Raw genomic sequence first — 67,171 nt, 5'->3', positions numbered from 1 at the left:
CTTTCGCCAAAACTTTCCAGCAAAATGCCTCTGTTTTAAAACTATCTAATTTAAACTCGATTTTCTAAAAATCAAGTTTTAATGAAAAACTCAATTTTTAGAAAATTGAGTTATGTGAAATCAAACTTAAAAAGAAAAAAAAAAACATGGAACTCAAGTTTCATGTAAAATTTTTCACATTACTCAATTTTCATCAAATCGAGTTTCAAAACAAGGGCATTTTGCTAAATAGTTTCAGAACATGGGCATTTTGCTACATCTTTTGGGCAAAATGGACAAATGCCCATTTTGACCATAAAATTTGTGAATGAAAACTAATAATCTAGTAAACTAAAAGCCATACAACTTCACCAAAAGTCTTGTAGCACAATTGAATATCACGTTCTGATGTTTCTAATTGAGACATCAAGAATTCAAATATCTCTACCTTCAACCATTAAATTATTAAAATTAAAAAAGAAAAAACCGTATCAATCATTTTCATTGAAAGTTGGAAACTTTTAAGTTTGACAAGATGGTAATGGGCATAGTCTTTGCATGCGTCAATGCAATTGCAGATGCTTTACAGTGACAAGCACCATCATCGGTGGTAAACTAATTCATTTAATTTATACTCATTACTCACATCACAATTCACAAGTCACAACTTGGAAATGTTTCGGGTGCTTGCAAGACAAGACCCTCAAGACTCAACTCATGGAGACATGGTGTCCACTGTCCACACACGACAACATTGCTATGATACACACTTTTGACCATTTTGTAAATCTGAATGGGTCATATATCTCTTGTCAATTATCATCACGTTTCTTTCCTTAAACAGAAGGTATTCACTCTCTCTCTTTCCCCAACTTGGTAACACAAATCAGGGAATTTAGCTTCATTTTCTTGCTGAAACTGAAAGCCTTGGGACTATGGACCATGGTTTACAACCATGGCTTCATTATTTTTTGAGAGGTGTAAGTAGACCTAGCAATCCGGTATGCATGAACTGGTAAAAGTAAATTGAATGATAATCCAGTGGAAATGGTACCCTTTGTAATGTTCCATGTTTTGTCATTCTTTGAATCTCGCCTTCCCCTTTCCATTATATAAGTATTAGAAAAAAGATAAAATTTGACTACTAACAATAGGAAGATAACATATTTTTTTGTTACGTGCACTGCACAAGACTTATTAAACCATACTTAAGTTATTATAAACAATTTAGGTGAATTATGTGTGATGCAAATCACAGGAACACATGTCATGTTTCTATTGTTGGTTGTAGCTTTAAGTTACAACAAAATTTGTAGTCAAACTTTATCATTATAAAAAAAATTAATTAATTAAAATAGCTTGTTAAACCTATGACTTTTATTATGTCTATGATAGGTCAGTTAAACTGGTGTAACTTGTATTTTTAGTTTTTTACACATAAATAAAAAGTAAATAAACCAAACAATAAATTTGCATATCCTTTTTTATTCATTTCAATACAAATAAGATAATGAAGAAAGGAAAAAAAAATTAAATAATACATCAATTTTTGAGTATCATGGTTCACTTGTCTAATAATTTTACCAAAATTAAATAAATAAAAGAAAATTCAGATCCCATTTACCAAATTTCAACCTTAGGTGCAATTGATAATTCATTGAGATAGTGAATTTTGTTTCATGAATCCGATCTTGATATTAGTGGTAGTAGTAGTACAACAAGTTTTGGGTCCCACCCAAAAAAATCTGAGCTTAGTAGAATGGGTTGTGGTTCAAATCTTGAAGTTTGGTAGGATTTGAGACTACCTTGTGTTTATCTTAATACCCGATCGTGCCATAGGATTTAAGACATTTTTATGTTATATAATGTGTATTTACAAATTTTACATTATGGGAAGTTTTACATCCACAACATTTTTATAATATTTTTATAACAAATTATAAGTGGTAAGATATTATTGGTTCTAATTTGAACCCACAACTGAAATTACTTTTTTGCCCACCACTGGTAACAGCCAATAACAATCTACCACTTAGAATTTGTTGTGAAAATATTTTTAATATAATATTTAATTTCTTTTATTAAAAATACATCATGAATTTATTTAAAAATTTCTTGATTTCACTACCAAAAATTTAAATTATATGTGACGCTGGGGTGTGTTTGAGATGTCTAAGCTACACCAAAATATGACACTCTAAAAGCCTAGCAAGACCAATTATATTGGTACTTAATAATTCAAACACTATACTCAAGTTCAAGGAAGTTGAAAATACATCATTTTTGAGACATTTTCAAAATTAATTCTGGAGTGATTCCGAGAGAATAAGCCAGCAAGTCATAGCATTGGAAAGCTTTACGTCTTAAATTTCAAACTAAGCGATCACGAAGAGCCCTAATTGCAACTTAACTAATTCTTTTGGGGGAATAATACATATGTGGCTAGTGCTTATTCAAGTCGAGATAAAGAGTATCAAAGCTAGGTTGGAAATTTCTAAACTCAAGGATAATATAACCAACTTGGGCCTTGATGAGGACGTTGAGAGCTTAAATAGGGAAGATTGTTATACTCCAAGTTATGTGGACTGGATTGGACGAATGTGTGTTGTGCGATTGTGTGTAAAGTCCCAAATCAAATGCTTATTGTGCCAATCTTAATAATAGAAACAATTGCAAAAAGATGCAAGTATAAACTGACTAGTTATTTTAAAGTATAACACAAATATGACTAGCACTTTCTAACCTATCATAAAATAGATCACAAGTAATTTTTACTATACTCTAAACATGGTCCCAATTCAAATTCCTCCTTTTTCTCCACCTAGGCCCCATCCTGAGCTCAATATACTAGTGCCAGTTAAATCTGAGAAAAGTAACAAATTGACTTCAGTGGTCTATAACGTGTTTGGGATAATACCTACATATTTATCAGGTTTGTTTCTTCCTAGATTTCAAGCAAATTGTACTACCCAATTGTCAGCAAGGAGCCTAGTATGGTTGGAAAATTAACTGATCAAACTACCACCATTGTTTCGTGTTTCTTTGGGCTCTTATCATTATGATGCTTTCAAAACCACTAGCAAATCGCATTCAGCTGAGCAAGTTTCACCCCACAATCATAGTGCCTGCCAAACTTTATCAACCATTAATCATTTCTAAAGAAATTGGATCTTTTGCGCTGACTGAAAACAAGAATGGGATCCATAATGGAGCCATATACACAATCAGGTGAAGTGGGACAACAAGGCTAAGATCTTATTAGTACAACCTCAACCACACAATCTGTTCATTGATAGCCATATTAGTGACTTAACTAAAGCCAAAGTTGCTATTGTTCTTGAAATCAACTGTATTAGAACTCAATATTTATAGGTCCAATTCATGCCCTCTAAAGCACTGCCACTAGATTCCAAACACAAACCACTCTTTCATAGACAGACTTAAAAACTTTCTAATGGAAGTAGAGGCTCCAGGGCATGAAATATTTGGAGTGAACTTCACTGGAAAAAGTATTATCAAAGCTGTGAACCCCTTGCCAGGGCCTCATATCCTCACTCTCTCAAACCTTGATCTTCTTTCTGGCCGCTTTCCTGTAACATACTTGTACTTCTACCGCAAACCTCTTGTCAGTAACTTTACACCGATTGTTGACATTCTCAAGAGCTCCCTTGCTGAAACTCTCAAGTACTACTACCCCTTTGCTGGCCGCATCGTTCAGAACCTGAATACTTGTGAGCCTGAAATCATATGTGACAATAATGGTGCGCTACTAGTAGAAGCTCAAGCCAATATCCGTTTGAAAGAAATCAATTTTTACAACCTTAATCAACTTTTGCAGGGGAAGTTGGTTAAACTCAGCCCTGACTTTCCCCTGCAAATCCAAGTAACACATTACACTTGTGGAGGCATTTCAATAACATTCACCTTTGACCATGCACTAGGTGATGCGAGTGCCTTTGGAAAGTTTCTTGTCTCTTGGTCTGAAATCACTCAAAAGAAGCAAATATCATGCATACCAGATCACCGGAGAAATCTTCGTGCACGTTTTCCTCCTAGGTATCATCCTTCCTTGGACCAAACTTTTGTCAAGTGCACCATAGAAGAGATAATAAATATGCCAACAACCAAAATCCGGCTTAAGCGCCTTTATCATATTGATGCAGCAAGCATTGAGAGGCTACAAAAACTTGCATGTGTTAATGGTAATAAGAGAACAAAGATTGAGGCTTTCTCAGCTTATGTTTGGAAGGTTATGATTAATGCAATTGATCAATCCTATTCAAAGTGCAAGATGGGTTGGTTAGTTGATGGACGTGCTAGAATGTGTGGAGAAGAGAATTCCATGTCAAACTACATAGGCAATGTCTTGTCTGTGGCTTTTGCAGAGGCAAGTCTCATAGAACTAAAGCAAGATTCTATCTCAGATATTGCCAATAATGTTCATGAGGCGATTTCAAAGGCGACTACTCAGGAACATTTCCTGGATTTGATAGATTGGATAGAGTGCCACAGGCCTGGTTTAATGCTATCAAAAATTGTGTTAGGCCAAGGCGGACCAGCCTTGGTTTTGTCATCAGGAAGAAGGTTTCCAGTTGCTGAAGTTGATTTTGGATTTGGTAGTCCAGTGCTAGGAACAGTCTGCACCACTATAGAAAGGATTGGAGTTGCTTACCTGAACCAAAGGCAAAGTGCTAGGGGTGATGGCTCATGGACTATATCAGCTATCTTATGGCCGGAATTGGCAGCTGCTTTGGAGTCTGATTCGATTTTTCAGCCCATGTCTGCAAATCATCTTCAACTTTAGTGTTATGGCATGTCTTTCTTAACTGTTATAACTTTTTATATGTTTTATATGTACGAATTGGACTTCCATTATTGCCCAATTTCGCTTGAGATTTGCTTAAAGTGAGATTCTTAGATTAAACATTGTTGTGTCAACTTCAAATGACCATGTCTCACTCATTTCCAATCCAAGTTGAATAAAATTTATGTCCGTTTTAAAGCCCTAGATGTCAGATTTACAGCAAAACATGTTTCACTTAGAAATTAATTATTATAGCACAAAAGATATGGGCAAAGGATCATCAACTCCTTATTTTTGAACAAATCAAAACCTTCCCCAAACTTAACTATATCACGATTATGTTGATACGACCCAGTTTTGACACGTATTGGCGTTGGGATTTGAAAATACATCTATGAACCCTACCAATCCCCCTTTGTCAATTCCATGACAAAGCATTATAATACAAAGTCAATTCAAGATTACAAACATAATGTATTACAAGTAAGTCACAAAAAACCACAAACCAACCTAGACCTACTTGCAAAAACGTGAGAAATGTATAGATAATAAAGCATGTCTTTCTTGAGATGTGAACAAACAAATAAAGCTCATAGAGAGTAGTAATAGGAAAAAAGAAGTTTGCATTAACCTTTTAAGTACATACAAAGATTGTACTATAATCATCAAGTCACTCAAAACAATTCTATTAGACTCCCCCGTTTTCGTCACAAAATGACAAAGGAGACGAAAACATGACTATAAAAAAACAAATATTACTCCCCCTTGAATAGAGAACCTCTATGTTTTCCCTTTATGAAGAACATGGGCCTTAAAAAAAAAAAAAAAAAATTCTTCCCCTATAAAAATACATAATGATTTCAAAATAACTTTGGAGGAAAAACTTTGGGGAAAAACCTCATAGGAACACAATACCATTCAAAGACAATGATAGAATACCTTCTTCTTCTTTTTATTTATTTATTTATTATTATTTTTTTATGCAGGCAATGATAAAATACTAATATACTCTATAACGTTATATTCAATCTTGACACTGTATGATCCATTGTAAACATTTATGTAGATAGTAGAGACTTCGAGAAATGATTATTTGAGATCATGCATTATAGCTTTTATTTATGCTATATATAACAATGGAAGCCTTGCATTTAATTTTACAAAACTCCTATTACACCATGTCATTATTAGCCGCATGAGTATTATAATTTGTATGAACTATGCACCAGATGAATGAATGTTCCATTATTTTTATTTATTATTGTTATTTTTATTTTTTGTGATTTGTGACTCATCATTGTAATTTATATGCAAAAGAATTTGTAGCATATTTAGCATTATTTTTTAATATATAAATTTAACTTTTTAAAGGTAGTATGACAATGAGAAGTTTGATTTTTTTTTTTTTTTTAATTAGAGAAGTTTGAGGTTGAATTCAAATGAAACCACGTGAGTACGGGGCTAAAATAATTTTAATTCAAATATAAATAAATCTAAGGTTGTGTTTGGTATTGGCTTAAAAAGTCAACTTTTTTTTTACTATTTAACTTATTTTTGCTACTACTCATAAGTCTTATTGCACTTTTTGGTACTATTTATGAGTTCTCTTGTACTATTTTAATTACATTTTAACTTTATTTATAGTACTTTTAACAAAAAAATTTGAGTTTCAACTAAATAAGTTGTTCCTAAATAGACTCAAAATGTCACTTATTATTATTATTATTATTATTATTATTATTATTGAGGTTCTATTATTATTATTATTATTATAGGGTGTGTTTTATTTTTCCAAAAAAAAAAAACAGTATTAATATTAAAATAAAATTGTTTGAAAATGGATGTTATTTTAAAAATGGATCTATAATATAGGGAAGTTGGGTTGAACAGTTACAAGATGTTAGTTTTTCAAATAGTTAAAAAACGTTCTTAATTAACCAAATTGTTAACAAAAATAGCGGTATTTTGCAAAACAATCCAAGAGATAGTGTATAACCCCTGAACAGAACCGAAGGCCTGAAGTCGAGACTCCGCTTGGCTCTCAGCTCGCTTGTTGGCCGCCACCTCCCTACAAGTGATCTGCCGTCTCCTACAACTTCCAACGACAAGTAAGATTTCTCTCCCTCTCTCTCTCTCTCTCTCTCTCTCCTGATTCTGAGTTTATTGGTGGGTTCATGTTCATGTTGCTCTATTCTAGTCTAGTCTAGTCTATACACCAATCTTCTTTGCTGTTTACTTTTTTTTTTTTTTTTTCTTTATGTTTTCTATGATGGGTCTGATTTGTACTTTAAGTCATATGTTTTGTTTAACACCCAATATTTTTATTTTCCAAATTTTTACATTTTTATTGGTTTTTGATGTTGGTAATGTTAATGATGTTACTCAATTAACTTGTACATTTTTTAAGGGTTTGCAAATAGGAATTGTTATTATAATCTTTGTTTTTTGGTCTTGGAATTTTAGTTAATTTCTATTGATGCTTGGCATATGAGATATGTATAATTGACCCTAATTTTGCTTGCCCTTTAAAAAAAAAAAAAATCTAATTAAAAAAAAGAGGTAGAGAAACTATACCTTGTTAATAGTAAATGTTTGAATGAACATATTTAAGCCATTATGGCATTATGCATGTATCAAGTTGGAAAGGATTAAAGTGTGTGTGTGTTTTTTTTTCTTTTTTTTTTCCCCCACTTGAAATAATTCAAAGGGGAGTAAATTGTGGAGCCATTAGCCACAGAAAACCCGGATGAGACAAAGAAATCGGCGGTGGAGGAAGTTGGGGGCAAGGCCAAAGGCGAGTTGTTGCAATGGGTTCCCAGGAAAATCAAAGCCTTTAAGATATCTGTGGGTACTTCTTTGGAGGGTCTTGAGGAGCATGTTACGGGCCTGTTCTTATTAGCCATTGAGGCAAGGAAAAAACAGCAGATGTTAGAAGAGAGTGCTCATAAGAAATTAGCAAAGAGGGTTGAAGAATTTTCCGAGTTCTTGGAATTGTGAGAATGGCTTAGCCAAGACAAGCAGTAGTGTTAGTAGAGAAAGGGCCTTAGTCGTGCATCAATGAATATTTGAATAATTTTTTGGAATGTTTGGGGGTTGAATGATAACGACAAATGGCTTTGGCTCAGGAATATGATCACGTCATGGAGGGCAGATATTGTTTTCTTGCAAGAAACAAAAATGATTTGAATTAACGATTTAATAGAAGTGTGATTCGGAGTTTACGGGGCTGCTAGCATTTGGACTGGTAATTTTTAGGGTCTCTTGGTTCTTTAGGTGGTGTCTTAGAGATGTTGGATAGAATGGTAGTAGACAAAATGGAGGAGGTTTTAGGTCGTCTTTCTGTTTCCTATAAGTTCAAGAATGTGGGCGAAAAGTTTGAGTGGGCATTTACTGGGGTATATGGGACTAATTCGTGAGGGGAATTTGCTTAGTAGAAAAATATTTGAATTGCTGTACTAATTCAATAATTTATGCTGGATTGTGGTTCAATATTTATTTATTTTTATTTTATTTATATTTTCTATCATGGGTCTGATTTTTACTTAGTCATAAGTTTTTTAAAATCCCAATTTTTTTTTTTTTTGGTAGTTTCCTTTTTGTTGGGACTTTTAATTCTAATTGTTAAGACTTATAATATCATAATCATGTTGCCAATGAGGTTGTGGGTTCAGGTCTCATTGAATGTGTGTGTGTGTTATTGTCAAGCTACTCATACAGTAATGTAGATAGTATAGATGCTTAGTTTTTATTATTGAGGGTTATGGTATTCACAATTCAATTCAATTTTTCAGTTTTTTGTTACAAGATCACATTTCTAGAGACAAGGTCATAAGATGGCTCGCAATGAGGAGAAAGCACAGTCTATGCTGAACAGATATGTTGCCCACGAAGCTGAACAGAAAAAGAAGCCAAAAGAGCGTCGGCCCTTCCTTGCCTCTGAATGTCGTGACCTTGCTGAGGCTGACAAGTGGCGCCAGCAGATCATGCGCGAGATTGGCCGCAAAGTTGCTGAAATTCAAAATGAAGGGCTTGGAGAGCATCGCCTCCGTGACCTCAATGACGAGATCAATAAACTCATCCGGGAAAAATCCCATCGGGAACGGCGCATTGTTGAGCTCGGTGGGCCCAATTATGCCAAACATGCCCCTAAAATGACTGATTTAGAAGGAAACATAGTGGATGTTCCTAATCCTAGTGGGCGTGGGCCAGGATACCGGTACTTTGGTGCTGCAAAGAAGTTGCCGGGAGTGAGAGAGCTGTTTGAGAAGCCTCCAGAATTACGAAAAAGGAGGACTCGATATGATATATATAAGAGGATTGATGCGAGTTATTATGGGTATAGGGATGATGAGGATGGGGTGTTGGAGAGGGTGGAGGGGCCTGCAGAGGAGAAGATGAGGGCAAAGGTGTTGGAGGAGTGGAATAGAGTGGAGGAGGTGAGGAGGGAGGCAAAGAAGGCAGTTAAGAGTGGGGAGGTGGTGAGCGTGGCAAAGGAGGTGTTGTTTGAGGGGATGGAGGAGGAAGTGGAGGAGGAGGAGAGGAAGGAAAGGGAGAAGCTGGAGAAGGAGGAGATGGAAAGGGAGGGGAGGAGGGAGTTTGTGGTTCATGTGCCATTGCCGGATGACAAGGAAATAGAGAAGATGGTTTTGGAGAAAAAGAAGAGGGAGCTGTTGAGTATGTATGTGAGTGAGGGTTTGTTGGAGGAACAGACTGAGGCTAAGGCTATGCTTAATATTCAGCGGTAGATGTGTATGACTTGGAAACTTTTTGCTTCTAGAATTAGAGTGGAGGAAAACAGTTCAGGTAATAGATGGAATTAGGTGTTGTATTATCTAATTAATTAAAGATGATATTAAGTCATCATGCTTGAACATTTACATTGTTATTCATTTTTGATGTTGGTAATGTTAACAATGGTATGCGATAACTTGTACATTTATGGGTTTGCAAATAGGAATTGATATTATTATCTTTATTTTTTGCTCTAGGGTTTTAGTCAATTTCTAATGATGCTTGGCTTGTGAGATCCTATTGACCCTAATATGGATATGATAAGGGAAGTGATCCCTTCTTAACTCTAATGTAGCTTTAATTATATTTCTTACTCTTCGATGAATAAACTATACCATTTTAATAGGAAATATTTGAATGAACGTATTTATAGTCTTATGAAATTGTTGTCCTTGTATTCCTGTTTTCTAATGATGGTTACATTTATACCAGTTTTGAGTCCATCCGACTTATACAGAAAGGCATAATTAAAATTATGCCATGTGTTCTATTAAAAATTGATGTTCTAGATTAAAAAATGCATGCATTGGCAAGATGATACTCTCTGTTGTCACAAATTACCTGGTTTCATATCTGGTTCTTGTGGTATGTGGCGGCTGAAGCAGTGGTGTGACATGAGTTCTAGCGGAGGTGATTGCTTCCATAATGGAAGTGTTAGCTGCTGATTGTGATTTTGAGCTAAGAATTTGGTTTTGATGTTTGTAGCAGTGTTTGTGATGGAATAAAGTAAAAGTTCTATTTTATTTTTCCCACTTGAAATAATTCGAGGTAAGTAAAGTTAAAGAAAAGCAAAAATACTTACCAAGTGGAACAGTTATCTAGAATTTTTATTGGAAAATAAGATTAAGAGTTAATCTCTGTTGCTTGGTATCATGTTGTTTTGTATTGTGCGTGAATATGAGAAATGTAAATTAACAATATTAGTATTATATAACAGTCCAACTTTGCAACTTTAATTTTTGTTTTTTTTGTGGAATTGACTGAAAGATGTTATTGTCATTATAGATCTGAAATTTCAAATGGATGTTCTGCTTTTCTGCTATTAATAAGAGTTATTCTTGCTTTGATCTACTGTTGTCGTAGATATCATATGGTAGCTTGGTATGTGGTTCTTAAAATTACAATCTGAATAGTAGGATTGTCCAGTCCTATTACCCTTGAATATTGGACCCAGGGTTGCAATTACAAGTGTTGTATGGTTGTTTTTGTTTGTTGCTTTATGATTGAAAGGACCATTTTTTGTCAGTTCTTTATGAGCCAGATAATTGTAGTGAGTAGTTTTAGATATGGATACAGAAGCTTGCACTTTTCAACTACAACGCCTTCTTTCTGTTTCTTATGAGCTTGTTTTAATCTTTTACTTCTGTCACTAACACTACTTCGTTTTATTGTTCACACTAACACTACTTCGTTTTATTGTTCACACTAACACCTTCAGATTTGCTTATATGACCTTAGACATTGCTTATATAACATAGGGAGGGGAGATTGCATTAGATTTCCTTGCATTAGATTGCCAACCAATTATACCTTTTATCCTTAATGCTTACAACAGTTGGAGGTGACAAAAGCAATAGTGTAGGTGAGGATCACCTTGGATGTCGTAGAGATGATCTTTATGTTGTGACGTAAGTATTTAACATATTAAGGGGTGATTTTGGGTTTGAGTCCCATGAGGCATGCATTCTTTAACAATTCAATTAGGAAAGTAAGAAATTTGGGCTTTTACTCGGTTCAAAGGGCGGTGAGCTCTAACTCAATGGCGCCTTTTTTGTTATTATTATCAGCTATGATGTTAACTTGCTTTCTGCATGAGTAAGATCAATATAATTAAGAGTGCAATGTGTGTTACTACTAGTTTAGGATTGAGTAAAGTTAGGTGCAATACATCAAGGTTGCCCCATTGAATTCAAACACTTGGTTGTTTTGAATTTAATTGTCCTGGGACAAGATAACACTAGTTGTGTTTTATTGGTTAATCAATGTGACCAAGTGTTTGAATTTAATTGGAGAACCTAATGTATTGAACCTAAAGTACTATACCTAACTTTTAACCTCTACGATTGGCTTAGATTCAAGTTGGTATATGGCATTGAATGCAAAAAGAGTCATTTTTGCTGTTGCTTTGAAAGTTCAAATAGAAGATATATATCAGCTATTAGGATTATGAAGTGTTCAACTTTTTTCATGCTTTGAAAGCCTGCCATTTTTTACTAGATGGCCCTTTGTTTCAGCAATCTATAAACTCAGGATTTGACTTACCTCTAGTACTTTTTTAACTGGAGGCTTCTTTTTGTTTTAAATACACAGTGACAAGTAGTAATAGATTTTAATCTCCACATTTTATTTTGTTAGTGGGTGATGTGACCGTTTCTCATTAAAACAAAAGCAAATTTCAGTTAAAAAATTATTTAAGGTAAGCCAAACCCATTATATATATATATATATATATATATATATATATATATATATATATATATATATATATATATGTATGTATGTATAGAGTTGGGTTCAAGTTACACCTGGTGTAACTTTAAGCAGTGTTACACCACCCAATATTTTTTAATTAAATGCGAATATTGACAAATCCACCGTTAGATTACATTATCTTTATATATTCTCCATGCTTGCAAAATTTCAAGGTAATCAAAGATTAATAGCCATGTCATCAATCAATTGTTAAAATTCAAGTTTTTGTAGTTTAAAATAATGCATAAAAGATGAGTTTATAGATCAAATGGTAAATAACATCCGATTGATATGAAAATTGACGTGCATGTTAAAAATATATAGAATATGTAATTTAACGGTTGGATTTTCAAAATATTAATTTAATAATACGTTATTGGGTGGTATAACATTACTTAAAGTTACACTAGGTAGAACTTGAACTCCACCCATATATATACACACACACACAAGCAAAAGGGTTTATGCTGTGTTGATATTACCTCAAAGAAAGAGGATGTAGCATGAAACTTAGCAGTCAGCGTCTTAACATTTTTTTTAAAACTCTTATGAGTTATGAACATGACTTTTACTTGGTCTTATTAAGCAAGAAGTAATTAATTTATGTTCAAACTTATATGAGATTGTGCATAATCCTCAATCACCCCCAAAGTTTTTTTCCCCCACTTTCCTTTCCTCTGTCAAATTTTTCATTTTATTTTATCTTCTGATGAATTTCAACTTCTTTGTAGCTATAAAAATTTTCCAATCCTTATTGTCTACCATATTTGAATGCCCTTGCAATCTCTTGTTAGCCTTTAAATTCTTCTGAACTCTGAAGATCTTTCTAAAGACCTACCCCTACATGATGGCCTGGTGGCACCACAGCCTCAGCACAAGCTTGATCTTAACCGTGGTTTCACCTCTTTACCTATATTGCCACAAATGCTATCTTACATATCAAAAGAAAATTTGCATAGTTGATGGTAAATACCGCACTCCACAGATTTGTTTGAGGGTTTTGCTTACTTTTATTACTTTTTTAACTGGATATATCATTTTGTTTTAAATATATAATGACAAGTGGTAGTGGGTTTTATTCTCCGCCTTTAATTTAGTTAATGAGTGATGTGGCAGTCTTTTATTAAAATAAAAAGAGATTCCTTTTAAAAAAGTATTGGAGATAAGTCAAATCCTTTGTTGGAATCTATCAAAAAAGCATTACCTTCTAAACAATCAAACCATATATATATATGTGTGTGTGTATAATGTTTGTATATATTTATGTATGAACATATTTATTTATTTATTTATATGTTTATGAACATATAATTTAAAAACCATATGTTTTATAAGCCCAAATATTTGCTTCAGTACATTAACCAAATCTATTAATTTAAATAACATGTTTTTTCTTATAAAAAACATTTTTTATAACATTTTTAATTAATTTTATTGTATTGATTGAACATCAATATTAGCCAAACCACTTAAAATTTTTTTGTTACAAGTTGATATTTCCAATTTAATGGTCGGTACAATACATACCATAAATACAGGCGATTCCAATATAATATTGATTGCCTCGCCATAAATTCCTAATATGTTGATGTGATTTTTTTTTTCTTGCTTAAGTATAATTGGTTTGTTTTCTCTTATCAAAACAAACTTATAGAGGTGTTTGAATCCTTGGAGAAATTTTACCCTACTTGTGAGGTTTGGAATGTTATCAAAAGCTTGATGTTAGTTACACCAAAAGCAAATGAAGCTATAAAGCCTTAAAGATGAGTTTAAAAAGTCTAATATAAGTGGGATAAGTGTTCAGATCGTTTCACATGTATCTAGTATCATTTTAATATTTTACGACAAATCACTTATAGTGTTGTTGGCCAAAGTTTTAGAGTTGGTTAAATCGGCTGGTTCATTTATCCTCTGCTATATGGAAGAGCTATTAAAATTTTCCTTTAAGATTGCATAGAAAGCAGTGTTGTGTATTGATCACCATCCTTCTATTATTCATTAATTTAAGAGGGTTAGGAGCGTTTTTTTTTTTTCATTCTAATTGATATGGCAATATTTTTTTAAAATCATAACCCTATCTATAGTCTTAATTATAGGATTATATCTCATTATGTATAAACCAAGCTTGGGGACAACCCCTTGGTTATTGGTTAGTCAATGTAGAATTGTACACTCTAAGTACAGAGGGTTAGAGATGCGTTAGCCTATATGTATCTATGTAGGTTCAGTAGGTTCTTGAGTGGATGTTTTTCAGCAGTCACGAAGGCAAATGATTGGCAAACATGCTTTTATATTCTAGAATATACATAAAAATATTTATACAGAAATTGATGTTTCTATCACAAGTATTCTTTTCTCAACTTGGATGGGAGAAAGTAAAATAGTCAATACCATACCAAAAGTTGTTTTGATTTTGGCAGAGGAACGAAATATTTTAATACTGGTTAATATTGGGTTATGCCAAGTATGCATGTATGTATGTATGATGTATGTATGTATATGTTTATACATATATGTATACATGTATGTATATGTGTAAACATAAAATTTAAAACCACATATTTTATGAGCCCAAATTTTAGCTTAAATACATTAACTCAATGTATTGGCTCAAATAACATGATTTATAACTCCTTTTTATTTTTAACACTTTTTAATTATGTTTTTTTTTTATCTAATAAAACATTAATACTATCTGAAAAACTTAAAAATAATTCAAGTACAACAAATATAGATTGGTCTTTTATTTGATATATTTTAGGGGTACCTGTTGCCATTTTATCGTATTGACTATTTTAGGAGAAAGGTCGGTTTTGGAATAAAAATAAGAAATATTATATAAATATTCTTATTGTTTACATAAAACAAATTTACCATTGAGAGGTAGCGAAGTTGATACACGAACTAGGTCACTTTCTTGAGGCAATACACGTTGTGTAAGGAATAATCTAGTGTAATAAATAAATATTTTTGTATTCTATCTCAAGGATACAACAAGCTCGACCACCTAAGTGTTAGGTTGTGGGCGGTGGCGTTGGGTTTGTTTATGTGTTTATTTAGGTGTGGGTCTTTCTATTGGTGGTGGTTGTTGGCTTTTCTGGGTTGTGGGTAGTGGTGGCTGGATTTGTTTAGGTTTGAGTAGTTTGGGTTTGACATTGGATTGGTTTGGCTAGTTTGGGTTGGTATAGAGATGGAGCAATTAGGAGAAGAAAAATGGTTTGATATGAGTTTTGAGAAGAAGAAAGGTTGAATTGGGGGAAGAAGAGAGAGAGGGTTTCAGAGAGAGAGAGAGAGAGTGTGTGTGTGAAATGAATGAATGAAAAATGGTTTTTTATATTATTTTAATGGGTTTGTTATTTCTATTTATTAAGAGAATTTCGAAAGATAGTTATTTCCTTTTTTACTTCCAAAACTACCCCTAATATAATTAACTTATCTTTATTCCTTTTTATATATATATATAAAATGGAATTTCTACTCTAACCTAATTTAAGTGTATATGTGTGTGAAGCTTTCTCCTGGAGACTTGAACCCCGACTCTTGCCCCTCACGCTCCACAAGCATTTATACTTGTAGAGTGACCACCACACCACACCAAGGGTACGTGATGGTTATCTTTATTCCTAAAACATAAGAAATGGGGTTTAAATCGTAAATTGACAAAAATTAAAAACAAAAAACCTACAAAGTAAAAACTCTCCACTAGATAGTTGATACTAGATCGATACAAAGTTCCTACCCAATGTTTATCACCAATTTTTTTTATTTTAAATTCCCACTAACCCATGTTCTATAAATAAATAAATAAATACCACCCCATGTTCCTATTAAGAAAATATACTACCTAGCGTCACATAAAAAAAAAATACTCATTCAAAAACCAATTACACCTTCTTGTAAAAACTTCCCCTTTCATTTGTTCTTCTCTTCTCCTTCCTAACGTTGTCGAATGAATGAGGAAAAAATATAATAACATTAAATCTCTCAAACTACAAACCCAAAATATTCTTTCAGTTTTTCCTTCATTCTATAATCCTATTGCTAACCGACTCTATCTTCTTTTACACTCCTGTTTCATATATTTAATTCTTCTTAATAATTAGACATTCTTCTTATGAACAAAATTTATATACTACTTTTTCAATTGAATTATACTGTGGATCGTACTTTATCAACTACATATATTATGAATTGGTAATTTTATAACTCTCTGTGATGTGTGAACTATATGAAAGGTGTTATAGAAAATTTAGTTATGAAAGGAAATTATGACACTAAACCCAAAAAAAAAAAAAAAAAAAATCTTATTGCATGCACTAAGCGCATGGGATGAGATTAGTATTATTTTAATGTATTGAATGTTAATAAAATAGAAGATATGATGTATGATGTATGTATGTAAAATTGTGTATTAAATATATATAAAGTAGATTTTAGTATGTTAAAATGACATTTAACTTTCCATAGTTAATGCTAGTGCTCTTACAAGTAAATTTGGTTTTCTATTGTTTTGACTATATTATCTAGTAATCTGAATGTTAAAAGAATGGAGATGGGAGATTCCAACCCTATCAAATAAAATAATAGGTAGGCTATATATATTAGTGAAATACAGAATTAAAGCTGGTGTACTGTAGCCTATAAACACTTCTATTTAAATTATATACATATATTTAGAAGAAGTGCAAGTGTATATGGGGGAGGGGGCCTGGTCCATGCATGTGTTTGGACCTGGTTGCGCTGGGTAGGTTGTAGGAATACTAGAGGGTTTGGTTCGGCGAATGAGTTGCTCTAGTCCATTGACGCTAAGTTGGGGTGTTTTTTTTATCATATTTCTAACATCGAACTTTCAGAGAGAATTCTTTTTCCTTTTTTTATTATATTTATTTATAAAGGAGTTTTAGAAAATTATTATTATTATTATTATTTATAAATAGGAGTGTTTTGACCTGAGCAAAGCTTTACGCAAAGCAAACATGTGACTAATTTTGAATGTATGTCCGAATTGTGTCGAATTTAATGCACTGGAACACTAGATACAAATCAAATCTTACCAAACTTACTCTTTAATTAGTTGAGCTAACCTGCTCTTAGAGATGTGTAGTTTGTCTGTCATTATTGTTTATTCTTTTATTTCTATTTTTTAATAACTCACCCAATCTTAAATAACATCGGGCTTCTTTTAGAAAATTTAAATTGCTTCCCAAAATTATGTTTTATAAATGCAATAGTATTTTAAACATATAACTTTCGCTCTATAATGATTGAATACGGCTTATAACTTTTAAGGGGTTATAAAAAATTTGGTTTCCATCTTATGCTATACGGAATAAATAAATAATACTAAAATAATTTCAAATAAATAGTACTAAAATAATAGAGGTGCTACATGGAGGATCCTGTATCATTGATGAAGAAGAGACAACTGAAGAGCCAATTCCAAGGTTACCAAAGGAGCCTAGTTTGATGAAAAGGCCCAAAAATGTGGTCCATGCATTGCCCTGTACATTCCCCATTTGTATTACTAGAGCAGAGCTTCCTAGAAATTGGGATTGATGTGAAATGGAATATTTTCCTATCGCTTTTCCCTGATTGGGAGTTTATTACATAAATTTAAGAATGATACATCAAAATTGTTTGTCGATTGGAATTTTTGGATTCCTCTACCAGTTGAAATCTTTAGTCTATTTGTCAAAATATGCTTCCAAATGTTTCAATTCCACCATTTAGTTAATTAATATAAACATATCGAAAGTCTGCATCATGACATTTCTTGAAACTAAAAATGGCAGAGATATTCACCTTTGATATATATCTACGTTTGAAATGGATGCATTCAGAGTTTCAGACAGTTGAACTAAGGAAGCTTCCACCAATTTTTAGGTGTTTGACAATAGAGATGGTTGAGTTCAACCAAAGCAATCTCGGGCCATGTAGTGGAATTAGAATGGGAGGCCATAACAAGGATTTTGGAGATGCAATACACTAGGACTTGGTTTGGGTCCAATACATCCAAGCACATTTGGTTCGCCGTGATATTATATTATACCGTAATGTTACATTATTGTAATCTTACATTAATGTAATTTTAATACAAAAATACAACATTTCATTGTTTAGGAAGATGATGAGATTAAGAAGACGTGATATATTTTATAATCTTAAATTGTAATAATTTTTAAAAAAATCCAAAAACTTTAATGTCATATCATCGTAATGTGCATCACATTAAGGACACATTACATGCAGTGAACCAAATGCCCTCCAGTGCATTGAGCACGTTAAAATGATGACACGCGGTCAAAAGTACGCCAAAGATTAAGTTGTGTTTCTTGATTTTTTAGGGATTAAAGATTAGAATTGGGTGGTCAGAGAGACTCGGTAGTATCATGTCACTCAAGAGGACGTAAATCTATTTGCACAAGATAAAGCTCATGCAGTTGTTAGTCACCTCTCATTTCCGACTACAAAGACCCCTAGAAAGATGTCAAGTTTGGACCAACATTATTAACTCAAGACAAAGAAAGGAGATGCTTCGTTGAAGTTCGTTTCCTTTTCAAAAGATTATCTTCTTCTTAATAAATATATATATATATATATATTAAAAATTTACATCCCTAAGACAATTTCTTTAATTCATAATGGTCACAAATTCTTGTTCCAATCCCCCCGACCCCACCCCACCCCAAATTTCTTTGCATATCGGACAATGTAGGGTTCATTTGGATTGGGGGGGAAGTAGAGTACAATTGACCCAAAAAGTGCTTAAGTATAGAATACAATGTTAACTGTTTTGGATTTTTATTTATTTATTTAAAACATAGGTAGATAGTGGTATAGACACTCAATTTTGCAACCTACATTTATTCTCAAATGCGAGCAAAAATTATTCACATAAAAGAAATCTTGAAGACTTAGCGATCAATACAATATGTCATGAGCTTCAATCAAATTGTTGGATTGAAAGTTGTAGCCAAATCAAATTTCAGTTGATAAGATGCTCCGCATGATTAAGCCTAATCAATTATAATTATGAACAATTAATTATGATTAGTTCTATGAGGACTTAATTTCATTTAATGACGTGTCATAATTGTATTCGAATTAAATTCAAAATTATCATGAGTGTGCACACATTGGATTAAGTTAGATTGTGATAATGTTGATGATATTTAATATGTTTTAGATAATTGTTAAAATTATACTTAAAAAATATAATTTAAAATATTAAATTTAAATTCGTATTACAACTCATAATTGAAAAAAAATTACGTCTGAATTCCAAATTTCAAAATGAAGAGGGACTCAACATCAAGTGTTGATCGAAACTTGGATGAACACTCCAACTACTGATTGGTAGTCAGTGGCAATTTTCAAGTGCTGATCGGCACTTGTATAATACAGTTTCCAAAATTTTGATTTTTGACACTCATTTTTCCCTCCAATTTTAGTTCCACTTGAAATTAAAAATCAAATCCTAGCCAATCCATTTGAGAAGGGCTCCATGCTTATCACAAGGCTTCAAAATTCTAGGCACCCCTGTCCCCTAGAGCTCTAGGGGAAGCCACTGAGAATGATTATTGTGCAACCTGTGATCCTTCATTTGGTTTTGCGACCAAGTCTTTGAATGCTTCCCCTCTAAAATTCTTGTGAAATTTTCCCCCCTATTATTTTATTTTATGTAGCTATTATTGTTAGTTTCATTGTTTGCATGATTATCTTGTTGTGTTTGATTGAATAAGCATACTCTGTTATGAATTATGATGTTGTATGATAGGATTTAACATGCTTTTAAAAAAAAAAAAATATTTACGAAATGAACATATGATTTTTCACATGTTCTTGAAATAATCTATTTCTTCATATATTCTTGAAATAATCACATGCTAGATCTTAAATTGTCATTGATAACATGCCATCACATGTTTTCTAAATTCTTTGACATGTTAACATGCTAGATCTTTCATTCTTATCAATGCATGTATATTCTTAATTCTCATCAATCACATGCAATTATATGTTTCTCTCTCAAATGCAAGGATGTTCACATGTTATTAGCTCTGTATATATGTGTCTATATATATATAATCACATTTTTTCAGTTTGGTCAGGTAATAGGCTCTCTCATATGTTCAAATGCTTTAATCATTCAATTCATACTTCTTTATGAATGATATGTTCTTAATCTTTATGACACGATGATTGCTTATGTGCATGACACATGAAATTGGCCACTACAGTCTACAACGGTTTATCGGATAAAGTAGGTGTCTAACACCATCCTACATTGTAAGCTTAGCTATATTAGATAAGGTGAAAAACACGTCCATAGGCTATAGTGTCGACTAACACTCCGAACATGATTCAAAGTGCCAATCTACTCTAACTTGGAATTAAAGTGATGATCAAGAATCAGGAGCTCATAATTGGAACTTTAGCATCAGAAGCCCAAATTTGACAATTTTGCTTAGTTTTTGGATTTGCACGTACTATTAGCTTATCATCTTAGAAGGATAAATATATGAAGTTATGGACTTCATAACTCTAAAATAATGGAGTCCCAATAGGTTTCTAAGTCTTTGAACTAATTTCACTATAAATAAAGAGCAAGATTTAGGTATAGTACTTAGATGCTGTTCATTAGGTTCATTTCTTAAGATTCAGTCATATGACTTTTTTTTCATGGATGAAAGTGTATTTTTTAACTTAAGTAGCCACATGACAAAATCTTAAAAGGAACAGCACCTAATTAAGTATTGTACATAAGTTTTGTCTATAAATAAAACTGGACTCAACATAAAAGGGAACCAAGAGTAGTATGAGCTGGAAACTCGAAAGAGAAAATCTAGAAATTAAGCAACACCATTTTTCTAAACATTTCCACCAGATGAAGGATTAGAAACCCATCTATCCTTCATCTAAAAAGTACATGATTTATATGTTAAGGGTAGGGTGTCCAAGAACTTATACACACATGTTTAAGTGTACTTAAACAATGCGGGACATTTGGATCATAACATACCACTACACTCTGCAGCTGACGTCCACGACAACTCACTTGATCAATATTGATCGAATGGTAGCCTTTTCTCTTTTGGCAGCTCCACTCACCTATCAGTTATTTTAATCTAGTCTCTAAGTCATCCTTCTAGGATCTGACCACAAAGCCACAATTCATTTGATCACATACTTAATGAGTTACATCCGATTACTTGATATGGTAGTTGGCTCTAATACCAAATGTTAGGAACCCATGGGTAGAACTCACCCTTGAAAGCCGGCTTGTAAGGGGAGGGTGTCCAAGAGCTTATATACACATGTTTATGCTTATATTTAAACAATATGGGACACTTGGATCATAACATAATCAAATGTTATTTACCATTCAATCCATGACTCACCTTTTATGCACAATTTTAAATACAAAATCTTGATAACATAGTTATTGATCTCAGATTATCTTAAAAATTTGCAAGCATGTAAAGTATGAAAAGAAAATCTAATATAATGATGGATTTGTTAAAATTCGCATCAAATAGTACACACACACCCAACTTATTGTAACTTTTTATCACTATTATTACACAACCTAATAACTTTTTTTTTCCACCTGATAACTTTTTAATAGATTAATATCTTGAAAGTCCCACATTTAGATTATATGTTTTATATGGTTTAATACATATGCCAAATTTTTGTGTCAATTTGATGTTATTTACTATTTCATCTATAAAATATCAAAATTTTATTTACTATTTGATCTATAAAATCATCTTTTATACATAATTTTTTAACATAAAAAATTTATAAAATTTTATAGATGAAATACCTATTTATTTTTTTATTATCTTGAAATTTGCAAGTATGAAAGATATATTGAGAATATAATGCAACAATAAAATTTTCAAGGTATACAACCATGGATGCATAGTTGTCAAAACATGAATCGTTTCGTGAATTGAATTTTTATTTTTCTATATTATGTATCGTGAGATACACAAACACTTAAAAAATTATATATTTACATATATATATAATGATATATTCATTATAAATAGGGAATATATTCAACTATAATGACTAATTTAATCATCACTAATGTAATAATATTTAACAAGCTAACAAAATAAATCACACTAACATGTGTTTATAATATATATATTCAAATTAATTAAACATAAAAGTGATAATACATTACAGATGACCAAAAATAATAATTTCTTTTCATTAATTATATTCATTATCTTGCCTAATCAACTCTATCTAAGTCAATGTTATTATCATGTTCATTATTTGGCATATATATTTTTTCATTGAAAAAATTTATACGAGTCTCTCTCTTTTTCTCTTTGCACGTTTCTCTCTCTATCTCCTCCGTGACCCAAAAAAAAAAAAACACAGCCTGCCTAACTTTGATTAATAAGAAAACTATTGCTATGCCGTTTTGCTATTATGGATGAGGAGCAATTATGCATGGATGAGAAGCAAATATGCATGAGTACACATAGCTTTGCTATGCCGTTTATTGCTTGGTCCTTTTGAGAAGTAGGGTCCATAACCCAACCTTGCTGTATGACATCTGCATATGCCAACCAAAAGCCCTTTAGCAATGGAAAATCAAGTCTAACAATATGTCTAACATGCATAACTTCTAGATGACAGTCAATTCTATCATGTCAACAAGCCTACGGAACTGCAAGCAATGTGCCTGCATCAGCTATTCTAGCCAACAATAGTTTAACAATAGTTGCAAGGGAACAACTGAAATTAAGCATTTCACAACCGATGGTATTACATCTAGGTCACCAACTCTTCTTCTAATACAAGATTTTAAATTAAAAAATTTTCTTCTGCAGAACCATAATGAATGTCCACAGATCATACCAATAGTATCGGAAACAACATAATTAGCAAGCCACGATGGGATTTATACATCAACTATTACCATATTTGAACAGTCATGGAACTTCATTTTTCTCAAAGAGCTTCCTTAGCTCCTTTACCTGAATCATCTAGCATGAGTTCTCAGGAATTAGAATGGACTAATTAGGCATTGCTGACAGTTTTTTTTTTTCTACTAAGCAACAACAAAGATAGGACCTAAGCTACAACCAACAAAACATACACATTATCAGCCAACATGCTATGAGACTTAAAAAGACAATGTGAGACCTTTCACAAAAGGCTTTAGAAAGCTTTCGTGTGGACTTAAGCAACATAGGAGCCTAATAAAATTTAAAATAGAGGGGGACCATCCATCACTAGTGTATGAAGTCATCTATAAATTTGAGGTTCTGGTTGTATACCTCTTTGGATAGTTATTTATCTTTGTATTTTCTACTTGTGCAGCACAACAATAAGATCACTATCTAGAAGATAGATAGGACCAAGCAATAAAACGACATAGTAGAACCATGTGTATTCGTGCATAATTGATTTTCATCCATAACAGCAAAACGGAATAGCAATAGTTTTGTTAATAGTCTAAGTTAGGTAGGCTGTGGCTTTTTTTTCTTTTTTTCTTTTTTCTTGCCAACGACCTAGCCATGGAGGTGGAATAGCTGTGGAGGAGATAGAGAGAGAAACGTGCAAAGAGAGAAAGAGAGAAATAGTAGACGTATAATTTTTTTTTTTTTGAGTTTAGAAATAAGTATGGAATGTATTAAATAAAGAATAATAAAAGAGATCAATTAGAATATTAGCATTAATGTGAATTTTTTTTTACCATTGGATCTATGTAAATCCAATAGTTTGAAAAAGATGAAACTCTAAAGAGTTATACCAGGTGTAACTTAAACCCATCTCGTGTGTGTGTGTGTATATATATATATCCTTTTGGAATTCTAACTTCTTAGACTTATAACAATAATGACAAAAAAAATTATATTGTTAGTTAATACCTTATTCATAGTATAGAAATAAATTTGCAAATATGAAAGTGAAGTGTAACTGTGTAGTTCAAATTTTGTAGGAGAAAGAGAAAAAAAAAAAACTTATGGACATGTTATTTTATTGGGTTAAATTAAGTAACCTAATAATTATATGTTAAAAATAAGTCTAACAACTTGTTTGATTCAAATAAAAGTACAAATTTTAACAAAAGAATTCATTTTAAAGCATATAGATGTATTGTACGATACGATTCATATAATACGCACCATTGTATTATAAGATTTATGAGCACTTTCAATACAATCCTATGATGTTGAACTTTTTGTACACGGTACTATGTATCACGTATTGTACATTACTGACAAGAATTAAGTTACCATTTTTCAGAATCAGGCAATGTTAGGAGATTCTTAATGGGGATGGATAGGAATTATAGGGGAATTGTAGAGAAATTGACTTAGTTTGAAGTAGTCACTCTCTAGTCTCTATAGAGAAATATTAAGAGAGAGAGAGAGAGAGAATGCACTAAGCAATGAGTTGGTTTATTCTTCATTGATATCTAATGTTAAATTACAATTATGTATTTATAGGAGACTAGGTCTAATATCATTAGTTCACATGACTCAAGATAATTGGCTAGTTAATTCAACATATGCTCTATGAATTAAGTCATGTGTTAAATGAGATATATATGCTCAAATCCTAATTAACTCATCATAATCTTAACTAACTAGCTAATTACCTAACTAAAGAAATTACAACAATTATTTCATATTCCTAACAGGCAATTAGCTAGTACGTACATTCAACTACTTAGATAGTGAAAGGTAACTGAGTTACGTATAAACTCAGCTATTTCATCGACAAAGAAAACTTTCCTACGGTTTCCAATCTCTTAGTTTTGGACAGAAAATTCTTAAAAGATGTCACTTATTTCTTCTCAAGATAGTTCTGTAGTCTCCATCAAAAAAAGAAAAAGAAAAAGATAGTTCGGTAGTTCCTATTATGTAATAAAAATCAACCATTTTGTTTATCTCCTTCTCTCCCTCCCTCCCATGCTATTTAATGAGTTTGATCCATTTTTTTGCCTCGTCTCTTTCTCTATCTCAACTCTAAACAGAGTTTCTTACCCATTTCTAGACCAACATCAAGATGCTAGCACCGATTTTTTTTTCTTCACATTTTTTGAAGAATTAATCGTCGCCATCACCCAACCATATGGGCAGATGTGCTATTTTTACCACAAAATAAATACTTACAATCAACACCGTATTTCGAGATTAATATTAGTTTCTAAATTTGACATATTAGTACATCCCACCGTCCAATTACTCCTTTAATAATTTAGTTTTGATACTATTTTGAAAAGTAGGACCAACAGGGACCTATTAAGTCAATATATAACCGCTCCTTAAATTTCTTAAAAAAATAAAATAAAATGCCCTCCTTAATTTCAAATTACTAAACAAAATAGAAAAAAAAAATGCTTTGATAAGATTGCATAGAAAATAAGAAATCCTCATAGATGTCCAATTGAACTTGACTATGAAGGATTTGGGGAAAAATGGGCATTTGCCCTTAATTTACAAACTATGCAACAATTTAGCAATGTCAAGTTCTATGTGTATTTTGCCACTTAAAATTTTTTAAAAATTTAAGTGGAACTCAAAAATTCGGGACAAATGCCCATTTTTCCTAAAAGATTTATATATATATATATGAGATAGAAATTCTACCCTACTTTACTTAAGTATATATGTGTGTGAAGTTTTCTTTATTGGAGGCTTGAATCCCGACCTTTGCCCTTCTCACCTTATAAGAACTTGGGAGGAAATGGCTAAATACCCTTTATTTTTGAAGTATATAGCAAAACAACCTTCTTTTCAAATGTGTGTGTGCATGTGTATCAAAATACTCTTGTTTTGAATCTCGATATTGTTAATATCGAATTCTGCCTGAAATTTGACATTAGCAATTTTGAGTTCTATGCAAACTTAAAAAAAAAAAAAAAAAGTGTGACAAAATATGTATAGAAATCAATATTGCTAATGTTGAGTTCCACTTGGAACTCGACATCAGTAATATTGAATACCAAAAACAAAGGTAATTTGTTAGATACTTTAAAAAATTAGCTATTTGGCTAAATAGTTTAAAAATAAACGGTAAATAGTCATTTTCTTCCAAGAACTTATACTTGTAAAGCAACTATTATATTAAGAGTGCGCGATGTTATCTTTTATTGAGATTGCATAAAAAAGGAGAAACCTTTATAGATGTTTGATTGAACTTGACTATGGAGAATTTACATAAATTATATTTTGTTAAGATTGCATAGAAAAGGAGATTCCTAATTACTAAACTAATAAGAAATTTAGATTTCAAATTTCAAGAAGCTTTAAGTGCCTAAAAGAGAATAATCTCAAGAATATAACGAATTATGTTGCAAATAATTATATAATATCTAACTTATGTTAAGAATAGTTATAGAAAGGACGGTTAAGAGATTATAGGAAGCTTTAAAAAAAAACTAAAACTATTGCTAATTTACTATAAAATAATTTACATATTAACTAAATTAACCTGCATGTCTTTCATCCATGGGAACCTCACACCATTAGCAATAATATTTGTTTTATTGAGCTTCTTTTTTCAAGATCATCTGTGTAGATTTTATGGGCCTGCCTTAAGTAATATACCATCTCTACTCCAACCGTGAAAGGGACTTGTTCCTCCTCTAATTGCAAAAGGGCTTTAAATACACCCATCTCATTCTAGCTCTAACTACGTAATGAACCTTGATAGCCTTGTTACTTTTTTGCCTCACACCACCATAGACACTCTTTAAGTAGTTAATATAATATATAAAAATGCATTTAACTCAAAATGCCTAAACTCAATGAATATGTGTTTAATTATATTATATTAACCACTTATCATTCTCATCATTATTTAGTGTGAGGCTTCATTTAAACTTGTATATCCAACAATAATGAATATGATGTGTGCTAAAGATAATTTTTTTTATTATTAATTTTTATTTAAAATTTGACACATTAATTATAAATTTTATGCCGTAATATTTGTTGCATTTATAGCATTACCTTGAAAGGAAGAATTTTTTTTAATAAAAGATGTGAGAGAGGAAATGGTTATCGAACGAATTTTGAGAAATTTTAGGCCCCGTTTGGTATAGTGTGCGTTTGGATACCGCTTATTTTACTAAAAAACTAAAAACAATAAAATAAAAAATAATAATTTCTACAACACTGTTCACTCTTTTTAACATTGTAGCTTTGCCTACTTGCACTGTTCATGTCTCGTGAATAGTGCAAGAGGAGCCGGTCAAGGAAAAAAAAAAAAGACAAATGCAAATGTGAACGTGAAATGCACAATCCAAACAGAGCCATAGTAGTTTAATAACATATTTTTAATTTTTAAATAACATTACACGAATTCACACATATCTTTTTACCCACACATATTTCAAATAAACAACCTTACGAGAAGTAGTTACCAAACCATAGAATATGTATTGGTGTGTTATTTGTGAGCCTTTAATATGTAGCAGAAAGTTACAATTAAAAAAAAACTTTTTTTTTGGTCAAAAAATAAAAACTAATTTTTACTTTCTCCTCTCTCTCTCTCTCTCTCTCATTTTCTCTCCTCTCTCACTCTCTAGGTTTTGCTGTGGTGGGTGGTCTTCAATTCCCTCTCATCTCTCACTCTTTCCTTGATTTTCTCTCCTCTCTCACTCTCTTGGTTGTGTTGTGGTTGGTGGTTCCGGTTGTGGGTCTCACTGTTGATGGGTTTGGGTGTAGTTTTCTGGGTTCATGCTGTGGGTTTGAAAGTTGGGTGGTAGGTGGTGGCTTGGATTTCGGTGGTTACAGTTTTGCTGCGGGTTTCGATTTCGGTTGGTATCCGTTTTGCTTTGCTATGGGTTGGGTTTCAGTGGTTACTGATTTGCTATGGGTTTCGATGTCGGTGGTTTCGGTTTTCCAGTGGGTTGGGGGTTCGGTGGTTATGGTTTCGCCGTGGGTTTCGATTTCGGTGATTTGGGTTTTCCAGTGGGTTGGGTTTTGGCGGTTTCATTTTTGCAGTGGGTGGTGGCTTGGGTTGTGGTTTTGCAGTGGATAAGAGGGTGGAGGCTGGCGGTGGCGTGAGTGGTGGGAGAAGAAAGAGACAGACAATGAGAGAGGGAAAGATGCAGATGGTTAATAAAAAATAATTAAAAAATTATAAAGAAATGATATTTTAATGAAGTTTAAAAAAATATAAAACGGTTGATGTTGAATGTATTATAAAATAGAGTGTTAAAATAAATAAAGTAGTGTTTTGAGTTGTTAAATATATGTTTTTAGTTTTTAAACAACATTATACGCATTTTTACATATTTTTTCACCTACACGTATTCTTAAAAAATACAAACGTTATTAAAACAACGTTACCAAACAACCTCTATATTTTTTAGAATTCTTGATGTGAAATGCTCTAAGTATCTGTTTGGATACAACTACTAAAGGGGTGTGTATGCGTTTTGGCGTTTTTAGCATTGGGATTGGTGCTATCAATGGGTCCCGTGCATTGTTCATGAGACCTAAAAGTTGTCTAATTCAACAAATTTTTCTTCAAAATTGGGTCCCATGATGCTATTCATACATTTAAAAATTATTTTACTAATGTTTTTAATTTTCAGCAATAAACAGAATCCAAATAGAACCTAAGCCACGCCATAGGCATAAATAAATAATAAATAAATTTTCATTAATTAATAAACAGAATCACCGATTAATATAATATTATTATCATTATTTGTTTGCGATATATTATTTATGTGTAACATTTTTTTTTTTGGTTAAAATTTTTAATGATGTAATACCTTATACTTTTTTAAAAAAAAAATAAAATAAATTTTTAACTCTAAAATTAAACGCTCTCCGTTTCACTTGAAAGTAACACCATCTTATTTTCCATAACACACTATAAAAGATTCTTTATATTTCAGTTAAAATTAAGAGAGTGCATTTTACTATTAAGATTTTAATTTTTAATTGTTTTTTTTATTATCAGATAATGTATCGATTGTCATATCAATTTTTATATCTTGAAATTTATAAAATTAAATTTGAGTTATGAAATAGCAAGATTCATTTAACACACAGACAGAGAAATATCCTCCCTGTCCCCTGAGCTCATGCAAACTCAGTTATGACCTGTGAATGAGCGAATCCTATCATGAGTTACGAGTACTATGTTGACGAGGCTGTACCTAACATTAGTTTTTACTTACTTCTACAACAATTACAAGGATTTAGTATGAATTGTTATTATTAAGTGAACAGTTGCTACTTGTCTCTTTCTATACCGACGGCTGCTCTCTATGCCAATGCCATCACATGCCTCCACGTGAAAACTAATCACAGGCCTTCCATTCATGAATGCATTTCTATTTTCCCTGTTATAAAAATTTGGATAAACTTTCGGGTACAATGATTGGAAGAAGACTAAATTCCAGAGTTATAATAAGTATTACAAATTTTACTATATATAAGCAAGGGGTAGGTCTAGGTACTGGATTCGATCAGATGATGATACGTTTTTAAAAATAAACACATGTCACAATTTTAACAGGTTCAGTATCACTGGACACAAGATCTAATCTGGTCACATAAGCAAGTTGATGTGATTAAAGTTTAAACACACAAAAGCAAACAAACAAATAAAAACCAAAACAAACAAAAAATTCAAAGTAAGTAGTATTTTAGCCTTTAATCAAACTATTTCACTCTTTATTCATGAAACACTTTGAAAATCCTATAGACCAATAGTGCAATAAATTTAACTTGAGACCTCTAGGTTTATATCATGCTCTAGACTAACAAGCGCACCACTTGAGCGTCCCCATAAAGGGCCCATTTATTATTATATTCATTATTATATTATTTTGTAAGTTTTCTATATTACTATTTAAGGGCTTCTCTGTTTAGATCAAAATTTTTTTTTTCTAAAATACCCCTACATCTTTATGTTTAAGTAGAGACAAAACTAAAAGACAATCCGGTAAAAATATAACCTTGACTTCCATTATATCATTGCTTAAAAGATAAGGTCACTCTCCTATTGATTTTCAAATTTTTTTATCCATTTATAAATTAGATTCTCAAAATAAAAATTATATATATAATAAAAACCATTATTATTTTTTTTTGCTACTATCACTAAAAAAAAAGCCTCATCGCACGCGCAAAGCGCGTGTGATGAGGTTAGTCTATATTATAAGAGGATTTCTCTCTTTTAACTGGACTTTTATGTAGTTTAAAAATACCATCATTAATGAAAGATAACTTTATTTAAAAATAGAGTTATAAATGTCAAGCAACAAATTTCATTTTGAATTCAAAAAGAGAATTCTTAAAATGTAGGATTTTTTTCCCTTTATGTTCAAAAAGGAAATTACAGTTAGTACTTATCTCTAAAGTCTATCATTTTTATTTGTTTGAAAAATAAAAAAGTATTTCTAAATTATAATAGTTACAAATTATTAATCTTTACTCAAACAAATAAAAAATCTTCTGATTACGCGCTTATATAATAAATTTTATAGTCGCCGTAGCATATTTCTAACTTCAAATACTATTAAAAAATTCAGTGCATTATTTACTATATGATAAACTTGATTTTTGTCCTAGGCCATAAAACAAGAAACATATTATAGTAAAAGACAATAAAAATTGAAATTTAAAATGAGAACCAACCAACCGGAATATTTGGTAGTGTTTTATTAAATGAGGCCACGAAGAGTTGCTATAAAACCAAAAACATCAAGGCAGAGAGGCAAGCCATAAGCCATTTGCTCTTTGTGGTAAGCAGAGGCTTTATTGGCTATCCAACTATTGCCGTTGAGCTAGCTTAGCATAAACTAGTAATTAAGATTCATACATATATAATGGCGGGGCAGTCACGTAAATGGATGATATTGGTGGCAACAATATGGATTCAGGCATTTACAGGCACAAACTTTGATTTCTCAGACTATTCTACTACTTTGAAATCGGTTCTTGGGCTTTCCCAGGTGCAGTTGAATTACTTGGCTGTGGCCTCTGATCTTGGAAAAGTGTTTGGTTGGTCTTCTGGGCTGACCTTGATGTATTTTCCACTCTGGGTGGTGCTGTTCATGGCTGCTTTCATGGGGTTTCTTGGCTATGGCATTCAGTGGCTCCTCATCAGAAACGTCCTCACCTTGCCTTATTTCCTGGTACTCTCTCTCTAGAAAACTTCAACTCTAATTATTTCTGTTCGAAATATCAGGAGGTATTAATTGAATTATATAATAATATTTAAAAGTTAAATGGGTTAAGAAAATTAAGCATATTTCTTTAAAGATTTCTAATATGGCATAAACAGAAATTGGATTTGCAATTGGATGACAATATTGTTGGAGGCCTTGGATTAGAAAGGTACTCTTATATTAATTAATTCAATTTTGAAATCCAAAACTCAATTCCATTGAGCAGAAATTAAAATTCTGGAATTTCTGTATGTTATTGTTTTCTTGGTAGGAGGGGTAATTATCAATATCAAATTGATAATGACAGTTTTAAAACTTTTAATTAGAAAGAAAATGAAAAAGGTTGCTAATGGTCCAAGTGGGACCACCACTGCCGTAGAATTTTCTTTATTTTTGGCTACTGTGAAGGTTAAGATTTTTTTTTTTGAACCTCTGTGAAGGTTAAGATTGAGATTTCAGTGACTGTGGTTGGTTTGGTTTTATTTTTATGTTATCTCTATGGCATATATTATTGTGTTTTTCTACAACTCCTTGTGTGGCTAAGAAAAGAGATAACTTCATCAATAGGAAATTAAATTTGTTGGTGTTTGAATGATACTTTGGGAGTTGGAGTAAAAATGGTGATGGCTGCACTGCACACTAGTAGTTTGTGGGGTGTTTTTATTTCTGTTCCCCTTGTATGTAAAAAAGAATTATTTATTTATTTTTATATTTGTTGTATGCAAAAATCGTCTCATTTTAGAAAATATTTTGTTTTTCTAAAATTGTAAATTCTATTTTAAGAAGTAAAAATAAATTCATCCAAACAGAGTAATAACTATTATAGGTATAATAATTATTATCCCTTTACAAAGATGTTTTTATTTGATGGGACCCTTTATATATATTTGATTTATGAATAATCGTTCACATATATTGTGTGTCTAATAGAATTAGGATTTGAATCTTCCCCCACTTAAAATGTAAACGAGTATATAATTTTTTTTTTTTTTTTTTTTTGTGGAGGAAAGATGATATATAATTTTTTTTTTATATAAATTTGAATACTCTAGTAACATAAGATACTTTCCTATAAGTTTCTTAAAAAAAGGAAAACCTTTCTTATAAGTATAACCTATGACCATAATTTTTTGATAAACTATAACCTATGATTGTAATATTCATAACTTCAAGCTACCAAAAATAGTAATTTTTATTTTTTAGTATACCTTAACTTTTCATGCCCTTACGGCTGCCCATGCTTGAAAAGCAAATAAATTTATTTAATTTGGTGTAAAATTTTTTAATAGAGTTATATGGTCATATCGGTGTCTAATCACATTTTACAATGTACCCACACACACAGTTGTTAGGATGGTACCCTCGTACATAAAGTGATTGGAGTTGGAGGTTGGAGGTTGAAGGAGAAGGCATTTATGATACAAGGTCAACAATACCACCGCCCACGTTGGGCGGAATGGTATTTCCCCAAGCCTTAAAGCTTGTGGGAGTTGAAGAACTAAGTTCGAGTGGTTCTAAGTCAGGAGGGGTAGGATAGTATGTTCAGGACAGTTTGATGTATTGAGAAGTCTGAGGCGAAAAATGAATTAAAATCTTTTATATATATTTAAAAGTAAATTTTAAAAAATTATCTAAATATTGTTTAAACTCTATTCTCTTGATAGATGCAAAATTACTAATTAATATGATCTGTATAGAATTTTTTTTTTTTTTTTTGAGAATGTTTATAGATGCAAAAAATTTGACAAAATTTTTCACGCCTGTTGATGTGGAAAATTAATAATGATGAGTAAAAAGTGACGTTAGTGGTGGACCTAGATGAGAATTAGTAAAATTTTGCCAACTTAATTGTTGTGAAAAGTCTTGTGAAATTTTTTGTGTATTTCTCTTTTTTTTAGAAGTGCTAAATTTATAACACTTTCACAACAAATTCTTAGTGTTAAGTTGTTACTAGTTCTAATTTGAATCCACCATTGAAATTATTTTTTAACCATCAATTACAGCCAGTAACATCCTGCTACTTAGAATTTATTGTGAAAGTATCGTGAAAAATATTATGACTGTAGAATTTTTTTTCGTAAAAAAATACTATTTTATTTATTGGCTAATATTTGGGCTTAATTAATAATATTAAAATGAAAGAAATAGCTCTATTGGTTAAAATTAGGGGGGCCTTTTTTTTATTCGGGGCCTTAGGCAACTGCGTCTCTGGCTTATATGTTAGAGCCGGCTGTGAGTATATTAGGTTCATTAAATTAGGATTGCTATTTGAGCACAAATATATATATATATATATATATATATATATATATATATATATATATATATATATATATATATATATATATATATATATATATTTCTAACATTTAGAAAAAAAATTTACATTTTTACAAGTTTTTATAGACCACAGGCTGCTGGAGGACTAATATCTTTGTAGGGCTATTACTAAAATTTTTCGATTTTGTAAGCTAATGGTAATGGGGCCATTCTAAATTTTAATATTTAAATTATTTGCGTAGATAAATTGTTCATTGTTTTCAAATCCTAGCCATTATTTGCTTTTCTTTTCATTATAGTAGTCAAATACATAAGCCTCCCACCCAAAAAGAAAATTATCAAATATATGAGCTGAACTAATTAGCTACATATATTGAAAAAATAAAGGTTAGATTTTATGTTTTTTTATGTTATTACTAAAATATATATAAAGTTTCGTGTCAATCGAATTTTATATACTAATACTATTTGATCTATAATTTTTTTTTGATGCAAAATTTTTAGACAACTCATGTAAAATATAAAAATATTTATATTTAATCTCTTTTATTTGCTTCACCATACTTTGTCCTTTATGTTATTTTCAAGTCCTAGCTAGCCAAATCGTTATGAATTTATTATGTAGAATATTTTATTTGTTTTTAATAATTAAAAACGAATTATAAATTTCATTTTATTTTATAGAAAAAATTAAGATAATTTATTTTGACTACATTTGAATACAGACACGTGTTTAAAACTGAACATGCGTTTGCATTCTAACATGTCCAGTGCAATTGATGCACTGGACAGTGGATACAATCTCAACCCAAAGTCACCAACTCACCATCTATAAGTATTCTTTAAGGAAAATTGCCTATCTCCAAAAAAATAAACAAATATAATATTTAGCCAAATAAATAAAAAAAACTTTAGTCAGATGGGGATGGATCACGCACTGATTGCTACACGACTGTTTCTCTTTTCCGAAGATTTACCCAAAAAGCTCCAAATCAAGAAAACATTATAATATTTTGATCTTTACAAAAATGTTGAAAATTCAAAGAATAATGCAAACCAATTAACCAGCTAACCATGACGTGGGTACATACACATTCTTGATTTGGTGTAAGCACGTGAGGAATCTAGAAGGGTAGATCAGATGTTGAGAGATCTGAGCCCTCTTGAACCTACTGGTTTGGCTTGGCTTGGAAATCCAATAATTTAGTTTTTTTTTTCATTTCTTTAATATTTTTTTCAGTCTATAATAACACTTCCAAATATAGTGAAGCAAATAAAAGAGATTAGAATGAATGAATGAATTTGATAAAAATTAAATTGATATTATATATATAAAGCAAATTGAAAACACAACAAATTAAGGAATATTCTAGTGTAACATGACTTGATCATGTGCAACAAACACTAACTGCACATTGATAGAAAGAGTAATACAGAGTTGTATGAATCAGGTTAGGTAATATCATTTGTGGTGCTCTATGTCAGTAGTTCGAACCTCAACTTTTCCTCCCCCATTATCTACTAGTCTCAATTGGACCTTTCCTATAAAATTCCATTATTATTTACCTCTTTCTCTCATTAGCATGTCAAGTTTGGATTAGGATTTGGACTATATTGTTTGGATCTTACTCACTAAACAGTTGGACATATTTTTAGTAACCTCGAATAGTCCTTGACAACTTTTTTTTATTGGTAATTTATATACATATATAGTGGGTCTTGGAGCCAAGACCTTATTCTCCATCCAATCATTATAGGAGAAGGAAGTGTCAATTGAGCTGTAGCTCAATTGGCCCTTGAACACTTGACATTTAGAGCATTTTAGTCTCAAGAAAACTATTTTAGTACCTACCAAACGTAGTCTGGAGTGTTCATTTTGGATTAAATAGGTGATTTATATTGTTCTTGGCCTAGCCTGACGAGTTTGATTCACGCCATTCAAGTTCATACCATCCCATATGGTGCTAAGTTTCGGGACTCTTTTGTGCCAAGTGCCAACATTGGTAGTGGCAATGTTGGCAGTGACAATAATGTGACTAGTAGAGGAAAGTTAGGCACATGAGTGTTTACCGTGAAGACATTGTTAATTCTTCTCTCATCCTGAGCACATTCTGTCTTCAATATCCATATGGAAAGCATGTCTATGCATTTAATGTGAACTAGAAAGTTGAGGAGGACAGCATACAAATCCTTTGTCCCATTTTTTTTGTTCTACTCTATATGCGTCCTCCTTGAATAGAAATCTTCTGTTCTAACCTACTGAGTTTTTTTTTTTTTTTTTTTTTTTTTTGGGACTGTATTTATGCTACTACTTAGTACATTGCCAATGTATGCTGTAAATCGACGAACTTGAAGGTTTCCTATAAACTATTTTATACGTATGATGCTCAAATTGTAGAGTTGGTCCCTTGTTCAATGTTTCCACTTATAAAATTATGACCCATTAATGTTAATCACAACAACATCTACAAGGACCTATGGTTAATCATTGTCGACAGTGTTAAGTAGCAACTGTAAAATGAGAAGGGAAGCCTCATAGACAATAATCAAGATTCTAGACTTTAGAGCATGTGCTTAGATTTGGATATGCCATGTCTAATTAATAAAGCTTATATGCCGGCTGCTTTGAACAACAGTTGCCCGAAAGTTCAAAAAGTCGAATGGTGGTGGTACTGGTACAACTCCAGGTTATTATTATTATTTTTTTAGGTAAATAAAAAATAAAAAATTCTGACATGTTTTTCTGTAAAACGTTAGTAATTTAAAATTCTTCAGAAGGATTCCTCTTACATGGTTTTCTTGACATGCAATAAACTTTTAAAGGAGAACCTTTGAAGACCTGATCATATTGTTTCACTTTTGAAACAACAATAAAACAGTAATCCTAAACTTTTAGGATCATTATGAATTTTCAAAAGACTAATTAGGATCATCCACATGTATTCTTGTCCGTTATTCTATTATATTTTCAGACTTTCTTTTATCTTGTTAGTTGACATATCATTTTTTACTAGTATTAATGCTGTTTTAAGTAGTCTCAAATAAAAAATTGTTGCATACCTGCATGATATCAGATCTAATATTCATTTATATTAATTGAATCTTTCTGCTATTGCCAATGTAAAGGGACGATCAAACTGTTGGTACAGGATTGTGTCTAACCTCTGGCTGATCTTAGAAACGTTGCATGTGATGGATTCTTTTTTTTTTTTCCTGGCAAATCTTGAAATAAAATATGGACCCATGTCTAGGTGAATTAATAATCTCAAGGTACAGAGATTGCATGTGATTGTCAGCCAGGTGTTTCTTTTCGTTTTTTGAGTCCTTCCAACTCCCTTTTTGTTTCTTATTACTTTGACTTCTGTATAATTCATCAAAAATGGACTTAGTTTCAATTCGCACAATTTGGTATAAAAAAAAGAAAGATAAAGAACAGTTTTTTCTCAGACTTTTAAACCATTTCCATTGTTCATTTTCTCTCTGATATAAAAAAACCATTTCTTGGCATTTTGTTTGCAAGTTCACAATGAAAAGATATCATAGATAGGGATAAGAAAATTAACTTTGTCCTTGGATGGAGGGGGAGGAGAGGGGATGAGATGGTGGTGTTTAATTAACCTTGTTTGGATATTTTTTTTAGAGGCAGAAGGGGAAAGGAGTTTTGAGGGGATTTTGAAGAGAAAGATACCCCTTATAAACTCCTTAATTTTTATTCCCTTAATTGGAAGAACTAAGAGAGGAAGTTTTCACATATAATAAAAAATTTTAATTATCAATTGTGTCTCTATAATGTCAATTTAGATCGATTTCTTTAAATCCAACAAAAAAGAAGTATAAATGTCAATTTATATGTTTTCTTATCATTTCATTGTGCTTCCCTTTTTTTTTTCTTTAAAAAAAAAAAAAGGAGTTATATCTATTCATCATCCTTTTACCTAATTTTTAGAATATCCAAATAAGGAGAAGGTATAATTATTATTTGTCCCCTCTCCTCTCCTTTCCCGTCATAACCTTTACTCCCCTCGCCTTCCAAACTTCTAAACAAATTACTAAATACAGAATTTTTTGTTTCATGGAATCGGACCAGACACATGACATACTATAGTTAATGAAGTGTGAAGTATTTTTGTTTGTGTACAATTACTGCAATCTTTATTAATTTGCATAACTTCAACATTAACAACTGTTCTAGTGTGATTATCAGTCGTTTAGATGACATCCAATAAAGTGATCATAATCCATTTATAATGAGCACCATTGTCCAATGTTTTTCATGGAAGCTCATAAATATAATTATTAGTTTTTGAGTTGCATATTCCTGCTAGAACAAGATTTAAACCCATGTAATAATTAGTTAGACAAAATTTTGCAATCATACTGTATTCCAATTATGTTGTTGCTAACTCAAATTTGATTCACCAATACACTAGCACCATAAATATGTTGTTTGTGGCCTCTGATAATGACAAGTCTTTTCCATTGTGGAACTTGTTTGTTTCAGGTCTTTCTTCTCTGTTTGTTGGCTGGGTGTAGCATCTGCTGGTTCAACACTGTGTGTTTTGTTCTTTGCAATCAAAACTTTCCAGCTAATCGACCCCTTGCCATCTCACTGACAGTAAGCTTCAATGGTGTAAGTGCAGCCTTATACACTCTTGCTGCCAATGCAATTGATCCTTCATCTGATGCACTATATCTTCTTTTGAATGCCGTCATTCCTCTGCTCACTTCTGTTGTATCACTAATACCAATTCTTCGCCAACCATCTCTAGACCCTCTTCCACCTGATGCAGTTCACCGCGACTCCCTTATATTTCTCCTTTTGAATTTCTTAGCAGTTGTTACCGGTATTTACCTTCTTCTCTTTGGTTCTACCACAACTGATGGAACAACAGCTCGTATCCTCCTTAGTGGAGCCATTTTCTTACTAATCTTCCCTCTATGTATCCCTGGCGTTGTCTATGCTAAAAATTGGTTCCGTCGTACCATTCATTCTAGCTTTCGCTATGAAGGCTCTGGCTTCATTCTTGTTGATGCAGATGATCTTGAGCTTCATAAGGAGCTCCTTTCACGTCATGCTAGTAGTATTGGCTCTATTGGAAATGGATCACTCACTCATCCCTTAGGCGATAATGGATCTGTGATTGCAATCACCAGACAGAAAACTGGAGAGATTGAAGGATGTTGTCAGAGAATCCTTGTTAAGGATCAGTTGGCAATGCTTGGGCAAGAGCACCCAGCTGGAGTGCTTGTATGTAGGTTTGATTTTTGGCTATACTATTTGGCTTATTTCTGTGGAGGCACAATTGGCCTTGTGTATAGTAACAATCTAGGACAGATAGCACAGTCATTGGGACAAAGTTCAAAGACTACCACCCTCCTTACTCTCTATTCATCATTCTCCTTCTTTGGCCGATTGCTTTCTGCAGTACCAGACTACATACGTGCGTAAGTAATCACAACTATTACTTTTACAATGCTTTTGAAAATAGATTGATGATGAATGACTACTAATGCACGGTGAGCAGTATCAATGTCCTTATTTCAATGGATATTTTTGAAAAATATGAAGAGAAAAGAACATTAGGAAGAGAGAAAACATGGAGTCTGCATAATGCTTATGCTTGCATTTTAAAGTTTTGACCATAATCTAAGAGAACAGATTCTTCTCTACTTCACAGTTAAAATTTTATTTCTTATATTTGACGATGTACAGAGCTTCTTAATTTGAACAATGAAATGGATCCATTTCAAATGGAGAGGATCCTAACACAATGAGATACTAATGTAAAGGATTAGTGCATGTGTTGTTGTCAAACTTAATTGAAGTTTCTAAAATGTTGTAAAAAATTTAAGAAGATGTAGCATAATAACCAATTTTTTACAACAATAACAAATTATTACTTGTGCAGAAAGTTCTATTTTGCTAGGACTGGATGGCTGACCATTGCACTTTTGCCAACCCCAATTGCATTCTTCTTGCTAGCGAGTTCAGACAGTGCGTTCGTACTACATGTTGGCACTGCACTGGTTGGGTTGAGCTCTGGGTTCATATTTGCTGCTGCTGTATCAATTACGTCCGAGCTCTTTGGACCTAACAGCGTAGGCGTCAACCACAACATTCTCATCACCAATATCCCAATTGGGTCACTTGTATATGGATGTCTTGCTGCATTAGTCTATGATGCCAACATAAGCTCTGGCTTAGGAAACATAGTAATGTCTGACTCAGCAGTGTGCATGGGGAGGCAGTGCTATTTCTTAACATTTTTGTTATGGGGTTGCATATCAGTTCTGGGACTAGTTTGTAGTATGCTGTTATTTTTTAGAACCAGACATGCTTATGACCTTTTTGAACAGAACCGTATATCAACACAACTGTATTAGTGGGTTGTGGTTAGGTTCAACTAGAGAGTTGGAGAGGCACTAACTTGTACAGATATGTCAATTGTGTACCACTGTTTAGGCCCTTCCACAAATGAAGAAGGTTTCCTTGTTTTTACTAAATTTTGGAGAGAGAGAGATGTTCTAAGCAAAGATTTTGACAATGACATAGTGGTTTCTGTGGTGAGAATGTTAGGATGGCTCTTGTAAACATGGAAGATATATCACTAGTGTAATTATTCAATATTTGAACGTAATACTTTCTTCTCTTGATAGGGCCTCGTTTGAGACCCTTAATACATGATAGTGAAGAGGAGATAAATTATGTAGTTGGACAATGTTATATTGAATTTGATCAATTGTAGGATTGATTTGTTTTGAAGTAATTTCCAAACTTTTTTTTTTAATTTATAATTTTAGTACTTTTTTTATGTATTCCATGGAAAACTTTCTAGAATTACCATAAAATTATTGTAAAATAGCAAAAAATAGTTTACTACTTCTTAAAGTGAATATCAAGCAAATCAGTGGAAATTGGAAATTGTCTTTTTAGAAGAAGCCTATGCCTTTTCCCACCTACCTCCTCTAGTCTGAGTTTGTTTAGTTTGCAATTTTGATCTGTGTACCTGTCTCATCTGTTGGGTGTTTAATTATCTTCCTTCTCTTCCTTGTGAGGGGTCTTGAGCTTGGGGTTTATTTGCTATTTATTTGATTTTCACAAATAATTTCATTAAGTAAACTCAAATGAAACTATTTTGTTATGTAGCCTCATTTGGAACTTAAGACCATTGTTATTAATACCGTTTCGGACCCCGTTTCGGTTTGTCTAGTGGAATGGAATATTTCGGTACCGGCCGATTTCGGCGTACCGTTTTAAGGTGTTTCGGGTTCCTAAAAATTAAATTATATATATTCTTGTAAAACATAAAATTGTCAATTCTAATAAATAAATAACTAAATTTCAAATAATACAAATCATTACTCATTACATAAGCCCATAATAATTAATAACTAATAAGCCAACAAAATTTATAACATAATATTAGCCATCAAATAATAAATTTTTTTTTTTTTTTTTTCCATAGGCCAAATCACGTACCGGCCGGAATTCACATCTCGGCCGGAATTGGCCGGAATGGCCGGAATGGACCGGAATGGCCCGAAATTTGGCCCGAGGTGGAACGTTAAGTATCTCGGTACCGGTTTGCATACCGGAACGAAAAATTCCGGCCGTTCCGGCCGGAACGGAACGGAATCAATAACAATGCTTAAGACTATGAAAGTTGAGTTCCTAGGGGTAACTCAAGTTTTAAAAACTCAAGTTTCATGGAAAAAAACCTAAGTTTAAGTGTTTTTTATTTTATTTTAAAGTTCTTACTAAAACTCAAGTTTCAAAAACTCACGTTTCAAATAAGACTACTTAGCAACACAATTTCGTTTCAAATTACTTAACGAATTGTTTGTGAAAGTAAAATAAATAGCAATAAAAAGGCGCTTGACCCTGTATCTTGTACTTCCCCTAGTCCAATTATGGGCCTCTTTTTGGGCTTTGCAGATGTGTCTTTGAATTGTACTACAAGAAGGCTGAACAAGATAAAGATTCTACTACAAAAATGTAAATAGGATATTTATTGTTATTGGGCCTTCAAATTTATGGCCCAAATAAATAAATAAACCAAGTACTGTTTGTGTTTGGCTCCGAGAAAAATCAATGAAATAATTGCAATTTTTTCTTTTTTTAGTTTTGGTGTATCTTGAGCAATGACAAATCGAAATCCCTCTCCCGTGGATGGCCTTTTTTGTTTTGTTTTGTTTTTTTTTATTTTTTTGTGTTTTGAGAAATAGTTTTTATTTTTTTTATTTAGAGTTTATTTGCACAATGTTTTGTTTTGTTGTTGAGAATATAAAGTAAAGTAAATCCATAAATTCTATCTGCCATTTGATCATCTCATCTGAGTTCAAAGATAAACATTGAATTTTTTTTTTTTTTTTTGTAATTATATTATTTTCCCTAGAGATTTGAAAAAAATAACACTCCCTTCATTTGTTTTAATATTAGGAATGGAGTATTCCATAATTTTATTGATTTTTTTAACCAAAATTTAACCATGATTAGTAAAAAGAGTGTATTATAAACTCAATGATTTTTTTTTAAGAAACAACAAGTCAAATTAAACTGAAATTTTTTTTATAAACAATTAAATTGAAGATTGAGTTACATATTCAATTGATATTATTCAATTTTGAATGCTAAACATAGGTGCTTATTATCTTAGAGCATTAGTATTAGCTGTGCTAAAAAAAAGGTATTTTGACACATCAAAAAATTACTTCATCTATTTTAATATACCACTTTACAATATATCCTAAATCATATTTTCTATTCTTTTACTACTTTATTTAAATATTCTTTTTTATTATTTTTATTTATTTATCAATAGAAGAGAGAGAAAATAATAAAATAATACCTAAAATTTTAGCACATTTGTCTTTCTCTACTAAAAGTGGAACATCACTATAGCATGTACCAAATTGTTTTGGCATTTGACATATCATGAGATATGGTTTTTGGTGTTTAGCTTGTCAAATGCTCTAGATGCCAATTCTCTAAGGTTTGGTTGTTTATTAACCTTATTCAGGTAAAACATTGTTCCTTTCATAAACAGGTGATGAGTCTTGATTTTTTAATCACACCTCACGAAGGGTAAGTTAGTTTTATACATTTTAATTTTAAAAAATTACCCTTAACCAAGTGGTAGAAGAGTATTCACATCAGTTTGTGTAAAAAAAAAAAAAAATTTGCCTATTTTAGAATAAAAATCTACTTTTCTTATTTTACATACTTATTTTTCAAAACACCCCATATCAAATTATCTATTTTAGCCATGTCATTCACAATTTTTAATATTACTCATAATTTTTAATTTTTCTAATTCTTTTAACTTACATACACCTCGAAGGAGGATGCTTTTGTTTTTTGCGGTACAACTACTTGATTTAAAAAGTCAAGCTTTGAAGTGTAAGATCATGGAAATTGTGTGTCCTATGAAAACATAAATTTACCAAGTGTCTTTAATTTTCGAACTATGGATATGTTTCCTTTTTATGCAACTTAAATTTGTGAGAAATTCGTGAATGTTAAACATAATATGAGAAAATCAGTGTTGCTTGACTTTGCAATTTATTGCCTTTAGTTATTTGGATTAATCAAAATCGTGTGGGTTTGTGGTTTAATTGTCTGTAAAATGCCTGAAAGGTCAAAGGTGTGAAACTAGTGCATTTATAAGTATCACCTCATGTTATCACTTTATCACCTTTAGAAGAAAAAAGAAAAAAAAAAGGTTGGTAGATCAAACGGATTAAAGATACAAATTTTCCTCCTTCATTTTTCTTTTTCGTGTCATTCAAACCAATCAAAGATACAAACTTTCCTTCATTTTCAGCAACCAAACGAAAAAAAGGAGCAAAGCACAGAAAAAGAAAAAAGACAATAAGAAAAGATGAGCTGAATTAGTGGCGGAGCCAGAATTTGAGTTGAGAGGGGGGTAAAATTTATATATAATACACGCACTTACACACATTATGTGAATATATAATATTTGAGACCAATTTGAAAAATTAAAAGTTATTCATTTAAATACTAAGTGATATTTAATGTAATTATACAAAAAAGAAAAAACTTATTCATAATATTGCATTTATCTATTGAGATATTTCTCATATAAGTGATCTTTTTAATTTTTTTTAGAGCAGAAAGTTAAGTTATGAATGAAACTATTAGTAGTTAGATAAATAGAGCAGAAAGTTCAAATTATAACATGGTAGGGACAGACTAAAAAATTCAATGCTAAGCATGCTAGTGGAGGACTTAAGGTTCCTCAATGGTTCATTTAGAAGTTGTGCTTTGTTTCGAAACGAAAGAAACAGAGTGGCATTTAATAAACCCAAAAACAAAAAGTAGGTAGTGGTATTTAATAAGTATTAGCTATAATAATTAAGGGTATTTTTTGGGTGGGCCAAGAGGTTTGTTTGAAACCAAAGACACATAGTAGCATTTAATATACCCAAAAACAAAAAAGTAGGTAGGGATAGATTTTTGATGATTGTAAATAGATTTTGATGGAATGATGTAGATTAAATGAACTTTGTATTAGGTCTTTAGGATTCCATGGTCAATTAAGTTCACAGCTTAGGTTCATTCGTTTGCATTCCAATTGTTTGATAAATTGTCCCATTGATTATGTGATATGTGCTTTCCTGTGTGTACACGTTGCACATGTACCCAAAAAGGTCTCATTAATGAAAGAAAGAGATAACACACTTAATTCCCCATAGGAAGATGATAACTTCCTTAATTTGCTAAATTACATGACAGGTTCAAATTAACTGGTGAAGGTAATGAAGGTTTCATTTATGTCTATGATTTGTTACTAAAAGATTTAGTTTCTCCACCTCCTTATTGCTGCCTGAAAACCCAAGGGTTTGCTTCTTAGGCTCGTGCTACTCTAATCACTAAGGTAAAAAAAACTCCATTATATTTTCAATTTCAAGTTTGAATTTTTTTTCCCATCTTTTGAATTAAAAGAAGATTGTACATAAATTTGAATGATTTTAATATTGGGTTTACTAGTTTCACCTATTGATTGATTGATTGATTGATTTTAATGAATTTGTCTTTTTTTTTTTTTTCCATATTGCAACAAATGTTTTTGTTGCAATAACCTATTACAACAAAAAAATTTGTTGTAATAGATATGGCGGGTAAGCCGGGAAACTATTGCAACAAATTGTTTTGTTCCAATAGGTTATCACAACAAAAAATTTTGTTGCAATAGGTTACTAACACCTTTGGAAACATATTGCAACAAACTATTTTGTTGCGATAGATTTTTGCAACAAATTATTTTGTTGTGATAGTGTATTGCAACAAATGTTTTTGTTGAGATAGATAATTGCAACAAATTTTTTGTTGCAATAAGTTACTACCACAGTGGTAATTAAATTGAGATCAAGACCTCGAGCATACTAAACACACTTACAAAATGTTAGGTTATGTTTGGTAACAGTTTTTGTTTTCTATTTTCAAAAACTTGTTTTTGGGAATATAAAGAAAATAACAATTTTCTTGTATTTTTGAAATCAAAAACATGTTTGGTTAGTTGAATTAGAAGAAGATTTCAAGTTTGGATTTCTATTTTTTTCCATCTTTTGAATTAGAAGAAGATTGCACATGAATATGATTGATTGATTGGTTTTTATACTGGATTTACTAGTTTCACCAAAAAAAGGTGTGATTAATGAGAGAAAGAGATAACACACTTGGTTCCCCACTGGAAGATAATAACTTCCCTAATTTGCTAAATTACATGACAGCTTCAAATTGGTGAAGGTAATGAAGGTTTCATTTATGTCTATAATTTGTTACTAAAAGATTTAGTTTCTCCAAATAAAAACCTTGCCTATGTGCTATGGCTAAAGGAACAAATTGAACTGTGACTGAAAACCAATTAATACACCAGCATATTGGATATATACACTCTTAATAGAACATTAGTTTAAGCATGTTGGAATCAAGATAATAGAGTTTGAGACCATGAACTTTGCCTTGGTATTTTTTGCTGTCTTTGACTAATGGGTCGTGATTGATGATAAGGTGCAATTGAGGTTTGATTGTGCCATACTATTTTGGGTATGTAAAATTTTACAAGTTTGGCAAAACTACATATGTGATGTGAGGATAATTTAGATACGTGATTAAAAACTTTAGTTCATCTAATGTTAAGATTGCTATATGGTTCACTAATGTTTTTCATTTCTTTTTTAGTATTCTTGATGAGTCATAAGAAAAATATGATAAGTGCTTAATATAGTTCTTTTTTGTAATGTGTAATTGTTTTCTTGTAGATGTCCTGTACAAGTGCTGCATTAGATCAAAATGGTTTATTTGCAAGTGTTGCAAAAGCATCTCCTCAAGATAGAAGATCACGTGTTGCAAGCTCCAGCCACAAAAATTGATGATGCAAGAGGTCCCTTAACTCAAGGAAGTGTTGCAAGCAGAGAGAAATAGTGGTTCATAGTATCGAGCAATTTTCTTTAGGATTGTGTTTTGTCATCTTTGGGACATGTTGTGACTAAGTGCTCTAATGGTTGTTTATACTTTTATATGCCAATTGGTTTGTAGCTTGTACTAGTGTTTCATGTGTGATATTATCATGAGCAATTTTGTTATTAATAAAATTTTCTACATCTTGTGCAATTTATGCAGATTATGATCCTCAATTTGTCATTAATCAAAATTTTGTACCTATGTATAATTTATTGTGTAATTTGTGTTTTGTTATCATCAACAATAAATGTGCAAACAACCAAAATTTTGTGGACAAATTATCACAAACAGGGTCCACCTTGCATATTATTCAATTCATATACAAATTTGGATATTTTCTTTTATAAATAAACATAATTATATTTGACACAGAAGTTGTCATTACATATATGGAAGCTATTATATATCCTTGCAGCTCTCATAAACACTTAAACTATCATTACATAATTGTTACACCATTATCATTGAACACTTTACTAATTAAGCAAGATACAAATTGGAGTACACTTTGTACATTTGAACATATAACCCATAAATAGGATTCTATCTTTGCTCAACTGATTGGCCTTTCTCCCAAGTCCCAAGTTGATGTTTAGGCCAATACACTTTGAAAACTTGAACATATAACCACCACATGAAGTACATTGGTAGGTATTTCTTCCAGGTCTTTTCCATCTTGCTTTACAACTATAGTTTTCTTAGAGCATTTTGAAGTCTTACATTTCCAATTGAATGTCAAGGTTACAACTTGTAAGTTGTAACACATTTGATTCCATACATCTGTTTGAGAAAAATTGAAAAATCGAATACAATCATACAATTAAATGTGAAAGCCATTATGACCTGTAATAATGTTATTAGAAAAATAGAAAGAGGGAAAAACAAAAGCCATTAAATTTCTTGTTTTTTTGGCTAAAATACAAAACATGCCTATAATTGAATAAATCTAAAATCTAAAGGATTGGATTGAATGAAACATAGCTAAATGACATTTTGATCCACCAAAAAAGAAGTTCCCTTAGCCAGCATGTTTATCTTTTTGTTGAATATATCATCTCTATCTTGTCATTAATTGATGTTTTACTTGATGAATGACTTACAATTCCATTTTTTTTTTCCAATTGGTAATTCACACACGCAATCAGTGATTATCCATTTGGACCGTAAAGATATGAGTGTTTGGTTAGGTTCAGGGCAGGGGTTGCGAACCATTGAGTCTCAATAGCCCTTAAACTACTCCAAATGAGTGTACTTTTATTTGTGGTTTAGGAGTTGTTAATTCTCAAATTGAATTGGAATTGTGTCAAAAGGCAAGCAATTAAGGAAAAGCCATCCACGGGGTTCAAACTAAGGACCTTTGCATTTCAAAAGCAATGCTTTAACCTGTAAGCTAAGCGGTCTCACAAAGCAGGAACTGCACATGTTTAAGAATTTAGTAAGCTGTTGAGATTTTGGCTATTAATCCTTCATTCTTAGTTATTCATAATTGATCTGAATATAGAATGGTTTCAAAAATAAATAATTAAATGAATAATGTAGAATAGAATTTCAAATATATACCCAAAGAAGTACTTTGCTTGCGGGATCTAAATTCAATTAGGATGTTCTAAATTGGACTTGCCACATGGGGAGCAAAATCAATGCGTCCTCCTTCCTCTCACATGGTAGGCCCTACTAATTAAATTAGACTTATCATTTATGTGAGAGGAGGGAGTACATATTTATAGTAGAGTACTTACTAATTTTCCAGGTTTAGGGAGCGAAATGATAATTAACCCATTTAATAATTTTTATTCTATCAGTAATCCTTCCATTAAACTCCCAAGTACGTATCTCTTCTCTATTCTCTATTCAATGTTGTGTTAACTATCATTTTGACTAAGCCCTTACTTTTTGCGAAACTGTAAAGATACCGTGATTTTGAATCTTGATTCAAACTTTTTTGTCTTATCATAGCATAAAAAAGCGAGAAACAGCTCAAAATTTTGATTACCAGTAGTTGATTTTTGTGAATTTTTAGGCCTTCTTTTGGATTTGCGTTTGACATCGATGGCGTGGTTCTTCGTGGTCGTGTCCCCATTGGAGGCTCTCCTCAAGCTTTGAGAAGAATGTATGGAGATTCTGGTACTTCACAACCTATTCATTTATTATAGGGTAAAAAAAATCATTAAATTTTCAATTTCAAGTTTGATTTTTTTTTCCCATCTTTTGAATTAGAAGAAGATTGTACATGAATTCGATTGATTTTAATACTGGGTTTACTAGTTTCACCTATTGATTGATTAATTGATTTTAATGAATTTGTCTCATTGTTTTTCCATATTGCAACAAATTATTTTGTTGCGATAGGGTATTGCAACAAATGTTTTTGTTGCAATAACCTATTACAACAAAAACATTTGTTGTAATAGATATGGTGGGTAAGCCGGGAAACGTATTGCAACAAATTTTTTTGTTGTAATAGGTTATTGCAACAAAATGTTTTGTTGCAATAGGATACCACAACAAAATTTTTTGTTGCAATAAGTTACTACCACCTTTGGAAACATATTGCAACAAACTATTTTGTTGCAATAGGTTTGCAACAAATGTTTTTGTTGCGATAGGTTATTGCAACAAATATTTGGTTGCAATAAGTTACTACCACAGTGGTAAGTTATTGCAATTAATTTTCTAAGATGAGAGAGAGGAGAGGCCAAGTATTTTAGGTGAGAATTGAGAATAAAAGGGAAAAATCACTGTTTTTTCGGCAGGATTGGGTCAAGGAAAAATTACATGGTTGAGAGAGTTCAACATGTGTGGTTGAGAACAAAATAGATGAAAATATCTTGCACAGTAATAATAACCTAAACGACGTTGTTTTGGAGATTGAGAGTTAAGTGTCTAAAATGACATAATTTGGTGATCAATCAGAAATACGATTGGTGATTGACACACACAATCGTATTTTTTTTTGTCTTAACTCTTAATGGAGAGTATGTTTATCGTATGAGAGTTTGTATTCCCATAGAGAGAGAGAGAGAGAGAGAAAGAAAGAAAAGAAAGAAAAATTCAGGACAATGACTAGCAATGCAACGACTAGTAGCTTGAATTCCCATTGGAAGCAAGTGCCACTTACGAGAAACTTACGAGAAACTCAGGAGAAAGTATAACTTAACTAGACAATGTGAATCTACTCTCTATATATGTTTTTTTTTTGCTGACCCACTGACTCACTGACACACGCCAAAGCGTATTTCTGTCCTTGTCTTAATGTAAATTTATCATATATATATATATATATATATATATATATATATATATATATCAATAAGAGAGTTTGTATTCCCAGAGAGAGCAAGAAAAAAAGAAAGAAAAAAAGAAAAATTCACGACAATGCCTAGCAATGCAACAACTAGTATCTTGAATTCCCATTGGAAGCAAGCACCGTTAATGGCAAGCAATACAACGACAACAGCAACGGCAACGATAATGGCAAATAGCGCGAATTTCCATTGGAAGGGAGGGCCACCCGATTGGATTTATGCAATAGGACCAGCAGTGGTTGTTGTTGTCATTGTGCATCTCATTCTGTTCTTTCTTTGGTGGATAATGAAGAACCAGCCAGAACAAGAAGAGCACAATGTGGAGCTTCCTCAGGATCAGCAGCCCCATGCTCCTATGACGGAACTACCACGAAGAGAATTCCATGCCGGTGAAGCCGCCACGGACTGCCCTGTCTGCCTTGAGGAGTTTGTAGAGGGTGAGAGCCTTGTTGAACTTCCTACATGTCTCCATGCTTTCCATCCTGCATGTATTGAGACATGGTTGACTCGGAACCATGCTTCTTGTCCTGTTTGTAGACTCCACATAGAGCTTCAAGTTGACAATGTTGTCTAATTGGGCTTTTAGTCTAGCAAAAATAATATGTGCTTTTATGTGTGTATTTATATTTATATATAATGTCGTTTAGAATGATTTGGCCTTTGTACATATTATGATTGATCAAATACAAAATTATGATAATGGAATAAACAAGAATCATTTGCAAAAGGAGAGCATTTTCAATTTATATAGATTTCATTTACACTTAATTTTGATTAACAATACAAATGCTGGAGGAGATTACAGATTAGGAAATGGGAAAGCATGAATAAATAACTCAATCATGTTGAAATCCTTTCATGTGAAGAAAGAAAAGTCTTCGACACATCCTCGCAACATGAGTAGTGAAAGTAGCCAAATGCACTCTGATGACTAACAAAATGCTCATAAGGTCAAACTGACACAGATGATGTAGCAAGCCTAATGATTCAAAATCTACAGAAAGAATGAACAAATATCATAAAAAGGTGAAGCTTTTCTAATTTTGATCCCTTTGAACTGCTACATTACTTTTGTAACTTGCAAGAAAGACACTCCACACCTCCATTTATGCACAAGGCTTTCAATTAGAGTTGGAATCATTATCAGAAAGAAGAGCTTCAAGCTACAAGTTCCAAGCTACAACCAGAGCAGGACAAGTACAGAGATTCAATTGTTATTTCTGTATAAATGACATGTAGTTGTTTCATTCTTTATAATCTGATTCTTTATACTATGCTACTGGTAGTTTTGTAGTGTTGGTAGTAGTAGAGATATTTATGGACACGTGTTAGTAGCTGGTGTTAGTTTTGGAGGGAATAGCTCCGTATAATTTGGGATTAGTTAGGTGGGTAATTCTTGTATAAATACCTCTGATTGTACAGTTTTATTCAGATCAATACAATACAATTTTTCATCAAACTTCATATGGTATCAGAGCACTTTGAGTTTTGTTTAGATCTTCTAGTTCTCTTTCAGTTTTTTTCCTTTCAAATTTTCTTTTCACGCTTGAATTTTCTCATGTTTTTCTTCTGAGTTTTTCTTGATTTTAGATTCAAAATCATCTAAGTTTCACTCTGAAGGTGATTTGTCTCAGAATTTCTCTTTTAATCTTGAGTTTTTTTTTTTTTAGAATCACATCAGTTCTTTCTTCCAAGCTTGAAATTCTTCAATGGCAGCCACTCAAAGCTCTGCTTCTGTTACTACAATTGATGAATCACACCCTTTCTTCTTACACTACGGAGAAAATCCAGGTACAATTCTTGTTGCTCAGCCTCTAGTCAATGATAACTATGCTAGTTGGGCTAAATCAATACAGAGAGCTTTGGGAGCTAAGAGCAAATTAGGGTTTATTGATGGAAGTCTTTCACTTACTCCTTCCATGTCAAAAAATCCGGACCAAGTGCAATAATATGGTTGTATCTTGGATTTTGAATTGTGTTTCTCCAAAGATTCTTACAAGTGTTGTTTACAAGAACACTGCTTTAGAGGTTTGGACTGACCTCAAGAATCGATTTTCTCAAAAGAATGGACCAAAATTGTTTCAGCTTCAGAAGAAGCTTGCAACGATTACTCAAGGAGATCTCTCTGTTACATATCATTTCACTCAATTGAATGCTTTGTGGGATGAAATTGAAAATTATAGAGCTTTACCATGTTGTACTTGTGGTTCTTCCACTTGTTCAATCAATGAGAAGTTGACACAATATCAGTTACAAGATTCAATGATGTAGTTTCTTATGGGACTCAATGAGACATACAGTCAGGTTTGAGGGCAAATCTTGTTGATGGATCCTCTTCCTTCAATCAATAGGGTATATTCTTTACTGATTCAAGATGAGAGCCAAAGGTCCATTGGTCACTCTACTGGTGCCTACATTGAATCCACTACTTTGGTAGCCAAGTCATCTGCTGGAGCTGTTGGTTATGGGAACACTTATGGTATTAATTCAGGTGTTAAAGCTAACAAGAATAAAGGGAAGGAGAGACCAGTTTGTAGTCATTGTGGGGTCACAGGTCACACCATAGAGAAATGCTACAAATTCCATGGTTACCCCCCTGGTTACAAACCCAAAGGCAAGAATGCAAAGGCTAATCAGGTTGCAAGGCCAAATTTTGGTGCAAATTTTGAGTCAGATTCTGTCCCTGTGTCTACACAAGCTTTCCCTTTTACTGCAGAACAATGTAAAAGGATTTTGGCTATGATTGGGGGTTCAAGCAATAGCCAAGGCACTATGGCAACACCTAAATTTGTTCCTAGTGCAATGGCCAACAGTGTCACAGCTACCACTCCACTTGTAGGTACCTATTCCAATTTAAAGCATTCTGTTTTTGTTGAAAAGGTAGTGAATAGAAATGCGTTTAATTGCTATACTTGGGTATTAGATACGAGTGCCACTGATCACATAATTTGTTCTGTTAGCCGTTTAACCTCAGTCACCACCTTAACTCAGTGTGTTGTTGAGTTGCCTAATGGTGAAAGTGCTCAAGTGACTCACATTGGCAAAATCAAGCTTTCTGACACTTTGATACTTGATCATGTCCTATTTGTTCCTTCGTTTTCTTTCATTTTGTTGTCAATTAGCAAATTGACTCAACAACTACCATATTTTCTTTTTTTCCTCTCTCAATTTTGTTTTATCCAGAACCTTTCATCTTGGAAGACGATTGGAGTGGGTGAAGTGCATAATGGCCAGTGGCGGTGCCACGTTCAGGCCAGGGTGTTCCTAGGAACACCCTGACTTGAAAAAAAAAATTATATATAATAATTAAATTTTTTTTATTTGTTTACCCTTAAAAAAAAAAATAGGAACACCCTCAACCAAAAAGGATTCCGGGTCGAAACAAAAACTCTTGATTTTCCATACAAAATAATGAAAATAAAAACCTATAATCCAAACAAAGTAGATATAGATTAGTAATGGAGGTGAGGAGACGTTTTGCTGGGTAGAGGTGGCTTGAGAGAGGAGCATGGAGGTGCTATTAGGGATGAACGATGCTTGTTGAAAGAAGCATGGTGGCGGCGTGAGGAGAACATTGAGAGAGAAGAAAAGCTGTGAGTCTGTGACAAAGAAATAAGAACGAAGAAAGAAAAGAAGAAAGTTGATCTAAAGAAATATCTAGAAGAGACTAGATAGAGATAAGATGTACACGTGTGAAGGAGAGAAAAAGGTTAAAGCAAAAATGATGGAGAAAGCAAAGGAAAAGGGAAAAAAAGTTAATGGGCTTGGACCTGGAATTTTCTCTTCTTTCAGATGTTAATGGGCTGTTAGTTAAATGTCATTTCCCTTTTACCAAAAAAAAAAAAAAAAACTGACGAAGAAAACAAAGGAAAAGGGAAAAAAGTTAATAAAAATTAAATTGAATTAAAGGGTGGGCCTTGGTTTATGATTTGGGTTATGACATGGGTATCATTAAAGGTTTGGGTTTATCACTTGATTGGCCCACTCAACTTTTAATTACATTATATATATATATATATATATATATATATATATATATATATATATTAATTATACACATAACAAATTATAGAAGACAATTAATAAACAAATTAAACAATTAAATTATGTTAGGCTAAACAATAATGAAATAATACATTATAAAAGATAAAAAAATTAAATTATGTTGGGCTAAATAATAACTAATAATTTTATAATTAATGAAACAACAATATAACAAATTATAGTTTATAAAAGACAAACAAATTAATGCAACAACTAAATAACAATAATTAATAATTTTATTAATATTTCAAATGAACTTATAGTTTATTGTTTATTCTTTTGCTAAAATTATAGATAAATATTTGATAAAAAAATCACGTAGAAGACAATTGTAAACTTTATGTATTTGCGTGTTTTTTTATATTGTTGTTGTTGTCAATATACAAAATTTTCTTTTTATTAGATTGTGTAATTTATGCTTGTTGAGGAACACCCTAGAAAAATTTTCTAGAGCCGCCACTGATAATGGCCTTTACTTGTTGCAAAGATCAAACTGCATCAGTTCCTCCTCTTTGGCAGATCATCTTCTCAAACACAAATCTGCTCTTCTCCAACACAAGTCTGGTCATTCTTTTTCCTCTGTTAATTATGTAGTTAATATGCCTAGAGTGTGGCATTTTAGGTTAGGTCATCCCTCCATGAATAAGTTGCTATCCTTGCAAGACATTTTACCTGTTTCCTTTGTTTCTTGTACTGATGTTTGTAGTATCTGTCCTAAGGCAAAACAGAAAAGGTTACCATTTCCTTTAAATAATAACTTTTCTACTTCTGCCTTTGATCTTGTTCAAGTTGATATATGGGGACCCTATTCTATTCCTACTCATGAAGGTTTTAAATACTTTTTGTCCATTGTTGATGATGCTACTAGATGGATTTGGATTTATCTTTTAAAGGCTAAATCTGAGGTTAGAGGGTACCTTATTTCCTTTTTATAAATTGATTCAAACCCAATTTGGTACCGGCATTAAATCTATTAGGTCTGATAATGGACAAGAGTTCCTTCTTACAGATTTTTACTCTGCTTATGGCATAATTCACCAAAAGAGAGAAAACGTTAGCATCTTTTGTCAGTTGCTAGAGCACTTAAAATTCAGTCCAATATTCCTTTATGCTATTGGGAGACTGCATTCTCACTGTAGCCCACATTATCAACAGGTTACCCTCTCTCATTCTCCAAAACAAGTCTCCTTTTGAACTCCTCTTTCATATTAAGCCTTCCTATGCTCATTTAAGAGTTTTTGGTTGCTTATGTTACTCTTCTACTATTTCTGTTCATAGAGTCAAGTTTCAACCTAGGTCTCAAGCTTGTGTTCTATTGGGTTACCCTCCTGCCACAAAGGGTTATAAGCTTCTTAATCTTACTTCTAGATAAGTTTTCATTTCTAGGGATGTGATCTTCCATGAGTCCATTTTTTCTTTTATTTCTTTGGACTCTGTGTATTCCACTCCATCTGCTACTTCTCTTCCTCCTGTTTCAGATTCTACTCTTACTACATACCCTTTGGATTCTACTTCCTCACCTGTGTTTCATGCTTCTTTTATTAATGATCAGCATTTTGCTTCTGATGTGGACTCAGATTTTGATATTGATGATGATGCCGCCCCTAGCTCATCACCACCTGATTCACTTGCTGATCTTATTCCACAACCTGCTTCTGTTTCATCCATCGACATCCTTCCTCAATCCCCTCTGCCTATTACTTCCCTTCCTACTGTTTTGCCTACTGCTTCCTCTCTTTCTCAACCATCTCTTACTCAGCCTACTTCTTCAGCTGAGCCTTCTTTGGTTGTTTAGCCTCAACTTCCTGCCCAAGGTCTTAGGAGGCCTACCAGGGTGTCACATAAACCATCTTATTTGCAGTCTTATCATTGCAACCAGGTGAGTGCTTCATCTATCATTCCATCTCTTCCTAAGAAAGGTACTTCTCACCCTCTTTAGAACTTTCTTTCTTATTCTAAACTTTTTGCCACCCATAGACATTTTTGCAACTCTATCTCTTATGTTGTGGAACCCACTACCTATGCCCAGGCTGCTCAGGATCCTAAGTGGAAGGAGGCTATGGCTACTGAGATTGCTGCCTTAGAAGAAGCCTATAAGCTGGTCTTTGACTTCTTTGCCTGCTCATAAGAAGCCTATAAGCTGTAAATGGGTACATAAGATCAAACATAAGGCAAATGGGAGCATTGAAAGGTATAAGGCTAGACTTGTTGCCAAGGGGTTCACTCAAAGGGAGGGTTTGGACTACTTAGAAACCTTTTCCCCTGTAGCCAAAATGGTTTTAGTTAAGGCTTTGCTTGCTGTGGCTGCTGTGAAAGGTTGGTGTTTGTCTCAACTTGATGTGAATAATGCTTTCCTACATGGAGAGCTTGATGAAGATGTTTAAATGGTTTTGCCCCTGGCTTTCACAGCAAGGGGGAGGTTGTTTGTAAGCTAAATAAGTATTTATATGGTCTCAAACAAGCATCCAGGCAGTGGTTCTCTAAGTTTTCTCAAGCTTTGGTTTAGTTGGGTTTTCAACAGTCCAAGGCAGATTACTCCCTTTTCACAAGAAGTACTTCTAGTAGTTTTATTGCATTGTTGGTGTATGTAGATGATGTGCTTATTGCTAGTGACAGTGTGAAGGAAGTAGATGAGCTTAAAGTGTTGTTGGATAAGCAGTTCAAGCTTAAGGACTTGGGAGATTTAAAGTTCTTTTTGGGTTTGGAGATAGCAAGATCCAAAGAAGGTATACACTTGTGTCAAAGGAAGTATGCTTTAGAACTTCTAGAGGATGCAGGGTTGCTAGGTTGTAAGCCAACAAAGACACCCATGGAGCAAAGTTTGAAATTGAGTAAGTTTGAAGGGAAGGAATTAAAAGACCCTAGCATATATAGAAGGTTAATTGGAAGACTGCTCTACCTAACTATCACAAGACCTGATATCACCTTTGTAGTTCATAAACTAAGTCAATTTATGGCTAAGCCTAGGTTACCACACCTTCAAGCTACAAATAGATTTTTACACTATATCAAAGGAACACCTGGACAGGGTTTGTGTTTTCTAGTCAGCCTGAATTGCATGTTAAAGCCTTTGCAGATGCAAATTGGATTGCATGCCCTGATACCCGAAGATCAACCACAGGCTATTGTCTCTTTATTGGAGATTCTCTTGTTTCTTGGAAGTCTAAGAAGAAAGAAACAGTCTCCAGGTCATCAGCAGAGGCAGAATATAGAGCAATGGCTATTGCTGTTTGTGAAATTGTGTGGTTGCTTAGCTTTCTTAAGGATATTAAGGTTGCACATCCTAAGGCAGCCCTGCTCTTTAGTGATAGTCAAGCTGCTTTACACATTGGAGCAAATCCTATGTACCATGAGAGAATGAAACACATTGAAATAGATTACCACATTGTCAGGGATAAAATACTAGCTAAGGTGATAAGGCGGCTACATGTTAGAACTAAGGCTCAGGTTGGAGATTTATTGACAAAGGCTCTAAGTTTCCCACAATTTTCTCACTTGCTGTCCAAGATGAACTTGGTGAATATACATTCCCCTGTTCCTCTTGAGGGAGAGTATCAGAAAGAAGAGTTTCAAGCTGCAAGTTCCAAGCTACAACCAGAGCAGGACAAGTACAAAGATTCAATTGTTATTTCTGTATAAACGACATGTAGTTGTTTCATTCTTTATAGTCTGATTCTTTATACTATGCTACTGGTAGTTTTGTAGTGTTGGTAGTAGTAGAGATATTTATGGACATGTGTTAGTAGCTGGTGTTAGTTTTGGAGGGAATAGCTCCGTATAATTTGGGATTAGTTAGGTGGGTAATTCTTGTATAAATACCTCTGATTGTACAGTTTTATTCAAATCAATACAATACAATACAATTTTTCATCAAACTTCATAATCATAGAAGTTACTTGGGCATGGGGTCATGACCTCTGATTCATGTAACCGGACCACCCTTTGCATTGTGGGGCAATCCTCTGGATTAGAATAAACACACTGAATGGCAACTGAGAGCAGTGCATGAAGACTTTCTGCCTGCACCCCCTCTTACTGTGTCAACAATCTCTCTTTGCCTATTCTTTGTGACCAGAAAATTTAACTGCATGAAGGGAAATAGCTGGTTAGCTGCTTGAAAAAAAGAAGAGTTGTGCAATTGCCCAAAATTGCGGCAATTATGTGGGTGGGTGCGTAGTTCTCTATGCATACAGGGGCCACTTGCCTATCTTGCATGCATGGAAAGCTCCATTGTCAAAAATGGGATTCATGACTATTGATCCAGTGAAATTAAACATACATCCAAAATCAGGTATTCCAAAAAACAGAGGACAAATAGGATATCTTAATTAATTTTATAATATTTTATATTTACATTTTTTTTCTCTGTTACAACATCTTTTAAATAATGGACTGTAAGAAACTGATAAAATATGAATTCATGAAGTCCAAAAAGGAGAGTTGAATTTTGGAAAGCAAACTACAGATTATTTGTCTCTTTCCAGGGGAAATTTGGTGTATTCCCTCTAGGGGCGGGGGCAACAGGTGAATTGCAAGGGCTATCAGCCTCTAGACAGATCCCTATCCGCTTTCTTTTTAAACATAGCTCCATTGGAGTTAAGAGGGATGCTAGGACATGACATAATATAGGCAGCAGACATTAAAAATTAACAACGCAATACATATAACTTACACGAGACATAAAAACATGCAACATAGTAAGCACAGGAGAGATTTCCACTTCTAAATCTTTAAGACTAGTTTAGTGATTGATTTAAAGAGAATTTTGACTGCTACCGCAAGTGTAGGGAAGAGACACACCCAACCAACAATGTTGAGGCCCTTCAAGTCAGTTCTATATATACATATTTGTATTCAGATCTTCATTTCTTTCTTGAAGCAAATTCTGTATTACTGCAAGGAAAAAGATGTAATTGGTTCACTTGGATAGAAGCATTTAAAACAAAATATTTGGAATTCAATTTTTAAATTTTAAATGACTTCTTTTGACTGAATAGATAGAAATATAATCAAAAGGAAAAATAAAAGAAAACAAAGGAGGCCCGGCCCAGGAGCTTTACAACCAAAGAAAACGGCCCAGATCAAAACCATGGGCCCATAACTCCAGGACCTGTAAAGACTTAAAACAAAAAAACAACGCCATGCATATTACAAGAGGGCCATGCATACAACGTAAAAATATAAATCATCCTCCACAGGGGGGAGACTTTGCAAGCCTCTGGTATTCTTCCAGTAAAAATATAAATCACCGTAAACTCCGAAGCTTATTTTCCTTCCACGTCAACTTATCCCTTGTGTTCTCCGTGCCCAGCCTAATCCTCAGGATGTCATCCACAGTGGCTCGAGTGAAGGTGGCAGCAAGAATACTCCGGTCCCACTGGTGGATGAAAAGGTAAAAAAATTTCTATTGATGAAATTTATGGATGATTTTGAGCTTTATTAATATGTGGACTTGAACGTGAACTTGAAATGACTAGGTATAAGATGTTATTTCAAATCCATAATATTAAAAGTGTACTCGAATATGATAGGATGCAGTTAGGTTATTATTTTTGAAATGTTGTTGCAACATGTCCAAATAAATGAGGAACAAAAGGCATTGAGGCACGTACCTTGAAGAGTTCTTCAAAAGATTCCAGTGTTGTATTTGTGAATTGACTTTTTGCTGATTTCCAATAAAACAAGTGGTGGGTAACCACTTAACAATTACATCAAGGAGAAATCCACAGGAAGAAAAAGTTTAGAAGTCAATTACACATCCACAATCTTACTAACTACTGTGACACATTACATATTCTCCTATCACATCAATTCGTAAAGGATGTCAGTAAATTTCAGCCTCTAAGCTTGGCATTTTCTTAGGAAAAAGAAACCACAGACTCAGATAGAATCAAGAATCTGGACACATCTCCTAGTTTTGAAGATGCATACAACCTGATAAAACATTACATCCTAACTTTAGTGACCATCCCAATAAAGAGAAGAAAGAAATTAATAAAATGAAGAATATAAATTTCATTAGAATGATGAGAAATGATGCAGAACATCAGACCTGTTGATCTACCACCTAAAAACAATGAAGTATACATTTAAGTATTCCATAAAATATAACTACTTTGCAAAAGGCATATGAAAAATGTACCATGTAATATGCTCTATCAGCCTGACCTTTCCTTTTTGCTAAGATGCCAGCTTCACCTTTCAGTGCATAGAACCAAATTCTGTATAATGCTTAGTACCTAGCATTACTTTTGTTTTTTTTTATATCAGTAATAGTACCTAGTATTCCTATTACATCTTTCTACTATTTGCCTTTAAGTAATATAGTTTTTCTATCTTTTCCTAAAAAAAGGGTTTACTTTTCGGAACCTCATGTACATGGAATTGGGTTTACTCCTTAAGCCTCACTATGTTGTCAAATAAAACCAAAGAAACATGTTTAATTTCTGTCATTGAGTTTTAGGTCCAGTTCAGGTTATGTCTAAGAAATTTATTTCACTGGATATTTGTTTCACACCATCATATTTTGCATAATAAATACAATATCAACAGCATTAAGTTTTAAAACTTGACAAGGATCATTCAAGTTCATGCAATCTTCATAGTAATTATAGAAAATATGCACTCTGACCAAAAATATACTATAGTCCAGGGAGTTCAACTGCCTCTACAATATCCTGTATCAGGGCATCTAAACCACCTATGTCAGCTTAAGTGGAGCCTTCTCAACCTTCACAAAGACCATTGAATCAACTTCTTCTTGAAGAAGCCCCACAACATAAAGAACCTTACGATTGATATTGTTGATAGGCTTAGAGATTATTATTATCATTATTACTTTAAAAAAAAATCATAGAATATATTACATAGTTTTCCAATTATGATTAATTCATAGAGAGAGTAACTTGAATCAGCAAAAAAAAAGATAACCAAAAGAAGTTTGATTAATTACAAAATTTTGTTACTAATTGACTTCCCAAAAGAAACTCATTTTAGGGTATTCCAAAATGGAATAGAACAACAATAAAACAGCACTGAATGAGTATAACCTATCTCATAAGGATTCTATGCAAACCAAGTCTTCCAATCTTATAAAGTGAAATGTGAGTAGGGTACAAAAAGATATATTAAATTAAACAATTAATTTATAGACCAATTACTCACTCGTACATGTAAAAACCAAACCAACAGCAAAACTGAATAGGCCATCAAGTTAGGTTGATCTTCTTGCACAACTAAAATCAAATAGCTTATCAAGATGAAAAAGGAGGTGTTTTTTTTTTTTTTGATAAGTAATTGTAAATTATTAAATTTGGAGAAGTGTATACTGGAAGTATTCAGAGATTTAAAAAATAGAAAGAAACCAAAGATAGAAAAGGAAGCTATAAGATTAGGGATACAAGTACAAGGAGTCGAAAAAATCCATAAGAAAAAAGGCTGAGATAGTGTCACCCATTCAAAGAGAGTTTTCAAGAAAAGAAACATGAGATTCGGTATAGAAAGCTTCTTCTCCACAAATTTCCACAGATTTCTCTCTCTAAATGCACCATAGAATACAGGCTGGCCCTGCCCGCCATATAGTTCCATACCTATGGCACCCTATCATTCCACTTCAAGACTCCATAGACTTGATTGAATTTGGTATGACCCAAGCAATCCTGATGGTGCAGGAGAAAAAAAAAGCCCCACAAATCATAGGCAATTGAACAATAGGACAACAGATTACTTAATGTTTCACCAGATGATTTACATGTGCAACACCAATCCATGATTACAATACCCCTTTTACAGAGGTTATTTGCCATTAGAATTTATCCCAGTGTTGCCTCCTAGACAAATAAGGATACTAGGTGCGGAAATACCTCTCCAAACACACTTCCAAGGAAAATTAAGAGTATGAGCTGCTCTAGTACTGATCACTGTGTAATAACTCTTGATTTGAAACCCTTTTTTGGTGGAAGGGAGCCAAACCAGCTTATCACCACCAGATGAACCAACCTGTGCAGCATACAAATCATCTAAAAACTGAGTCATAGACTCCAACTCCCAATCTTGAATATCTCAAATAAAAATAGGTCTCCAGTGTGCCTTGCCATGTACCCATTCCATACAGTCAAAGACTCGAGCATCTTTGTCTCTAGTAAATCTAAACAGCTCCGGATGTCTATCTTGAAAGGAACTATTACCATCCCAATGATTCTTCCAAAACAACTCTTGGGAACCATCCCCTACCTCATATTGGATGTGTGAAGCAAACTGATCCCATCCCTTTCTAATATAATTCCAAAGCCCCACCGCATAAGTCCCTTGCACCTCTTTGGAGTCCACTGACAAATATCATAACCATATTTGCTATCAATGACTTTCCTCCAAAGAGACTCTGGTTCCAAACCATATCTCCATAACTATTTACCCAGTAAGGCACGATTGAAACATAACAGTTTGCTGATGCCAAATCCCCCTTGTTGTATTGGCTTAAACACCGTAAACCAACCAACCAAGTGGAATTTGTGCTCGCCATAAAGACCTCCCCTCAAAAAATCCCACTGAATCTTCTCTAACTTCTTAGCAACACTGGCTAGTATTAGAAAAAGGGATAAAAATTATGTAAGGAGATTAGATAGTGTACTTTTTATCAAAGTCAAATGACCGCCCTTTGAAAGATATAATTTCTTCCAACCCACTAACTTCTCCATTTTCTCAACAATCCCATCCTAGATACTACAGGATTTGTAAGAAGCATCTAGACCCAAATACTTCATAGGAAGAGAGGAATTACTGCAACCCAGAAAACCATCCACACTCTCTATATTAGCAACCATCTCAATAGGTACCATCTCAGACTTAGCCAGATTAATATAAAGGCCAGAAACAGCCTCAAAACACAACAAAATGTATCTGAGATGGTGTATCTGATCTATATCTGCATCACAAAAGACAATGTATCATCTGCAAACGAGAAATGAGAGATAGACGTAGAGTCCCCACCAGATGCATAGACTGGGAAACCATCTATATAACCTTCCTCCTTTGCTTTTAACATCAATCTACCAAATGCCTCCATTACCAAAACAAACAACAATGGTGAAATGGGATCACCTTGTCGCAACCCACAAGTACTGGAAAAGAAGCCTTTAGGAGTACCATTAATAATTGTAGAAAATCGCACCCTAAAAATACAAAATTGGATCCAACGCCTCCATTTCTCTGCAAAGCCACATCTTTGAAATAAATAATAAAGGAACTCCCAATTAACATGGTCATAAGCCTTCTCCGGTCCAATTTGCACCTAACCCCTAGAACTCCAGATCAAAGTGGACTATCCACACTCATTTGCGATTAATACTGAATCTAAAATTTGTCTGCTGCCCGCAAAAGCATTTGGAGTGTTGGATATTAGTTTGTCTAACACCTTCTTCACCCTATTCGCAAGAACTTTAGCCAATATTTTGTATACACTTCCAATGAGGCTAATAGGCCTGAAATCCTTTAACTCCACAGCCCCTACTTTTTTTTGGAATAAGAGATATGAAAGTGGGATTGAGCCTTCTCTCAAACATTTCTCTATGATGGAAATTGTGAAAGAACCAAATAATATCACCCTTCACCACATTCCAACATTTCTGAAAGAAATCTATAGTAAAGTCATCAAGACCTTGAGCCTTATCACTATCAACAGAGTATAAAGCTTGAAATACCTTTTCTTCTGTGAATAAATTCTCTATCTCTATTGCTTCTCCATCTTCCAACATGTCAAACTGAATTCCATCTAGTTTAGGATGCCAAGATTGAGGTTCCTGGAATAAGTCACAGCTCAAAACTATTCCGAATCTCCTCTTGGTCAACTGAAATGCTATCCCCCACCTGAAGACTACCGATGAAATTGTTCCTCCTGTGTGAATTAGCCAATCTGTAAAAAAAGAAGAAGCATATTCCTGTCACCTTCCTTAATGTACACAGCTCGTGAATTCTGTCGCCAAATAATCTCCTCCATAAGCAAAACGGTCTCTAAATCAGCTTTGACTGCCTCCCTCCTAAGAATTTCTCACTTGTTAAACTTCTCACCTCCTGCAAACTATCTAGAAGAGTAACTCCCGCAACAAGATTTTTTTTTTTTCACCCGCACATCTCCAACGACCTCTTTATTCCAAATACACTCAAATCGTTCTTCAACACTTCAGCTTTTGAGCCAAGATAAAACTAGGGAACCCCTGAACCTGATTATTGTATTGCCTCCACCAATCAATCCTTCTGATCGGAGCCACATAACAAGACTGGAAAATGGTCTGATAACTTTCGAGGCATGAGCAGGGCCGGCCCAACAAAATTTGGGGCCTAAGGCAAAAAATTTATATGAGGCTTTTTTATATGTAAACATTAATTAAATAAATATATATAATACAAATTAAATTAAGACTAATTTGATGTAAATACAGAAATTGATGAATAATAATAATTAAACTAAGGTTAATTTCATACAAAGGATTGAATATCATAGTTAAACCATAAATTTAAACAAAGAGAACTAGAAAAAATATTATTTTTTTAAAAAAGAAACTTACTATAACTTGGATATATAACTATGCATAGTTAAGTACAGTTGTAACCTAAATTTTAATTTATATATTCTTTTTAAGAGAAAGAGATAGATAAATATTATTTGGTGCGTGGTTTTGTAAGATATTAGTTTACAAAAATTAAGATTACAAACTATTAGAGGAGATTAGTCATCATTGATGTTCTATCACATTTGCAACATTTTTTTTGAAACATTTTAGGGTTTCAATTGGTTTTAATTTCTATTGGTCTCCTATTTTGGAAGCCTTGTTAGAAATGAACAATTGGTTTTAAAAATGTTCACAATATAATGTGATAATGACTGTAATTGATAAAATTCAACAACTTAATTTATTTGTGTTTGAATTAATTTTTTATGTGATTGGTGACATGTTAGTTAAATTTAAACTTAAACCTATAGTAAAATTTGTAGTGTCTTTAACATCACTTTTAAAAAAAGTACTAATTATTTAAAAAAATTTATATTTTTATAAAATTTTAGGCATTTACAAATGGAAATGGGGCCTTTTTTAGTAGGGAATTTTTTTTTTGGTTGTGGGGCCTTAGGCCTAGGCCTGAGTTGCCTAGGCCTTGAGCCGGCACTGGGCATGAGTTTCTGGTGCAGGTTACTGTTTGGAATCTTCTCATAATTATAAACACCATGCAATTCCCCACCAACCAATCACAAAAAAGCTCAAATAAATAAAACCATTTGCTTCTTCTATCATTTCCTTTCCTTTCCATTCCACCACTCTTGTTTGTCTCTTGCAAACAAACAAACAACATCTCCAGATTTATTAACATATAATCAGGGGTAGAGCTAGAAATTTTTATTTAGAGGGCCAAGTTGTTACGCTAATATATCTACCAAGACAAGCACCATACACACACACACACACACACACACGCATATATATGCACATATGCTTTTTGATTATATATACATATACTTTTTTATTTAATAAGTTATATATATACACACACACCAAAAAAAATATTTAGTATTTTCAATCAAAATTATGTTTGATGGCGACCTTTCATAAGATAAAATTAATTTTTCATTTTTATTGTCAAATTCTTAAAAAATTTCATTCTAAATACAAATTATCAAAATTTATATTAAAGTAAGTAAAAAATCTTTCAATTCAACTAATGAAATTCTCAAAAACATAAATGATCCAAAACTTGGTAGAATAAATTAGGCTCTAAATATATTTGAAACTATCTTGCTTTGATTTATTATGTGACAACTAAAGACGCATTTCATGTGTAGTTTTAGTGACAATTTTTTAATGAGTCAATGACTTGTTAATAGCCCACATAATGAGTTGAAAAATATAAATTCAAATATGTTTAATACCAAACTTTATCAAATATTTAATAGATATAAGAACGCATTTTACAACAAAAAATAGAATTGCGAAAAATAAAGTTATATCTCTATAATTATTAAACCAATTATTTCTTATAAGAACATCATTGTACTAATTCAAATATTTGGAGGGCAACTCTTATTTTTGTAGACTAAATATTAAAAACATTAAAATAATTATATAATAAAAAAAATTCAAATGGGGGCATGGCCCCCCACCCTTGTACGGATCCGGATCCTCTCAATTTCTATTTGAAATGGAGAGTGTTCAGTTAAGGGTTATGACTTGCTTAAAAAGAATCTAAGGTCTACAAAGTGCCACCTCAATTAAAAGTTTTTAACTTAACCAAATAACAAATAACTATGGTAACCAAAGTTAACTATGGTCCAAAAAAAAGAAAAAAGCACCAAATCCTTGTATCTGGATTTTGGATCCCCTTCAAGATTCAGTTCTTCAATCCCAACTGCCCACCAGCCACCAGCCACCAGCCACCATCTTTGCTATTATTCCCTCAATGTTTCAGAGGCAGCAATGGAAGGAAAAAGATGGTGGCTGGTGGTTGATGGGCAGTTGGGGTTGAAAAACTGAGTCTTGAAGGGGATCCAAAATCCAGATACAAGGATCTGGTGTTTTTTTTGTTTTTGGACCATAGTTAACTTTGGTTGCCATAGTTATTTATTATTTGGTTAAGTTAAAAACTTTTAATTGAGGTGACACTTTGTAGACCTTAGATTCTTTTTAAGCAAATCCTAACCCTTAACTGGACACTCTCCATTTCAAATAGAAATGGAGAGGATCCGGATCCCCCTTGTACTTACCTCCGCCCCTTTTTTTTGGGGTAATTCACCGAAACAGAAATGGAAACAGCCAGATTTGGTGGTTCTCTTACTCTGATTTCTTTAAAAGTTAAGTGTCAGGCCAGCTTTGTTTCTCCATCTATGTTCAATATCTGGGAGTAACTTCCTAGTTTTCTCCTCAAAAGAGACAAATAAGCTAAGAATTTGCTAAAAAAATTTTATCCCATTCCGAAACTAGTGATGGGTTAACAATCACTAACGGATCCACCACCGCCCCTATCATGGGTCACCTCAAGCTCACATTGCATCTAAGAAAACCTTAATGTATTTATATTGCTCCTATTCATCACACCCAGCTGAGTTCCTTTGAAACCTCTCATTTGTCAACCCGGTTGGTGTCAAAAACGTTCTCCCAAAACACGTGTTTGGATTAATATATAACTCAGTTTTTATCAAGATAAGAAGAAATTAGAGAGGTGACAAGAGCAGCAGTGCTTCTATACCAGAGACAAAGTGCAGCAGTATTTCTATACAAGAGACAAAACGACAGTAGCTGTCGTTAGACAAATACCTATACGACTTGTAGTTGATTTTGTTATTAGTTTTTACACGCGTGTATGTTAATTACGATTAGTGTAGCACGTGTGTTCAATATCTTTGATATATATCAGAGCTTGATGCCCAGTTAGAATCAACAAAGCCTTTGACATGAATTTCAGTATTGGAAGAAAACAGAAGCCCTTTCTCTGGTTCATTTTTCAAGTACTGCAGAATTCTTTGCACTGCATCCAGATGAGACTTTCTTGGTTTAGCCATATACTGACTCAACTTATGTGCTGCATAAATAATGTATGGTCTAGTGATTGTTAAGTACAACAATCTTCCAACCAACTTCTTGTATGCATCTGGGTTTTTAAGTTCTTCTCCCTCATATTTGCTTAATCTGACATTCTGCTCCATAAGTATCTTAACAGGTTTGCAACCAAGTAGGCCAGTATCATTCAAGACTTCAAGAGTGTACTTTCTTTGACAAAGTGCTATCCCTTGATGTGATCCAGCAACTTCTAATCCAAGAAAGAGTTCACCTAAGTCCTTGAGCTTAAAC

At 32.8% G+C, this 67,171-nt stretch overlaps 3 protein-coding genes and 1 pseudogene across 3 annotated transcripts; all 4 read left to right on the top strand.

Annotated features, from left to right (window-relative positions):
• Positions 1–3,404: 3,404 nt before the first annotated feature.
• Positions 3,405–4,852, top strand: LOC142611728 (coniferyl alcohol acyltransferase). The gene has a single exon (XM_075783845.1). It carries the CDS (start codon positions 3,434–3,436, stop codon positions 4,781–4,783), a length of 1,350 nt encoding a protein of 449 aa, XP_075639960.1. The 5' UTR covers positions 3,405–3,433; the 3' UTR covers positions 4,784–4,852.
• Positions 4,853–6,765: 1,913 nt separating this feature from the next.
• Positions 6,766–9,758, top strand: LOC142612533 (uncharacterized; annotated as a pseudogene).
• A 21,008-nt stretch (positions 9,759–30,766) lies between these two features.
• On the top strand, positions 30,767–40,269 carry LOC142612818 (protein NUCLEAR FUSION DEFECTIVE 4-like). The gene is made up of 3 exons (XM_075784978.1): positions 30,767–31,190; positions 38,005–38,948; positions 39,413–40,269. The coding sequence occupies exons 1-3, from the start codon at positions 30,882–30,884 to the stop codon at positions 39,885–39,887; spliced, it is 1,728 nt and encodes a 575-aa protein (XP_075641093.1). The 5' UTR covers positions 30,767–30,881; the 3' UTR covers positions 39,888–40,269.
• A 10,735-nt stretch (positions 40,270–51,004) lies between these two features.
• LOC142613504 (uncharacterized) lies at positions 51,005–56,978 on the top strand. The gene is made up of 9 exons (XM_075785878.1): positions 51,005–51,235; positions 51,285–51,562; positions 51,647–52,390; positions 54,046–54,252; positions 54,726–55,125; positions 55,369–55,440; positions 55,499–55,655; positions 55,931–56,170; positions 56,368–56,978. The coding sequence occupies exons 1-9, from the start codon at positions 51,005–51,007 to the stop codon at positions 56,976–56,978; spliced, it is 2,940 nt and encodes a 979-aa protein (XP_075641993.1).
• The last annotated feature ends 10,193 nt before the right edge of the window (positions 56,979–67,171 follow it).

Source organism: Castanea sativa, chromosome 10, assembly GCF_040712315.1.
Source record: "Castanea sativa cultivar Marrone di Chiusa Pesio chromosome 10, ASM4071231v1".
Lineage (NCBI taxonomy): Eukaryota > Viridiplantae > Streptophyta > Magnoliopsida > Fagales > Fagaceae > Castanea > Castanea sativa.
Note: the sequence above shows the minus strand (reverse complement) of the source record. Positions and strands in the feature narration are given on the sequence as shown.

Coding starts and splice junctions, on each gene's coding strand:
- LOC142611728 (XM_075783845.1), top strand. CDS start 3,434: ATGGAAGTAGAGGCTCCAGGGCATGAAATATTTGGAGTGAACTTCACT.
- LOC142612818 (XM_075784978.1), top strand. CDS start 30,882: ATGGCGGGGCAGTCACGTAAATGGATGATATTGGTGGCAACAATATGG. Junction 31,191..38,004: donor TCACCTTGCCTTATTTCCTG/GTACTCTCTCTC, acceptor TGTTTGTTTCAG/GTCTTTCTTCTCTGTTTGTT. Junction 38,949..39,412: donor GTACCAGACTACATACGTGC/GTAAGTAATCAC, acceptor TTACTTGTGCAG/AAAGTTCTATTTTGCTAGGA.
- LOC142613504 (XM_075785878.1), top strand. CDS start 51,005: ATGGCAGCCACTCAAAGCTCTGCTTCTGTTACTACAATTGATGAATCA. Junction 51,236..51,284: donor TGTCAAAAAATCCGGACCAA/GTGCAATAATAT, acceptor GTTTCTCCAAAG/ATTCTTACAAGTGTTGTTTA. Junction 52,391..54,045: donor CATGTCCTATTTGTTCCTTC/GTTTTCTTTCAT, acceptor TGATGTTTGTAG/TATCTGTCCTAAGGCAAAAC.